This window comes from Onychomys torridus, chromosome 21, assembly GCF_903995425.1.
Source record: "Onychomys torridus chromosome 21, mOncTor1.1, whole genome shotgun sequence".
NCBI lineage: Eukaryota > Metazoa > Chordata > Mammalia > Rodentia > Cricetidae > Onychomys > Onychomys torridus.
The window spans coordinates 11,098,373-11,170,461 of NC_050463.1; the positions used below are offsets into that span (position 1 = coordinate 11,098,373).

Genomic DNA, 72,089 nt, shown 5'->3' on the forward strand with positions numbered 1-72,089 from the left:
AAATCAAAGGGTCAAGAGTTTCAAAAAACAGGAAAAAACTCCTAAAACACCAAAAGAACCTAGTTCTGTAGAAGACATTAAGGCAAAAATGCAAGCAAGTATAGAAAAAGCACATTGAACAGTCCTGGGCACTACTGGTAAATTAAGATGGGGAAAGAGGAAAAGGAGAAATAAATATAGTCCATACTGAATACCATCAACAATCCAGACTGAAGTCTTCCATTTTAATCTCAATCCCCTTTCCTGATTGGCCATCCATTCCCCCCTTGCACATTGGAAGCAATCTCTTATTTTCCTAAAGCATTTTTCTTTCACTCTTGTGATGCAGAGAATTTTACTGCTTTTTACACTTGTGCATATGCCTCATCTCTGACCATGTTTTAATACCTTTGTATCCTTAGCTGCTCAATAAATTTTTGAATGAACCAAAAAAGAAAAATTATGTGATTTACAATCAGCCACAGCTGGACCTCATTCACTCCCAGTTATGTGACTCTGGTAAACTCACTTTACATGCATCAATTTCAATTTTCCTATTTGTGATACAATTATAACACTAGTTTTGCCTCTAGAGCATTTGAAGACTGTGGTAATACTAACATTATATCTAACACTGTAATGGTTAATAAATAACAACTCTGGATATTTGAAATTCTTTTCTAAGAATTAGGCATATATCAAAAGACCTACTCAATGTTAGTTAGGACTCTCCAGTTACAAGTGAGTTTTTTTGTTTTGGTTTGGTTTTTTTGTTTTTAATCTCATTACTTCATTTGGCTACTATTTTAAATATGTGTTAGTGTGGTATACAGAATTTTAAGTTGACCTTGAGAGTTCTGGACCTTTGTGTACATGCTTCTATAATGCCCTCTCACTGAGTGTGCCCTGTGAATATCAGAACCAGTGACTAGACTCATTTGATCTGTGATACAGCAAAGGAAATGGTTAGATGATGCTTGTTAGATGGTTAGATGATGGTTAGTTAAGACTCCATAAAAGAAGTGTGGATGGATAATTAACTGCTATGTTGAGTAAGAGACAGGTAGACAAGTATAGACAAATTTCTAAATGGTCTTATTAAATAAAAATCATGGAGCCAAATATAGGGGTGAAAGCCCTAGAGAGATCAGGGAAATAGGGAAAGCCACCAGCCAACCTCACCTCACCAACTCTGCAGCTTCCAAATGAGGGTGACTTCCTGTCTACCCAGGTTTGTGTGTCTTCCCTTTCTGCCTGCTCATTGACTCTTAGCCCAGCTACCTCATTTCCTCTTCCTACACAGCTCTGTCACTGTCTGTCTGTTTGTACAGACCTCCAGGTCTCTATGGTTGATACTGGCATTAAAGCCATGTGTCATCCTTCTTGGCTTTGTTCCTTAGTGGGGTCTTAAACACAGAGATCCTGCCTGCTAAGTGATAGGATTAAGGGCAGGTACTACCACTGCCTAACTTCTTTGTTTACTTATAATGGCTTTTTCTTTCCTCTGACTCTCCAGGCAAGCTTTATTTATTAAAGCACAAATAAAATATTATCACATTTCAGCACAAATAAAATATCACCACAGACAAGACATGAGGCCATACTCTATTTTCTTAGGGCAACACTGACAAGTGCACTAGCAATGAAATAGGACACAAGATTCACAATAGCAAGAGCTAATTTTTCCAACCATTGAATGGCCTAGAGAGGATCAGACCATCTGATACTTCCCTTTCTGCCCCTTTCTCCGGGATCCCAAGCAAAGAACCCAGCAGTTTTGTGTCTGGACCATGCTATGCAATCCAATGTCCAGATGACAGATTACAACAATTAGAACTATATCCATGGTGGGTGGCATGAATAATAGCAAACAAGTTTTAGAGCCTTTTGTGTCTCAGCAGTATGGGTATTGTGTTGTTTTAGCTTCTGGCATAACAAGTGTGATAGTTTATAATGGCACATCTAAAGATGTAAAAAATCACTTTCCTACTGAGCCTTTAGAAAATATATGTTATATGGCCTGTATGTTGAGATGCTGGGAACAGAAGAATCAAACAGGTGTTCTCCTTATTAACTTATGTTATAACAACAAAAAAAGTGTGACCTTTTAAGTGTTCAAAATGGGTGTTGGTCTTTCTTTTTCTTTCTTTCTTTCTTTCTTTTTTTTTTTTTTTTCCAGAAGCACTGTCAGAGGAGTGGTCACTAACAGATCTTGCAGATGTCTATTGATCCTTCCAGGGACTAAGAAATTGATAAAATGCTATGACCTTTCTAGACTTATAGCATCCCTCTGGCATTTTGATAAAAAGCAATTAGCCACTTTTCTCTTGACAGCAATAATAGTTCCAAATTTAGAGCAAGTGCCCTAATTAGAAGATCATAAGGCAGAGAAGAAAAAAAAAATGGTCACCTGACATACCAAAGTAAGATAAATGTTGATGTGTTATGCAAGGTACTGGGCATCAGCTCAGAAAGGTCATTGAAAGCATTTAAATTAATCTTGGCTTGCAAACAATATGGGTTTCATGGATGTATTGTTTGTTAATAATTCTTCAAGTGCCAAAGTCCATTTTTTATGATTACACAGGGATGAATATGCTTATACAATTATCTGATTGATTAAAGAAATAATACTTTGTATTTCTTTATCCAGCCATTGACAGAAATGTATAGTGGGTATTGTCAATTTTGGTTCAACTTAAGGTACAATACAGCCACCTTTTCTTGTCCCCTAAGTAGGATTTAGAGTGATTCTCTGGATTCCTGAATAAGGGAATTGTTGCAGCCTTGAGCTTCTTGTACAGCTATTTTGGTAATGACAGAGGCAAAACCTCCAACAAGCGTATCTGAAATAAGAGGTGGCTTGACAGCTAGGCAAGGCTTTGATCATGTGATAAACGAGTCAATAGGAAGAAATCTCTGAGGTTAGATAGCTATAGCTCTATCAATTATGTTGTTCTATAAATCAGGAGAAATGGGGAAAGAGTGAGAGGTTGCCTTTCAGCTTCCTGCCAGCTGGGTTTCCAGGGCACTGCAGCTGCAATTTCACATTGTCTGGCAAGGAGCTTTCAGTGGCAGCACTTTAGTTACACAAGTGTGATGTGGAAGTCTGGTGTTCCCTCAGCTTTAACAGTCTGTAGCAGATGTGTGTGTGTGTGTGTGTGTGTGTGTGTGTGTGTGTTAGTATCCTTACTAACGAAACAAGTAAGGATAATTAAATTATAAGCCCTCACCTTTCAAATTCAATGTAGAACCCACAGGCAAGTTTTGAAACCTGCTTTATTATACACTCTTCAAATGGGTCTCACTCTCTGATGATGGCTGAGTGTGAGAAACCTGAAATCTCAAAAGCACATGTATACCTTTTCCAGGGGACTGTCTCTTTAACCAGGTTCCCACTGTTGTTTTAGCCCTTAAATTAAGTCTTAGTTAGGGTTGATGAAGTGGCCCTTTAACCTAGAAGAAGGGGTGGCACAGATGTCTATCTCTGACATTCTGTATGTGTATACTCATTTAAACAATCCTGAAAGGCTGGGAAATCTATCAAGGATAAAATTGTATAACAGGATTTCCAATCCCTAGATCAACATGAGTCAACCCCTTATAAGCATTTGTATAAGAAATGTTAAACTTCAACAGAACCAGTTGCTGGTTTTCTGAGATGGGTCACATTCTCTGACATACATGACTGTCACTAGCTACATCTGATTACCTTGGGAACTTGGGAAGAAATTTGTTCTATGATCAAAGAGGAAACATATAGTTCCTAGACCTGTGTGATCTTTACAAATGCAGTTACCCAGTCCTCCAATATTCAACCTCTGTCCATATATTTTTCTTGCTTAGTTATAGTAAATAAAATTAGTGAACTGACAGTAGTATTACATAAAGAGGGAATCAGTATTGCAAAATACTCAAATATCTACTTAGCAAAGAATGACCTGCTGCCTGATATCTCTCATTTTGGTGAGTACATTTTAAAATCAGACCTTAAATTGCTATTCTAATTATCCACATTTGGATGCCCTTTGATAAATATAAAAATGATCACAGGGAGGAGGTTTTGGATGAATTAGAAATTATATGATCCAAATTGAAAGAAAACCCAATCATGGTGGTTACAGAAGTGTTTTCATTTTCTTGCAAGTGAGTTGTTCAGATGCAGACCATAGCTGTTGCTGATCAAGTCTGTCATGGCCTTTATAGGAATTCTGTCTTTTTTTTTTTTTTTTTACCAAGTGATATCTGCTAGATCAGCCATAACAAAATACCAGAATGTTGGCTTAACATATTTTTCCCCTCACAATTATGAAGTGTAGAAACCTAAAGTAATAATGTTGACTAGATTCTTTTTGACATGGATGATCTTAGCTCTTTGCACGATCTTCTCTGTGTTCTGTGAGATGTCATTTTTTATGCTGTGAATATGTGTTGCTTTGATTGTTTGATAAATAAAATGCTGATGGGCCAATAGCCAGACAGGAAGTACAGGCAGGGTAAGCAGACAAGGAGAATTCTGGGAAGAAGAAGGGTTGAGTCAGGAGTCACCAGCTAGACAGAGAAGAGGCAAGATGACAAGGCAGAACTGAGAAAAGGTACCAAGCCATGTGGCTAAACATAGATAAGAATTATTGGTTAATTTAAGTGTAAAAGCTAGTCTGTAATAAACCTGAGCTAATAGCCAAGAAGTTATAAAATAATATAAGCCTCTGTGTGTTTCTTTAGGACCAAACAGTTGTGGGACATGGGTGGATGACATTCATCCTGACTGCAGGGCCTCGACAGAACTGGAGAAAATATCTGACTAACATCTGTGTTTACAGTCTACTCTCTCATTATTATTTCATAAGTTGTACTCATTGGCACTCATACTAGTGATCTTATTTAACTTTACCTCTTTAAAATCTCCAGATATAGTAAGATTTTGAGGCTGTGGGGATTAGGACTTGACTATAAATTTCCACCAGGCACAGATCATATATGACACAGATAAATATTGTATCAATATGACAACCTATGGAGGTAGAATAAGGTAGAAAAGACTAATTATTAGAAATTTATTTATTTAGTAATTTTGTTAAAGCACTGCTTATACTGTTTATTTGCTAAGTGTGATTTCTTTTTCTACCTGGAACAGAATAGATGAATAGTGGGTCATTATACTCAACAATCTGCTGACTGCCAGGTAAGCTTCTGTAGAATCTTGCTTTCTTGCCTGCTCCACCTTCTAGTTTTAGAATATAAAATGAGAATTCAAACAAAACTAACATGATGGCTTTTAGGAGCTATCCTGACTTCAGCCCACTTTCCTTCTTCTCACTGATGTCAGAGTGCTTATTAGAAAGATCCGCACAACATTTCTGAACCAGAGAGATCTCCTTCACCAAGACCCAATTTGGTCCAGACAGACTGATGCTCCAGGGCCTCTCTGCCCACTGAAGGTCTTTGGAACTGAGAAGCATTTGTCCCTAATAGGATCTTGGGGGCTTCTTTCAGTAGTCAGGAGGACTGTGAGACCCAGGACTGGAGTCTCTGAGTGGAAGGAGAGGAGCCTAGGCTGAATGTGCAGACAAGGTGAGGACCCCTAGGGTATAGGCAGGAAGAGATACAAAGGCTTGATCACACTGCTGGTGACCTCATCTGAAACCTCGATGGGCTACAGGGTGACACTAGTCTCTAAGATAAAGCCTTGAAGGGATACCAAGGTACTGGTATTGGTCTATGGATAATATATTGACCAGCAATTGAAAATGTGAATGTATAACTTCTGAATGAATGATGAATGGATGTTTGTAAGGGTCCTAAAGCTCTGTGGTTACAGGATCTGAGGCTTTCACCTGAATGGTCACACAGGTAATAGAAAGTGACAAAACAAGGGTATATATGTGTGGCTCCAAGGTAAGACTTCTTAAGTCACCACAAGGAGCCAAGTCAGCCAGGAACCTGCTTGAGGCTGGTAACCTCCTCAGGACCCTATGCATCATACAGGACTAGAAATGTATGAAGTGCCCAAACTTCTGGTTAGGAGACATGCACACTTCTTACAAACCATGCTTGACATTTTACTACTGACTAGGGAACAAGAATAAAGATCTCCAATTAAAGACTGTGAAAACGATTGGCCTTGTTTTCATGTCTACTGGCCACCTGAAGGAATTAACTAGATTTAACTCAGATTAACAGAGTGTAAGAGGTCTGCATGGGATCATCTGGCCACCCAGACCAGTTCTAAGAGCAGTCGATTTATATTTTCTGTTGGCCCAAGTCCCTTTGGGATGGCTTTGCTAAGAGAACATTCCCAGACCCAGACCATACTTGCTGCAAAAACCGTTAAGCCCAAGGATACCAATGAAGCAGCCCCATTACCTTCTCAAGAGGATGAAATTATGTCCACACTGCTGCCTCCCTACTCATTCTGAGGCAGTTACAAGGTCATTTGATGCTACCCCTCCAATGACATCTACCCTGATGAAGTGCTCACCAATGCCAACCTCTTCCAGCTGACCACCTTTGCCAGAATCTGGGCCACTGTGTTCCAGAATGAGCCCATTCCAGTGTGGTAACTAAGAGAAATGCCTGTCCTTCCTCCCATCTAAGAAGATGGTATCTATGTTATCTAGACACATATTTGCCTGAAGAAGAAAAAGAGCCCCTCCGTGATTGAAGAGATAAATATAACAGAGATTTTCTTCTCTGCTGGACTTAAAGGGCTAGCTACTCCTCACTTTAAATATGTAATCTTTTACTGATTGGAACTGAAGCCTACAAAAGGGAGAGTAGACATTCACATCAAGAGACCAAAAGTAACAATATATGGAGAAAGGGAACTGCTTACATTCTCCAGCTCCTAGAGGCTACCTGGGCCCTGGCTATGGCAGTGCTGCACTACCACACTCCAACTGAGTCAGGTCACATGAGTCAGAGAAGCTAACTGGTAGATCAGGCAGCCCATAAACTACCCTTAGGGAAGACATAACCCCTCAGCCCCATTCCTTATACCCCAGAAGGTTTGTTTACACTCCCAGTGTTTTCAAAGTTCCCTCATATAAGTCAGAAAAAAAGAAAAAGACCAACTGATGATGGGGCTACTGAAAACCAGGAGAACTGACTGATCACCACATATAGAAATAATAATTCCAGAAATGGCAGCTCCCAGTCTCATCCTATTTGGAAAAACTACCTACAAGAATTGCTGCAAATATTTGGTGGTCCTGAGGTTGCTAACACTGACCTGACAAGCTAGCAAAACTCTTATAAAAGAAAGCATTTAATTGGGCCTGGCTTACAGTTTCAGAGGTTTAGTACATTATCATTACTGCATACAGGCAGACATGGTGCTTGAGAAGGACCCTAGAGTTCTATATCTGGATCTGTATGCAACAGAAAGAGAGATCCACTGGACCTAGCTTAGGCTCTTGAAACCTTAAAGCCCACCCCCAGTGACACACTTTCTCCAACAAGTGACCAAGCATTCAAATTTGTGCCTACAGGGGCCACTCTTATTCCAACTACCACATGCTCCTTTTAAGATCATGTTTGATGTCCTCCCAAAGGACTCAGGGGGCATCTCATCATATGGACACACCTGTCTCCAGTAATTCATGAGAGACTTGGCTGACACTACAGAGAATTTCTTAAAATTGTAGGTGTCAATCTGTGGATATACCACACCCACATCAAAGCAGCTGTGGACACAAACCAGAAGTGAACCATGAGAGTGGACCCAGACCATCACAAAACAATCTTAGGATGGAGGCAGCAGTTCAGCTCCTACTCTGCTTCCTGATGTCCTTCTGATCCTGTGGATGATCATCTGTGCAGTTCCCCCTCAGCCTCTTTGATCCTGTCACATAAATTAGTCTGAAGGGCAACCATGTCCCAGGACAACTCATATTCCTAGACATTCATCAGTCTGACTATCTGCTCCCTAGAGGATATTTGCCTTACCCCCTCCAAGTGGTGCTTCTGCTGAGAAATAGGCCAACTATAGATCATCCTCAAGACCATCATGCTGAGATAGAACTGCCCATACCAGCACAACAGCCTGTAATTTCTTTTGAAGATGGCCTCAGCTAGTGACAGCCTTTGGACAATTGGCCAAAGGACAAAGAAATAATTGTGGATTGTGGAGAAACCTATTGCTCTTAACTTAAATACTGTCATAAGTGGACTTTGCCCAAAAAAGGGCATGGGAACTTCCACAGAGGAACAAGTAGTTTTGGCCATAAGGGGCCTTTGATGGGAAGGCCTATTATGTGAGGACAGAAAGGGTTTATTAACTAGTTAAAGGAACACGTGCTACCCAGGTAAAAGTTGCAGACTGTAATTCTTAGCTCCTGACTTAGAAGTGTTCCGAGGAAGTGAGGTCCAGCAACACTTATATCCTTTAGATTCAAGAAATAATAATTAATAATAATAATAATAACAATTCCTGTTTTAGTTTTACAAATCCTACTAGGCATGTCCCTCACAAAATCTATCACCACCAGTGTTGCTGTAATAGGCAGCCAACAACCTCAACATAGCCAGATCTCTACCCAGATCAAGAAAAACTTAACTATTGTTCAGAAAAGTTTAGTTACTCTTCTCAATGGAATAGATACATTGACAACAATGGTTCTCCAAAATGCTAGTGGTACAAACAAAAGCCAACAGACAATACAGATGATACAGATGATAAACTGAGAGAACCACCCTAATTCTTCAAGATAAATTCGTAAGGTGTTATGAAGGTGAAGAAGAAATGAACAAGAATGAGGTAGAAAAGACCAATTATTAGATATTGATTTATTTTGTAATTTTGTCAAAGTGCTGCTTCTACTGCCTATTGGCTAAGCATTACTTCACTTGTTACATGGAACAGAATGACCTGGAGAAATAGCTGGAACAATGAGTCCTTGTTCTTCACACCCTGCTGACTGCACTACGTAAGCCTCTATAAAGACCTACGTGCTTGCCTAACCCACCTTCTGGCTTTAGGAGATAAAATGAAAATACAAAGTGAACCTGGCATCAAAGCCTTTCAGGAGCTGTCCTGGCTTTGGTTCACTGGAGACATCCTTTCTCTTCCACTCTCATTGGTGTTGGAGTGCTTGTTCCAGAAAGATTACTGTGACCCAACAAGGAAAAGATAAAGGATCACAGCTAGTATCCATTGCTAGAAGCCCTAAGCAAGCAGAGTGACTGACTAGGAAGAAATATCCCATGTTAAATCTCTTTGACAGTGTGAATTCAGAAAGGTGGCAGAATAGATATGTGATCACTAGTCTAACTCATCCAGTATCCTTTGCCTGGGGTTGGACATTTCATTGAGCAATATACAGTTTTTTTTTTTTTTTTGAAGCTAAAATAAATAATAAAGGGTGCTTTATTATGGTAAATTAGAAACTTTGCTTTGGGATGAAAAAGAAACAGACATTGAGAAACAGGAAAGACAACTTTATGAATGCATTTAAATTTAGCAAGGAAGCAAGTAGAGCTGCTCTTCACTAGTTGTGATGTGCTATGTGCTGTTGTTCTACCATTACTTCTGTGCCTTGTCACCAGTCATCACTGACCATGCTCCTACCAGCTCTGGAGAGAGCATCAGCTTTCACTGTAGGTTCCCTTTCAAATCCAGTGTGAGTAACTTTAAGACATTAAAATTCCTTTCTGAAGGAGATTAACAGTTGAAGCTTCATGTTATAATGAAAGGCTTTGCCCACAATTCAAGGGATTTTAGGCACTGGCGCACAAAGCAGGGAGGCTTAGGATTAAAGCAATCATCTCAGTACCCTAGGAGTCATACCAATTTGGTGGCTGACTTTATTGATGACTACCTAGTCAGTCTACTTATGTAGAAGGTTGGCAGTGCATGATGGCTTGAACTAGGACAGTCACAGAAGATTAAATGTCAATTGAATCATTGCATTAGTCTCCTATTGTAATGTAAATACTTACTACAAACTTAGATGTTTTAAATAAAACAGTAGGAGCAAAGTGTATTGCGGGATGGCTTGTCTTTTCTGCTTAGGTTCTTACATGGCTGAAATCAAAATGTCTGCCAAGCTGCAATTCTTGGTGAGGGTTCTTGCTCACTGTAAACAGAACATATTTTGTAGGGATCAGGAGGATTGGAGGTTGTAGGAATGAGGTCCCTATTTTCTTGCTAACTGTTATTTAGGGATTGCTGTTAGTTCCCAGAGACCATTCTGAGTCAGCTGGCCCCTTTTGTCTTAAATCAGCTATAGTTCTGTAGTGTATCATTACCAATTTCTCTTCCAGCCAGAAAAATCTCTCTAATTTTAAAAGGCGTTTATGAGTAGATTAGCCCAGATGATTTCCTTAAGGCCAATTAAATACTTAAATTACATTTGTAAACTATCTTTTCATGTAATATAAAATAGCTGAAGGAGTAATACCTAGGGTACAGATCATGGGTAATATCTTATTACCCATGTACTTGCATGTACTTGCATGTGCTATGCACCTAACAACACTCTAGCAATGTGGTACCCATGCCTACATTGAACTGCCTACACATCATATTCTGAATAAAATAGCTTCTGTTTCCCTTAACAACCATTAAATTTAGTTCTACTTAACTATACTCCACTTATGTCCAGGTATAAAAGTGAGAAAAAGACAATCTAGTCTAACCTAGACATGTTTTGAATGCACATACAAAAAAGTACATTGTGTGCTAGAAGTGAACTCCTATGTGGCATCCCTTATGTACCATCTTATTTATGCCAGTGTATATGTATATATGATTACTATCAGAAGTATTACAGGAAAAGGACATACACAATGAATAAAGAATGCATAATTGAAGCCTGTCAATAATGGTAGAGACCACACCCAAATTCATGCCTAATAACCAGCAATTTTTTCTCTTGAATTCCATTAAGACACACACACACAAACAAACAATGGTAGCACTTGGATGTCCTCACTCACTGCTGCCCTGAAGTGCTTCCTTTTCTTTGTATTTGGTGTTCCCATGCATCTATTTTATTCTTGAATAAGAGACTAAGAACCTGGAAACATCTAGCATCTACTTGTAATATATTCATGAAGAATATTCTGCTTTGTTATTTTTTTTTTAAATTTTGTCAAATAGAAATTCTAAGGGTTAAAGACATTGTATACATATTTGACTATCACACTGAGTTTTTTCCAGGGACTCATGATAACAATCATGTTCGAGGGACAAAGCCATTTAGAAGAGATATTTAGTTGTCTAAACCTTAATGGAACCATGTTTTTTTTTGTTGTTGTTGTTGTTTTTACTATTACACATTCAATGTGGCATCTAGTAAATTATATATTAAGTATTCACTATTTGTTAGATGAGTGGCTGGTGAGATCCTATGTTAGTTTTAAAAAGTGTTGCAAATGCCCTCCCCAATTCTATTCGCTTATAAGAATAAATAGTTTATTCATAATTGCCTAGTTTTCTTTTAATGGACCTCATCAAAGGAGAGTATGTCAATGTGCATAAAAATAGCAAATGCTCTTGCATCTGAAGTTGATTGAGTAATATAAATGAGACCATCAGCTGAATTAGAAAATCCGGTCCATCTATAGAGATGTACAACAACTTCAACTGAGAATGGATAATGATGCACAATCCTAACACAGGAGAAAGGTTAACACAAGTGTGGACAATCATTCATCCTATCATACACTGCCCCTAACATATTGCTTAATATCGTTCCTGCCTCTGTGTTGGTAGACCTTCTAAAAGGAGACTATAGAAGAACGTAGGAAATAACAACTAACACATGTTTTAGGTCCTATCTTTCCAAGTTCCCTGTTCCTAGTAACCTTATGCTTTTGGATAAATAGGTAGAATAGGCATCAGGAAGAGAACAATGACATCTAGAATTTTCCCATTGATTTGCTTCCTGTGACTCCTACAAGTCCTTTGTCTCAGGTTTTTGATTTAAGAAAAGTATTTAACTTATCTTTGAGAAACCACAGGTACTATGAACTCATCCATAAATTTTACATAGAAGGTCAGGATATCTTATCATTTAAATATATTTTAGATTGTCTGAGTTAAGGTACTATTGCTGTGAAAAGACACCATGACCACAGCAACTCTTATAAAGGAAAAATCTTTAATTGAAGTGGCTTGCTTTTTCAGAGGTTTAGTCCATTATCATCATGACATGGAATGATGGTGTGCAGGCTGACATAGTACTTGAGAAGTAGCCCTGTGTCCTACATCTTGCAGGCAACAGGAAGTGAAATAGACACTGGGCAGTATCTTAAGCGTATATAAGAACTCAAAGCCTATCTCCATAGTGACACACTTCCTCAAATGAGACCATACCTACTCCAACAAGGCCTCACCTCCTAATAGTGCCACTCCCTTTGGGAGACATTTTCTTTCAAACCACCACACAGATGCACCCTGGTTGAAATAATGACATTATTTTACTGCACAGAATGTTAATTTGTTTTGTAAAGAAAATGTATACATAAGTCAATTTATCTTTTTTAAAGGTTGTATATGTATCTTCCTTCTTCTTGTATCTAGTCCACATTAGTCTTAAATCATGTAGTGAAAATAATATCGTTCTCTCGGTAATGAATGCTTCTTCCTCAGAGATAGAGGAAAAGCTACTGTAGAAATAACTTTTTTTTTAACCAATAGATTACTACCACATTGTATTATGTTTTTTGCCTTCAATTCTATGATGTATGCAAAATTACTTAGCTATTAGTCTTCATTGGGATCCAAGTGAATTATGAGAGCTATTAATTTATCTGATTTTTCAAAAGTATCTGTGTCCCTGGGGCCACTTTTACAAATGTTAAACTTTATTGTTTCTTACACTAAAGTGATAGGAGACATTTTTTTAAGCCTAAGATTTAAAAGAGGATTGAGGCTTGTTTGAATTATGCATCTATAAAGACAGGCAGGCAGAAACACAACCATTTTTTTTGTGATTCTTTTTAATTGTGACAACTAAAACAATGCTTGCCTTTCCTTCCCTGTGAAGATCCTGAAATACTTCAGACAGCTGTAGTCATTCTATTGTCAAATAAAAAGCCAAATGCCAGATTCACATCTGACCTTTCTACTCCATCCTCAGTCTTCAAAAATTGCCTGTGGCCCTAACAGGGAAGCAACATTTCCTCTCACTCTTTGGTGGGAAACAGGAGGTTCTTTGTTCAGTCTGTGGCTCAATGCTTTGCCAATTAAACAAAAACTGCAGAGTGTAGATAAACACTATGTGGGTGGGTGGGTAGGTCGGTGCAAGAAAGTCAGTTCTGATTCTCCTTCCTGGCTATCAAGCTATATCTTAAGATGCCATAGTGACTTCCAGGAGGAGCATCATTGGTGGTTGGTTCTTTCTTAAGAACCAAAGCACCTCCACTTTAAGTTAGCCCCTAACTCCAGTTTGAAACAGGCCTGAGTTTCGAATTCTCAGAACTGCTGACATAAATTCCAGGAACCAGAAAGTACAAAGTACAGGATATCTAGTTGACCATCTGGTAGTGACTGTTTAACCATGGAATGTCCCAACCCATGGGCAGCCAATGAGAAATGCTGACAAACAACCACCTACTTAGCAGTAAGATGAAGATAAGGTTTCTGAAAAGTCCCTACAAGTGAGCCCATCAGAATTGTACCCATACTAGCACCGCTAACTGATGTAATATTGTGTTTTCTGCCTTTAAAAACTGAGCTTGCAGAGGGGCAGGCACCTCCTCCACCCTCCATTGTGTTGGGTGTGCTTGAGAGGGTCCCTGCCTAGGCTTGTATTGCTCCCCAATAAAGCCTTGCTTTTGCATTCAGGTTTGCTCGCCTTCAGTGGCCTCTCTGGGGGTCTCGACTGGGCACATTTCCTAATTTCTCACCTCTTGGATTCATAACAGGTATTAAAAATTTTCTTACCTTTAAGGATATTGAAATGTAAGGTAAAAGGAAACAAATTACGTAGGGAATTTGTGTGGCAGACATGGAATATCTGTTTATTAAATCTTCTACTTCCACATGTGAGTCATGTCTTCCAGCCTTCTGTACAGGTGATGAGGCTCCTGAGTTCCAGAAAGTGGCCTATGAGCAAAAATGCCAAACTCCAGGAATGCCTTCCATTACTTCCCCTTTCAAACAAGAATGTTGATCATGGGAATGATGTGAACTGTAGTCAGAAACTACAGTGTTTAGCTTGAAGAGGAAATGAGACTCAGGGACACCAAGGGAAGATACTGTTGCAACATGATGTTCAGGCACTAGGGAACCAACTGGTTTCCTGCTTCTGTCACATCTAACTGGGTCATTCTTGGTTTCCATTAGAAAGGCAGGTTTTTAGTTATCCTGCTGGAAAAATAAATTAGTCTGGTTTACCTTTTACTTTTGTTCTCCTGAGCATTCTTGAAATGTGGTTAAACAATAAATATATTTAAGGTTTACAAATCAGTAATTTCATACATGCAGATATTGTGAATGATAACTATAAGCAAGCTCAGACATCCATCTCCTCACAGATTTGCAAATTGTGTGTGGTAGGGAGGACACTGATGTAGTCTAGTTTGTTACAAAGTTGTGAATTTATCACTATTAACTATAGGCATATAAAATCTCCAGAATCTACTCATATCTAAAAGTTTATATTCTTAAGTAACCTACAATTACTTCTTCACAGCTAGTTCCATGGTAACCACCATTAATCTCTGCTTTTGTGAGTTAGACTTTTATAGCACCCACATACAAAATAATATCACATAGTATTTATCTTTGTGCATCTGACTTATGATTTTTATCATAGTACCCTCTCCCTCATCAATTTCTCTTGAAATTTGTAGTTCCAAGCACAATTGTTGGTATGGCTACTTCAACTTTATGATGTTGTGAATGCCCCTATACTCTGTTGCCATAAACCTGTTTTGTAGAACCTGACCCTAACCTGCAGGAATAAGAGTCCCAAATGGCAGTGTCCAGGGGGAGAACTGAAGATGAGAAATAAGACAGAGAGCTGGGACCAGGAGGTCTTGTATAGATGATGACTTATGACAACCAAGTTTGTTAAGAAGTAGAGCATCTTAGATAATATTTTTTGGGGGGAGTAATGGCTGAGGTCAGCAGAAAGCTAAAACAGACAATGTCGGCAAAGATTACTGGATACTGTTAATTCCAAAGATGCAAGAAGAAAGATCACCATTCCAAACCATCATGACCAAATTAATTAAAGCAAACAATTCATTAAAACAAGCTTATTAGCGATCTACACAGGCTGCTTTCCCTGCCAAAGGTGGGGTTAAAGAGATCAACATTGGATGTGAGGAAAACAAGGTTTTTACATCTCCAGAGTTTATAAATGGGGGATTTGTTGGGCAAATATGTAGCCTTATATAACTTAGCTTATATAACATAAGCCTAACAAGGTGGTCGTAACAAGGTAGTCATAATAAGGTAGTCATAACAAGAAATGGTTATAATAGTCATTTGAAACCAAGGTAGGATTGCTCGGAACAACTTTTTGAAACAAAGACAAATTCTGCAGGCCACAGGAATATGTCATAAGAACTCAGCTGGTTATGGCAAAGTCACTACCTGGAGGAATCAGGGAATTCCTCCAGAGGAAGCCAAATCCCAAGGAGTTTTTGGTGTTACTTAGCTTGTTATATATCATCTGTATTCTGTTATGAAAACATGTGTGCCTTCATAGTTTTCCCAATTGACTTTTCCCTAAGAAGGGCTCACAGTGTGGACTGATCACTCTCTGGACATACACATTCCAGGTATTTGGAGAACAGCCTCAGGAAAGACTTTCTCTGGGATCAGATATCTCCCTTAGCCACTTTCAAGTACTACAGGAAACACCGCCCAGGTGGGCTCCCAACTTCTGAAGATGACACTGATAACAGCCCACATGCCAGTCTCCTGAATTAAGGTAAATTCTATAAGGAGACACCACCCAAATGGGTGCCCAACTTTCAAGGACTAACAGTGATAGCAGCCCACATACAAGCCACCTGACTTAAGGTAAAATCCACAAGGGGACACCACCTAGGTCAGGTGACATTAAGTAATAGCTTTACACAATTTAGCTCGGACCCTCCCTTCATATACTGGGACTTCCAGGGCACAGGGCAGAGAGGAGAAAAGAGAATGGAAGAACTAGACAGGTAAGAACTTGAGAGGAACAAAATGAGATGGGAACGAACTAGATTGAAGGGTTAGAAGAGAGTACTAGAGGAATGAGATAGGAGATGAGGAAGAGCCAGATAGGAAAGAACAAGATGAGGAAGAGCTAGATGGGAGAGAAGGAGATGGGAGAGGAGCTGATAGGGAAAAGAACTAGATGGATGAGAACCTAGAAGGGACAGAACTAGATGAAGGAATTAAGGTGGAACCTAGAGGGGACAGCAGATAGAGAGAAATCAGGCAGGAAAGGAGCTAGACATGAGAGCAGAATAGAAGCTCTGTAGAGAGAGAACTATCACAGACTAATAAAGTGTATGAACTAAGGAGTTTTATGTACATAGATTCATTTCTTTTCATAAAAAATTATCAGCTGGTTATAGATTCTTCCAAGACCCTGGGAGGGGACTATAGAGGGGCTGAACCCCCATAGTCCCTGATAGACAAACTTCCTCAAAAGGGCAGTACAGAACAATTTATAGTTAAGGTGACAGGTGCAGTATAGCCCAGTCCTTGAGAAACAGAGGTTTAATAATAAAGAAAAATGAACCTAGTTTGTCTTTACTATAAAATGGTGTTCACGCCCAAAGTGGAGGTAGGCTGCTTCATTAATACATCAGACACAGGTGCCTTAAGACTGATAAATACAACCCAGTGGAAGAGTAAGGTAAACAGAAACCACAACCTTGATTCCCATGAAGCACTGTCTCCAGCCACAGTCCAGCTTTACCAAGTCTGGACAAGAACACACAACTAGCTTTTCCATTGTTTTTTCTTTAGAGCCTCTGAGAAAGCCTTGTATCCATTTGGCTCTCAAAAACAACCATCTATCATTTTGATGTTATCGAGGATAAATGAAGTGAAAGGACATGGTTGTAGATGTAACCAGCTTATTAAATAAGAAACACAGAACCAATTGCAGAGTTAAAAACCACAAGGTCAGAGCAAGAGCAGAAAACCTTACCCTCCACTGCTTCTGCTGTTCTTCCTCTCCACAAGAGAGCTACCTCTCTGTGTCCTATCTTTTTTATAGATTTTCTGTTCTGTTTTCTCATTGGCTGTAAACCCAGCCACATGACCTCCTTGTCACTGCCTGTTTGTACAGACCTCCAGGTCTTCTATGGTTGGTATCGAGATTAAAGGCTTGTGTCTGCCATGCTGCCTGTGTCCTTGAACACACAGAGATCTACCCAGCTCTGCCTCCCAAGTGCTGGGATTAAAGGCATGCACCACTACCACCCAGCTTCTGATCTGGCTTGCTCTGACCTCAAGGCAACTTTATTAACATACAAATAAAATCACATTTCAATACAAATAAAATATCACTATATTTCCCTTTTTCTATTTTAATAAAAAGAAAAAAGGAAAAAGTTATAACTAATATAAGAAAAACTATATACAAAAGTACAATAACTATATATACCATATATACAAACAATAAATACCTAAACAATGTTTAGTCCATTTGCATTTGACAAATTCAGAGAAAATAATTCCATTATCTATCCTATTTTGGTAAGTCCAAAATGTACCTGATTCACTTTCTATCCTAACTTATATTGCTAACAGAACTGTCTTATAACATCTTTCAAATTTATACACTTACAGCTCTTAGTGAGTTTTTCTGAAACCCTTAACAAAGATAATTATAACTATAACTAACTGATCTTCAACTACCTCAGAGACCCAAGAAGGAAATAATACTACCTAATAAAAAATAAAAACAGGAAATGCATGCAAGCAGCTTCAAAAAAAAATGTGAGTTGACAGAAACAGCCAGCTGCCTGGACAGTCACCTGAGGTTTCTCCGCAGTGTTGGGGCATCATCTTCAGCCTATACGCTTAGTGTACTCTTTTGTGAACTAGGATGTATATAAAGTCAACAGTTTGACCTCACATTTGGTGAAAGCAGTCCATGTACCAGAAACACCTGAATTCCATTAGTGTCGTGTCATGATTCAGGATTTTAAATTCTGGAAATTATTGATTTTTTTTTTAATTCAGCTGTCCATTTTTCTTGGCTGTGTATATGTGGCTTCCACATCCCTCTATTAAATGCCAGTCTACTATTGAGAGGGGTGAGCTTAGTTATTCTTCAAGAATAACTGTTTCATCTGCTGTTCCATTGCACATCAGAAGCCAGCCATCAGCCCACTCCCTGCTCAGCTGCCTTCGAAGAAAAGGGCACAGTACCTTTTACAGATTGCAAAGGCCACACACTTCAGTGATGGTGCCATAATGTCCTGGCTTCAGGACATTTTGTTAAAGCCACAACCACACTTGTTTTGGCAAGAATCGGTAGTCCTTTGTTTCATGTCCTGTCTGTCCTGTTTGTCAGCAGTTGATTAGAGGATACTTTGTTGTCCAGTGGCTAACTTTTGCCACAATGAAAGTTAACTCTATATGCAGTTTCTTCAATGCCCATATTTTCTCTGAAATAAATTGGTACTGCCAGGAGCCGACATGTCTCATAGTCATAGCAAAAAAGAAAAATTCCTAAGTTATTAAAACATTTTAAATGCCATATTCTGTAGATCTCTGAAGGGTTTGAAGATAACCTGTCTATCTAAAATATATGTGTTTGATCTTGAAAACACACCTAATATGACTACAAGTTCAATTGTAATGTCTAATCACTAACTTTCACTTCTATACATCCTAATAGTTGGTAATACTAATATTCAAGGATTAGCAAATTGCATTACATTGTTAAATGAATGGTATAAATACAATATCTTGAGCAAGATTAGAAATATGTATATGGCATATTCTAACAATCTCAATCTCAATAATAATAATAATTTGTATACAATATAAAACAATCGAATCCAATGTAAAGTATTTAAAACTAGTAATTGTCTTTTTCTTTTGTTTTTTTTAAACAAGTACCTTTTGCCTAGCCCTTTTCCTAACCCTTAACAACAACTTGTAACCAAGCCTCCTAAACAATGAAAACTATCCCAGACCAAAAACCCATAAAAAGACCAAAAAAACACCCACCCCACACCACCCCTTTGGGAATGTGGGCGTTGTAGTCTTAGAATTGCTTCCTGCTGGGTATGGGCGAAGTTATCTTTATTCTGAAAAGAAAAAATTTGGGTTAATTGACAAATTCTAGGAAAGGTAACTATATTCTTTGTTATCCATAATGCCAAAGTTCAGTTTATCTCAAGTCCTTATTCAAGTAGTCTTTGAAACTGGATCATCTCAGCTAGCCATCTCAGAATTGCTCTAAGCACTTTGTAGTCCAAAGCTGATCTGTAGATGATGTTTGTCAGCTTAGTGATATTATTTTCCGTGGGGAATTGTCGTTGTGGAGCCCCATCTTCTTCCTGGAGATTTCAGTTGATGTTAAGCCTGGCCATGATTTCCTGCAGAAAAATGAAAAGAGACTTGAACACAAAGACATGTATAGGCAGCTAATTGAAGCCATTTTTCTACAGTTAATTAGTACTCTGTATGACCATTATTATCTTAACAAAGTTTAAAATATATATATATATATTGTAAATTTTAATATAAAATTCATGCTTTAAGAAAAGTTTAAAGAATCAGAATAGAATCAAAGAATTGAGATTAGTAATAGAATAGTTCCTTAAGTAATTTGGTTTTTCTCCTGTCCCATGTCAGAAGATGGCTCTTTCTTCTGGTATGATACAAGGAGTTTTCATTTTCCTTTTAACAACATGCTTGAGTTTAAAGAAGGAGAGAGCCATTTTCCAACTCCAAAATCAGCTTGAAACTTTAATCGAACTGGGACTACAAGAACACCAAGAGTATTGATTTTTTAGAGAAGAGCAGAAACAAACATTTAGGAAGATTTATGAAATTTTGTAGATGATATACCAATAGGCCATTGTACTCTTTTTCCTGGGGTAGATGATTTGTCCTTTTTCTTCAGTTGTCTCATTTGTCCAGTGTTCTTCAGATTTCTTAGCCTTCATTCTCCTAAAAGACAAAAACAAAAACCCTTCCCCATGACAAATTTTGGGGAGGTCCCCTTTCGGCAAGTTACATCTGATTAAATGAAAAGGCATGTATTAATGTATAAGTGAGTTTAAACTGGATGGTCATGTTGATTGATGAACTATCACCTCCTCTAAATAAGAGGTTTCTCTTGTTCAAATCGAACCTTTATCAATATTGATGGTACCCACAGCTTATCTTCTCCTGCAGAAACAAAAGCAAAACCTCGTCCCCAACGTAACACATACCCTGGTTTCCATTCTGAGGTCAGCATATCCTTGAAGTATATAGGCTGATTTAATTCAGTAGTTTTTTCTATTAACCAATGTCTCTCTGCAGCTGTTGTTCCTTTCTCATTAGCATTGAGAAAATTCAAAGTTAATAGAGCATTGTGCAGTCTATTTCTGGGGGTTTTTGTTACCCCTTTCTGTTTATTTGTCACGTCCTTTAGAGTTCTGTTGGATCTTTCTATAATTGCTTGGCCTGTAGGATTATGTGATATACCTGTAATATGCTTTATATCGTAATAAGCAAAAAAACTGTTTCACTTTAATAGAGACATATGCTGGAGCATTGTCAGTTTTAATTTGTGCAGGTATACCCATGATGGCCATAACTTCTAGCAAATGAGTGATTACAGAATCAGCTTTTTCAGAACTCAGAGCAGTTGCCCATTGAAATCCTGAATAAGTATCGATAGTATGGTGTACATATTTCAATTTTCCAAATTCTACAAAGTGAAACACATCCATCTGCCAGATTTCATTCCTCTGAGTACCCTTTGGTTTACATCCTGCTGGTAATGGTGTCTGATTGTAGAAGGAACAAGTAGGACATTTCTTTACAATTTCCTTGGCTTGTTGCCGGGTTATGGAAAAATCCTTTTTTAAACCTTTACTATTGACATGATGTTTCTTATGAAATTCTGAGGCCTCCAGCACATTCCCTATCAATAGTTTATCAAGCTCATCATTACCTTGTGCTAGAGGGCCTGGCAGACCAGTATGGGATCAGATGTGAGTTATATATAAAGGATGACTCCTTTCCCTGATTGTATCTTGTAATTGAATAGTGAAGTTAATTCTGAAGCATCAGTGATAAATTCTGAAGTCTCAATATGTAATACCACTCTTTCAGCATACTGAGAGTCAGTAACTATGTTGAGAGGTTCTGGAAAATCCATTAATACCAACAGAATAGCATACAATTCTGATTTTTGAACTGAATTATAAGGACTTTGAACCACTTTACTTAAATTTTCTGATTTGTAACCTGCCTTTCCTTGTTTGTTGGCATCTGTATAAAATGTCTGAACTCCAGATATGGGTTTTTTCACATACAATTCGAGGCAAGATCCAATCAGCTCTCTTTATAAGATCAATTCTATTGCTTTTAGGATATTTGCTATTAATTTCTCCAAAAAAATTACTGCAAGCTCTTTGCCAAGGTTCACTTTCTGTCCATAATTTTTCCATGTGCTCTCTAGTTAAAGGTACAACAATTTCTGCTGGGTCTATTCCTGCTAATTGACGAAGTCTCAATTTTCCTTTCAAAATTAAGTCAGAGATTTTTTTCCACATAAGTTTTTAATTTTTTATTTGGTTTATTTTGTAAAAATATCCATTCCAATATAATATGTTCTCTCTGCATTAATATTCCTGTAGGAGAATGCCTAGAAAGTAAAATAACCAAAATGCAATCCAGCTTTGGATCAATACAATCCACATGTTCTTCATGTACTTTTTTTTTCTACCAAGGCCAATTCTTTCTCAGCTTCAGGTGATAATTCTCTTGGACTATTTAAGTCCTTGTCACATTCTAAGGTTTTGAACAAATTATTCAGTTCATCATTTTTTACCCCAACAGTAGTTCATAGATGAGAAATGTCCCCAAATAATCTTTGAAAGTCATTAAGAGTCTGTAGGTGATCTCTCCTAATTTGTACCTTTTGATGTCTAATTTTTTGTAGCTCTATTTTATATCCTAAATAATTAATAGAATCTCCTCTTTGTATCTTTTCAGGAGCAATTTGTAATCCCCAGCAAGTCAATATTTTCTTTACTTCTTCAAACATTCTTTCTAAAGTATCTGCATTTGAGTCAGCTAGTAAAATATCATCCATATAATGATAAATTATAGATTTAGGAAATTTTTACGTATCACTTCCAAGGGCTGTTGTACAAAATATTGGCACAGGGTTGGACTATTCAACATTCCCTGTGGGAGGACTCTCCATTGAAATCTTCTAACCGGTTGAGAATTATTTTAAGTAGGCACCGTGAAAGCAAATCTTTCTCTGTCTTTTTCTTGTAAGGGTATTGAAAAGAAACAGTCTTTTAAATCGATAACTATGAGAGGCCATCCTTTAGGTAACAGAGTAGGCAAAGGAATTCCAGATTGTAGAGAGCCCATTGGCTGAATTACTTTGTTAATTGCTCTAAGGTCTGTTACCATTCTCCATTTACCAGATTTCTTTTTAATAACAAATACAGGAGAATTCCATGGGCTAGTAGATTCTTCAATATGCTGAGCATTTAACTGTTCTTCTACCAGCTCTTCTAAAGCCTGGAGTTTCTCTGTTGTTACAGGCCATTGATGAACCCATACATGCTTGTCTGTTAACCATTTTAAAGGTAGAGCTGTTGGTGCCTTTGGAAGATCATCAGTTTTTGTGCCCTGTTCTTGATAATATGGATGGCTGGTGACCACTCATTAGAATAGTACCTTCTAATATTTCTCTCAGAAATATGTGCTAGTTTATGATTTATTTCTGAGGTTGGAGGGATGTTAATCTGAGTGTTCCATTGTTGTAACAGGTCTCAACTCCACAGGTTCATAGCTATGTTAGCCACATATGGTTTTTATCTGCCTCTCTGTCTTTCTGGGCCTATACATTCGAGCCATCATGCACTCTGTTTCACTTGAAATAATGTTCCAATTCCTAACAGTTGAACATTTACCACCTGAAGAGGCCAAGTTGGATGCCAAAATTCTGGTGCAATTATGGTAACATCAGCACCTGTGTCTACCAAGCCAGACAACAAAACACCATTTATTTTTATTGTTAATTTTGGTCTTTGTTCATTTATAGAAGTTTGCCAAAAATTTTTCTTTATGGTTTCTCCTGAATTTTCTGTTCTCTCTGTCTCAGTTGTTCCATTACTCTGAGTAGCCTGGTTTATTCCAATAGGCATTTGGTTATTTAACTGCTCTGAGTAGAGGTCTCCTCTATGATTGCAGGAAAGGTCTGAACTGGATTCACTGTAGGGGCCTGCCTGAGGCCCTCTGGTAGTTCCCCGAAGACTGAAGCAAAGTATTACCTTGTCTGTCCCTTGTTGACAGACAAGTAATTCATTGGTCCAGTGTCTTCCCTTACCACACCTTCTACATACTCCAGAAGAAGGGGCATTCTGTTGCCATTGTTCCTTGAAAAAACATTGTTTCTAGAAGTGCCCTGTTTACAGTCCCTTTTCAAATGTCCTTGCTTTCCACATCCAAAACATCTGACATTTCTCAAACCTCTTGAAATTGCTTCTACCCACAGATTATCATGATCATGAGCCTCAACATTAACCATGTCTCTAATCCAATCTTCCAAGGGTGCAGAGCTTGCCTTTAACGGCCTGATTATTCGCTTGCATGGTTCATTTGTGTTCTCAAAAGCCAAAGATTCAAATATTATCTGCCTAGCTTCTGAATTTGGGACCATTCTCTTTACTGCTGAAGTCAGTCTTTGTAAGAAATCTGTGAAAGATTCTTTTGGGCCCTGTAAAACCTTTGTAAATGACTCAGTTTTCTTTCCTGATTCCTCAACTCTGTCCCATGCATTCAAGGCTGCCATTCAACATAGAATTATAGTTTGGATATCATATAAACATGTGTTTGTACTGCAGCATATTGGCCTTCTCCAACAAACTGATCCTGGAAGATTTGTATACCTCTATCCCTACTTTGTTTTGCTATGTTTTTAGCTTCCTCTTTGAACCACATTTGCCACTGGAGCTGCTGTTCAGGTTCTAGAACCGCCTATGCCAGCTTCCGCCAGTCCTGTGGTATAATCCTATTATAAGTTGACCAGGAATTTAACATTTGCTTTACATATGGAGAATGCATGCCATAAGATACTATTGCTTCCTTAAACTTTCATAAGTCTAACCTTTCAACTGGAGTCCAAATATTTTGTGTATTCACTTGACCAGGTTGCTGTTGTATGGTTACTGGATAAATTAAGGGTGATTGTGTGAAAACAGGCTTTCTTTCTGTAACCTTATAATCCAATCCTGAAACAACTTCACAGTTAATTTCTTCTATCTGAATCTGAATTTCTCTATAATTCATTGTAACAGGTTTTTCTGAAATTTTTACCCTGGCACTTAAATTGACTACCTTTTTAAATAGTAAAATAAGGATAAGAAGATTAATAATGTACATAATTCGATCAACGTTAATCTTTTCATATAGTTGTTCCATTATCAGACTGCGTAAAATTTCAAACAAAGCCCAATTTTCTTCCAATGTACACATAAAACCCATTTTTTTTAATGTGGAAAAAATCTCTTTTAAATAGTTTCCTTTAAAATATCTGATATAAATGACTTACCAATTCTGCGTAGAACAGTAGAAATCTGAGGGAATTTCAAAACAGCTACCTAGTGTCTGAGGTGGGAATCCAGATAGAGAGAGAGAGAGAGCAAGAAAGCAAAAAAGCATAGCCAAGTTCTGGCTAAAAGCTTGAATCCAACCACTTCAATGTTCCCGTCTGAGCCGAGTCGAGCCTGGGCTCTGGCTTCCTTAAGCTCCGACTGACCATGTGCGCTGGCGTTTCAGCCAAAAGCAGCCTATCTGCAGTTGCATGTAGCTCCTGCAATTAGCGGTAGCTCCTGAAGGCCTGAGTTATTCATAGCACCGGCTTTTTAAGCAAGTAACTCCTGCCACGGCGGTAACCGCTTGTAGCTAAGGCAGGTTGGGCCTGAGTCCTAAGCTGAGCTAGGCCTGGGTTAGGCCGGAGCTCTGGAGCTAGGGAGCCAGGCCAGCCCAGGCGGGAAGCCAGACCCACTGCCAAGGCAAGAGCTTTTTTCTAGTGAATTCTTGCCACGTTGGGCACCAATTGTAGATGTAACCAGCTTGTTAAATAAGAAACACAGAACCAATTGCAGAGTTAAAAACCACAAGGTCAGAGCAAGAGCGGGAAACCTTACCCTTCACTGCTTCTGCTGTTCTTCCTCTCCGCAAGAGACCTACTTCTGTGTGTCCTATCTTTTTTATAGATTTTCTGTTCTGTTTTCTCATTGGTTGTAAACCCAGCCACATGACCTCCTTGTCACTGCCTGTTTGTACAGACCTCCAGGTCTTCTATGGTTGGTATCGAGATTAAAGGCTTGTGTCTGCCATGCTGCCTGTGTCCTTGAACACACAGAGATCTACCCAGCTCTGCCTCCCAAGTGCTGGGATTAAAGGCATGCACCACTACCACCCAGCTTCTGATCTGGCTTGCTCTGACCTCAAGGCAACTTTATTAATATACAAATAAAATCACATTTCAATACAAATAAAATATCACTATACATGTTTGTTCTCATTTGGTTTTCTATTTTTAAAGGAGAGTTAAAATATTCTTTTAGTTCACTAAATCTTAGTTTCCCAGCTGCAAAATGCTTGCATTTCTTTCTCTTTGTCTACATCAGTCATTTTATTGTTTTAATCGTCTATAAATCACATTTATTTAATTCTTTGGTAAATTTCATTTGAGCTGCAAGTTTACTATTAAATTAACACATGACTGAAAGTGATCAATAAATAGATAAGGGGTCCAATTTTGATTACATACTTACCTAAATGAAACTTTACTTGATTCTCTTTTCATGTGCTTTCCTCACTAGGTTCACTATCTTAAGTCTGCTCAACAAAAAGGAAATTATATCTGGAACGGGAGATCTCAACAACTACCTGGGGCTCCTGGATTCATGAATGTTGGAGGAGAACCTACAGCCACCACTTTACTAAACTAGCATAATCACTAACTACATTCTAAACATGTATCCTTAACACAAATGATAGAAATCAATTCAGAAAGAAAAAAAAAACTCAGCGTTGGGTGATGGTGGTAGTGGTGGTGGTGGTGGTGGTGGTGGTAGTGGTGGTGGTGGTGGAGCATGCCTTTAATCCCAGCACTTGGGAGGTAGAGCCAAGCAGATCTCTGTGAGTTCAAGGCCAGCCTGGGATACCAAGCTTTCTGTACATTATTAACATGGGTATATGTAACATAAACAGAGGAGAGAGAGAAACATAAATGTTATTTATCCATGGCACTTTTAATTGGAAATCATAGTAAATGGTTAGATAAACAATGTCTCAATGAATAAAGTGGAGTGTTTAATATCATTACTTAAGTCAAAATAATAAGTAACCAATCCATGAATGTAGCTAAAATGGATATCTGACCATTAAAATATGCATACAATTCCTCTTTAGTAAGCATAGGCATTTCTCAAACAAAAATAGATCATTATACATAAATGATTTCTCTGTATACAGACATGTTATCTTCTCCTTGTTCCATATGTTGTTACCGCAACAATTGACTTCTTATGGGTTGACTCAGCTACTTGGCAACCAAAGAGAAAGAAATGTTTTCTATAATCTGCTGCAAGGGGCAGTATCATTAGGTTTTATAGTAATAAAAGATGATGCTTAAAATTAGTGTATTTTCCTTTATTATTGAAAATAATCAATAATTATCTACTATATTCAGGGCAGTTGTCATATTTGACTTTGGGTGATGGTTTGTATATGTGAAATGTTTTAAGGATGCTCAGGGTTTCTTTGTGGAAACAAAGTTGGGATAACCTTTAACACTTACCTAATTATTTTATGACCAACTTAGAAATGATAAAAGACATAAAGAATATGAAATATAGGAACAGACAAATATTGTAAAACCACATTACATGATTCTGTTATTTTGTGTCTTTCTGTTTTGTGTTACATATTTTTCTACTATATGGAGATAATTTTAAGTGGGAACACAGCTATACAATTATGTGATGAATTTAGAAGAGACTAAAGAATACCTGTTTCTGACTGAGTGTTGAGCACCTGATATTGGCGTTCTTCAAAATCACAGTAATGATATTGTAAAACTGACTAGTAAAAGGCTTTAAAACTTTTAATTATCAATTGTATTAAGATAGAAATTTTGCTGAAGAAAATCATAAATAATTTGATTTATTTATTATATTAGACAGAAAGAAACAAGATCACCAAAATAAATAAATATTTAAGTAATAATATGAGATATTCTTCTGTATTAATTAATGTCAGTCTTTCGTTTTCCAATTTCTGAGTTGTAGATGTTTGGTTTTTCAAGTGATTTCTACTCAACAGGAACTCAGCTGTAATAAACTGCTCAGTTTTGTACAGGGAGAAAGAGTAGGACCAAGGTCAGTCCCTATATAAGAAGAACATGAAAAAGTCATCTTTTTGGTTGCAAAATTTTCTGTTTCACAATTGTATTTCCTGCTTTATCTGGAATTTATGCTGCTTATGATGTGAATATTGGTCAAAGAAAGAATACAGTTGGATAAAGAAAATAACAGACATAGATGATAAATAACTAAGATTCATACAAGAACATCATCTATATGGAATGCATATGTATGCTTAATCTGTTAATATTAATGCAATATTGTCTTAGTAACAATTATTGGGATTTAACTACCAAACCATCTTATTTTTTAATATAAATATATAGGAATAGAAATTGAACTCCTAGAAAATCTGAAATGTGATCAATCTTTCCCCTCAGATTACTAGTTATTCAACCTATTTGAATAATTTGTTTTTAGTTTCAAATTTTCTTTTGCTTATGAGAATCTCATATAATATATAATGATCTTATTCACATTGGATGCTATTATGATGTGATACATTATTTTGAAATATAAAACTTATAAATAGCAGAACCAAAACAGAGAGTAGTGAAGTGTCTGGATCTTTGTCTTTAAGATCATTTCTGGGTATCTGCAGTCACTCCACATTATTTCCTCATATCTAAAAGTTCTTAGCTAACAACAACAAGTAAGAGAAAACATGAGATGTTTGTCTTTATCTGTCTACATCATTCAATAAAGTACTGACACTTTCTTAAACCTGCATAATTTCTAGCTTGATTCTCTTTATCCATAGATAGTGTGGCTCTCACCTCTCATTACAGGTATTTCTTTTTGCAGCAGACAGAGACCATTTCAAAAAGTCACAACTAGTCAAAATTCACAGAACAACTTACTATGGGGTAGTTGTGCACAATTAGTACATTTACAAATACAACCCCTAAACCCAAGGCTCAAGGAACATCATGAAACAGGAGGTGGAAAGACAGTGAGGATATTTCTTATAGGATGGTGACTTCTAAAAAATAGAAGAGGCGTGAAGTAGAGGGGACTAGAGAGGAAGAGGTTAATATAAGAGGAGTTGTGGAGAGAAGCAAAAAGTAAATAAGATCAAAATATATTATATGAGTTTCTGATAGAATTTATAAAAAAATGACATTAAACAAACTAAATCCAAATTATCCAAATAAGGTGAATAACTAGTAATCTGAAGGGGAAGATGTGAATTTCTCTAATGGTCTCCAGTTGCTGTAAAAAAGGCTTCTTTTATGAGAGGGTGGTAGCTATACTTATCTGTGGTTATAAGGATAAGATTTAGAGTATAGAAAGGAATTATGCCTGTCTAGCTAAGTGGCAGGTGTACATTCATTTTGAAGCACCAAGACCTCACTATCTGTGAAAAGCTTGGCTAGGTTTCCACTAAAGGGGATCATTTTCCTTTTGTTGAGTAGGTCTTATGTTCAGTTGGATGTAAGTCCAGTAAGATACCGCCAACGTGTGAGTGCCACTTCTAGCACTTTCTCAGACATCTTGCTATGGTGGTCATTGTCCTGATTCATAAGTATTGTAGCAGTGTAAGACTGCCTAATTATTTCTCTTCCTTGGCAGCAGCCATAGTATTTTCTGGTACCATGGAAGCTGGACAGTAGAAAGAAGGCTCTCACGTCAGTTCCACCTTGAATTGTGTTCTGAGTGTATCCAAATGTGGTCAAAGTATGCAGTGTCTTCTGCAATAAGGTCTCACATCAACCCCTGAGAGTCAATGAAGGCTACATCAATAATCTATATCATTTTGAGAGTCATTTGGACTACCCTGGTCAAGCATTTGAAAAGAGATTTCTCATGCCTGGTGCTGTAAGTCTATGGATTTTGTGGAGAGCATTGCCAGCCTGAGTCTCATATTTTCTTTAATGTATACATTCCTTTAATATACACATGCATACATATATACATGCATGTGTCTGTATACACATAAACACATGTATTGGGTATAATTTTAGGTATAATTTAGATATAAATAGATAGATAGATATACAGCAAACTTATAAAACTTATAAAGAAACTTCTGACATTTAGTTCCAGATCAGAACAATTTCTCAAATCCAGTTGTATTAAAGAACAAAGTTTCAGTTCTTTAAAAGGTTCATAGATGTTTCTGATTCTCCATCTCCTCATTATAGCCACTTACCTAAAACGAATACACTATGTTTGTTGGTCTCCATATTTTATATACCATGGTGATAGATTCATGCCAATATGTATGTTTATGTGAACACGTGTACTTTTTACTTTAAAGAAACTAAGTGAAAAGAGCAAGAGCTTTAGAATGAACTTATTCTGATCCAATAATAAATAAATAATCCTATCACCCTTTGTAAAATAATGAAATTACTTCTATAGAATATTATGATGCTAAATGTATGAGCATGCATTGGAATGCAGAAATAGAGCATGATTTAGTAGGAAGGTAAGTTTCTTCTTTTTCTTCTAACTTCCAGATATGTTACATTTCTGTGAATGGCTTTTTCTCAGCTTACTGTACTAGTTATCTTTGCTATATTGTAAATATCCTAAATTCTTTAAGTAACAAGCATTTCAACAGTTCCTCATGAAATAGAGCTGCCCTCCGTTCTTAAAATGATCAGGTTAAGCTATTCTATGACACATTTTGTCTAAGGCTGCTGCCATATATTTTTAAATTGTTTTATGTTCATCTTAACATAGTGAACTATAACTTCACTTGATGTGAACCTATCCTTGTAAGAAGTAGCCTAGTCTCAGTCAATCACAGGTGGCCAAGTTTTCAACTCATGTTCAGATGAGTCAGGAATAGATTGTAGCAAAATGTCTCTCCCTCACTTGCCTTTTCCATAGGGAACTTCCTTTTATCTGAATTTATATATAAATTGTGTATCAATTCAATTTTATCCTGGGTTGCTGCCTGACTATAGAGTAGCAAATCAAGAAAAATGAGATCTACAGATGTAGTTAGAGTTTTCCTGCCTGGCCCAGTCAGGACAAATCTCTCTCACCCGCCAGTCCCACAGTCACTCAGACCCAACCAAGAAAGCACACAGAAACTTACATTGTTTACAAACTGTATGGCCGTGGCAGGCTTCTTGTTATCTACTTTTTCTATCTTAAATTAACCCATTTCTGTTAGTCTATACTTTGTCATATATCTTGTGGCTTACCAGTGTCTTTACATGTTGCTTCTCATGGCGGCAGCTGGCGGTGTCTCTCCCCAGTCTTCTACTTCCCACAATTCTCTTCTCTCTTGTCTTGCCTATACTTCCTGCCTGGCCACTGGCCAATCAGAACTTCATTTATACAGAGCGATATCCACAGCATACAGAAATAAATTTGTTGAGGTTTTTGTATTTTAACTGGCCTGATTCTGTGATTAGTGATATCAGTTAAGAGTGTCAATGTTTAAGATTACATCAATATGTGGATGGTGGCAAGGACCAAGCATGTGCTTTTCAAATTTGACTCAATTTGTTAGTATTCCACTGGTGAAAGTTATATAGAAGAACTGCAGATCAAAGTGGAGAAGAATTGTAAAGCTCAAGGGAGGGAGCATAATTAATCAGTGCATAAATAATCAGAAAGTACAACATTTCTATCGAGGTTGGACCAGAGAAGCAAAATTCCTCCTACAAGTCATCAATTAATACAAAAGTGTCACTTTAGTAGTTACGCAGGACACACTTGTGGGGCCTATTTTTTGTCTGTATTCTGAATCCATGTTTATTTTGCTTTCTAAATCATTTTAAAATAGAATGGAAAAATCAATATCTAAAATTTATAAGAGCAAATTGCCTCTCAATCTACCTTTGGAGTGGCAGGTTGCCTGAAAGGGAAATCTGTCCTTACCACAATTCCATCATACTCTTTTTTTGTTTGTTTGTTTGTTTTTCAAGACAGTGTTTCTCTGTGCAGCTTTGCGCCTTTCCTGGAACTCACTTGGTAGCCCAGGCTGGCCTTGAACTCAAGGAGATCCACCTGGCTCTGCCTCCTGAGTGCTGGGATTAAAGATGTATGCCACCACCACCCGGCCCCATCATACTCTTAAAAGAAGTTATAAGCCAACATTAGATAGCATCTACTGGTTAAATCATTACCTGGGTCTATTCCTGAATTGCTGCAGTGCCCAGTACTGTAGAAAAAGCTATGACTATTATTTACTTCATTTTTATCAGTCTTATAATTTTCTTTAGAGCCATAACTAATATAAAACTAATAAGGAGGTAAATATCTAGAATGTGAATTTTCTTCTGGTTCTCTCTCATTGTTTTACTCACTAATCACTTTGGGGATGAGTTATTCTTTTTAAAAATCCATATGCTATACCCATTTCCTAAAATGTTTAAGTGGCTAACTCATTCAGTATGGCAGAAATTATTTTAAAATCTAGTTCCCTAGTTACATGAATGTTTGACTTTTTATCTGAATTTTTTGTTTCATAATTCTTGCTAAGATTAGCACTTTGATTTCTACCTTTCTTCCAGATTAGAATATATTATTTGCAGAAAATATTTTAAACACTGATTGAAATTAAGAATGAAATCTCTAAAAGAATGATTTTAATTCTAAGTAGCCAACTTTACATATAAACCAACAAAGTAAATAAAGGATTTGTTATCATTCAAGAGAAGAAATTACTCCAAGTATAGGTAACTTCTTTAATCAAGGGCAAGATTTAGTGAAGCTATTTAAATTAAGTGTAAATTCCTACAATTCAACTTGTCAAATTAATTGTCAATAGAGAAATCATAGGCTTTCTGTCCTCAAAGCCATCAATGATGTAATAATAATTGCTGCTGGTCATTATAAGAAATATTTTATCATAGGAAAAGTCATCACTAGACAGAACAAAAAGGATTCTTTGTACACACGCACATGCATTTCTATCTAACTATGCGTCAGTTATTTCTTTTTTTAAATGAAAATTAAAGTTTAAACAAATTGTATTAAAGATGAGAAAAATTTAGTTTTAGTTTTCATAGGAAAAACAAAGTCAATATGACACAACTAAGTAATAACAAGAAAAGAACGGAGACAGAATTGTTAATAATGGCAGAATTTATTAAGAGATAACTTTAAAAGCAATGCATTACTTTAAAAATGCTTAGGTTTGTCCTGCACATGAATACTTTTTCTTGTCATGATTCCCTAACAGTATAGCATAATAACTATTTATACAGCATCTGTATCACATTAAATATTATAAGTAATCTAAAACTCATTGAACATGAGAATGTACTTAGTGCATAAGTAGCACTGTACCACATTTATTTTATATAAGTGATTCTGTCATCCATGACTTTTAGCATTCACAGAGTATTCTGTATCCATTCTGTGGCTAAGTATCTCTATCATATAAAATATAATACATATTTTATATACACATAAACACAGATAATAAAACCTCATTATCCAATGAAATCAAACAGAATGTCAGGGATAGTTGGATTATTCAGGGAAGAAATCAAAGATATAGGATCCAAGATTGATTCAACAATGTGTCTACTCCCTCAGCTAGATGGTCCAAAAGGTAGGGGTGGGCTAGGGGTATCAGACCTCTCTCTTCATGGAAGCCCTGCAGGATCTTTTTTGTTGTTGTTGTTGTTGTTTTGTTTTTTTTCTGGAACTTTATAGCTCACTTGCGTTTAGGACCACGTATATCTTTTGGTGATTTCTATTTGCTCATTTTCTAGTCTTTATCTCCTAGTTGAGTTTATTATGTAGCAGCTTCTCTCCCAGAAGCCAAAACATGAGCTGCAATTTCTTTCATGTCCCAAATCAGAAATACTCAAATGCCATTTCTTTCATATTCTTTTGGAGAAAGCAAGTCCTATCCAGATAGATTGAAATAGAGGAAAAATACAGTCACAATGACTGAGTCACTTGCAGAGAGAAGAGCAGAATCATGTCTTAGAAAACTAAACAAAAACAAAACCCTGCAAACCAGGAACACTGGCTCAGCCTTTATGATGGTGTCATTTAAATCAAGCTCTCTGAGTTCTGTGAGCCTACTTATTCATGTAAAAACATAGAAATAAGAGCACACCTCTTAGAGAATTTAATCATATGGGTTGCTTGAGACAAGCAATGCACATTACATGTGTCTAAACACATTGACACCCAAGCCATGCTAGGTATCTTTATGCCTTAGTGGGTAGGATTTAACTGTGAATTAGCTTCACAGAATTTAAGTTATAATAGAGAGGTGTCATGAATATACACAGTAGATAACAGAATGTCTGCAAAAAAACCATGGTCTATAACAGAAAAAAAAAATGAATGAAGGTAAAAATCATTATGAAAAGTTGATTTTAGATTGCTTTTGGATTTGTGTGAAAAGAAGTAGTGTATTCATCATCATTAGAAAGTGAATATATACAGGACTATGGACAAATTTTCCTTCAAGCTGAGATGCTCACATGCCCACCTTGAGAATTTTTAGATAAAGCTTTGACTTATTTGATTTTGAAGTAATGTCCCATTTTCCGAAAAACAGGAAACATCTGGGGAACTAACAAATACAGATTCATGGTCTTCAATCCAGATCTGTCTTCATCTCCTTGTCTATTTTATGGGTCTGAGAATCTACTATGGTTTGAAATCAGCCTAGCAAAATAGACTTACAGATTATACTATCAGGATTTAATTAAACTTACTCTCTCCAAATAAGTTTCTGTGAGAAGATTTTATTAGAAGCAGAGAAAAGTGTACATACAATAAAGTAGATAGAAAACATCAGAGACAGCTCTCTACTCTGTGCTTGGAAGATTTTGAAGATGGGTGAGACATAAATGAAGAATTTCTGGGTCAGGCATGATGTCATCACATTGTATTAGAGTGTTCCTATCAATATAGGAATCCATAATATATGAAGATAACATACATATATTATAATGTTCCATGTTTTATTCTTGCTTGCATTCTTCACAGTAGAATAGTAACAGAGTAGTAAACACATACAATGTCAAATTAGTTGAAAGAGAAAAGGTGTAGTGTTAGAACCAATTGGAAATGAACTACATAGAGTGCCTTGGAGTAAAGGAGTAATCATACTATAACCTACCATACTATAGAAATACTTGTACAAACATTTATAACATCAGTCATTCATATAAATTCTCTGAACAAGATCATATACACATACATTTAGAAATATTCTAATCTTTTGACATTAACTGAATATCACTAAAACCTTTACATCTTATTCTTTGGTACTAAATAGATTAAGAATTATGATCTTAGCTACCAATCTAAGAATCATATCAAATCTTCATTTTGAGAAAGTTTTTACTAATTCTATCAAATCAGGCAAGTGCACAACATGCTAAATAATTCTAAATGAACTGAACATTCCTGTTGTAACCCTTCATTGAACAATCACAAATAAAAATATTGTGCTTGAAAGAATTGGATTGTGGTAGTTATAACATCAAATAACAATATTTATTCAGCATACTTTTAAAGTGAAATATTAAAATGGGAAATCTGGCATGCTCCTCTTGGATTTTTCTCACTGAATTATCATTATGGACTTTTAACAAATTATGTAAGTTGGTAAAATATACAGTGGGAATAGTATTTGAATCAAAATTAAGGAAAATGTTCAATATACTTACTAATCCTTCAAGGAAGATCTGGAGGACTTCTCTTTTATGAAGCCTGAGTATTTCTTCATCTTTGTTGCTTTGTTACTATGTGCTCTGTGTTACTGATTTTCTGAGCAAAACAATATAACCTACCTATAATAGATAGACACATACTGAAAGATAATGATTAAAAATATGAAATGTTTTTAGTTCTCTAAAGTTGATAAATCTCCTTACAATCGCCACTTCCTGCTTTAAAAACATCTTATGTCACCGGGTGGTAGTGGCGCACACCTTTAATCCCAGCATTTGGGAGGCAGAGCCAGGTGGATCTCTGTGAGTTCGAGGCCAGCCTGGGCTGCCAAGTGAGTTCCAGGAAAAGGCGCAAAGCTACACAGACAAACCCTGTCTCAAAAAAACAACAACAAAAAAAACAAAAACAAAATAAATAAATAAAACAAAACAAAACAAAAAACATCTTATGTCTTCCATGCATTCATTGTGGTGGAGATGTAGCTGTGTGAGTCATTTTAGCTAAGGTTATTTGGAATTTTAGTTTCTGTTGAATAAGTTACTGAGTAAGAGTATCTGTATGAATATAGGGAAACTGTGCAATTATGTCTATGTTGTTCATCTTTCATAATTAATAGATGCTAAATTGTCAACAGAGTGTGATCGTGTGGTGAGAGATTAGGAAACTGTTACTTGAAAAACTGTTACTGGAGAGAATAGGGCTGTTTTCCTTCTACAAATAAGATACTTGGGTGAATTCACAGTAATGAGAAAATATCACATAGGAAAAGAATAGTCTTTGCTCTCCAATAGGTAAGAAGCAGTTGTCATAAATTCTGGTAAGACAGAATCTACATGGTATAAAGAAATGCTTTTTCACAATTATAATGTGAATATGCAAGCACTACTGGATAATTTTTTTTTTTTTTTTTTTTTTTTTGTAAAACTGAAGCATTTTCTCCTGGAGGGAGGAAATATATTCATATGACTCAGGAAGTAAATGAAACTTAGTAGTCTTAGGAGGCCAAGAAAGTTATAAGATACATGAAGACTCCACTTAAGAGTAGAAAAGCAAGAAACAATTGCTGGGGAGAAAACTCATGTGGAAGTGCCCACAGTTTGGTTCTGGGGATGCAGATTTTATAAGTCATCGACCACACTTGGATGGGCTTTTTGGTAATATAGCTGCCTTTGAGTTGTCCATAATCTTGTAAATACTTGCCCCAATAAATTTAGTAATAGCCTGCTTACTGGTCCACAGGGATTGTTGATGTATTCTCACCTTTTCTTCTTCTTCTTCTCCTTCTTCTCCTTCTCCTCCTCCTCCTCCTCCTCCTCTTTTTCCTCCTCTTTCTTTGGTTTTTCGAGACAGGGTTTCTCCATGGAGTTTTGGTTCCTGTCCTGGAACTCGCTCTGTAGACCAGGCTGGCCTCGAACTCACAGAGTTTCACCTAGCTCTGCCTTCCGAGTGCTGGGATTAAAGGCGTGTGCCACCACTGCATGGTGATGTATTCTCACCTTGATGAAAGGGGATAACTCTCTGAGGTTACTTCTATTAGCATATTAATCCCATTCATGAGAGCAGATTTCTATTGTTCTAATAATTACAGAAAGAATACATCTCCTAATACAATAATGATTCCTTAGGATTTAAAACATTTGAGGATTGTATAGAACTAATAGATTAAGGAGACATTAGATAGGGTAACCACTAAATTTATATTTTCATAAATGTGTGCGTGTGTGTGTGTGTGTGTGTGTGTGTGTGTGTGTGTGTGTGTGTTCATATACCTGAAGAAATTTCTTGGTTTTGAAGAAACAAGTCTTTTCCCAACAGCAAAGAACTTATCCCTCAATTGCAATTGGTAAGTGTTATTTAATGTATGCTACTTTGTTAAATTATCATCATGTGGCATGTTCTCTTCTGAAGATGTAAATATGCTATCTGTATTTTGGTCAACTTCAAAAAACTGAGATTGGGAGAAAGAAATCTTTTTATGTGTCATGTCATTATGCCAATCACGAAGTTACTTCACAATCAAGGAAAGTTCATATTCTGAGTACTTTGGAGACAACTGTTTTCATAGTCCATCTGGCTGACTCCTGTATCTTTTCACATCTTTAGTTTATGCTCTCTCTGGTAGCCCTTAGTAGCCTCCATTAGACAGTTACTGTCCCTGCATCAGCTTCTCTCTGCACATTGGTTTGCTTTGTTTTGGGAGATGGCCTCCATTATTTTACATTATCTGCCTCAAATTCACATTCATCCAGGAAAAAGATTTGATTGACCAAGCCCCATTCCATTTACTCATCACACCAAAGCTTTCCACAGCAGAGCACCTCATAGAGAACCATCCAATATGTGGTACTAAGAGAAAGCTTTTGAGCAAAATGCCAACCCAGACCATTCATCCATGACTATGGCAGATGTGTCCCATAGCAACTGAAACTCAGGAAATTGCAAGCACATTGAGACAGGGTTGCAAGAGCAATCTATATCCCATAACTGTCTTAGTCACAGTTTCTATTGCTTTGAAGAGATACTATGACCACAGAAACTCTTATAAAGGAAAACATTTTATTTGGTGACTTACAGTTTCAGAGGTTTAGTCCATTATCATCATAGTTGGACATGGCAGCATGCAGGCAGATATGGTACTGGAGAAGTTGCTAAGAGTCCTTACATATTGATCTGTAGGCAATAGGAAGTGATCTGACCCACTGGGCATAGCTTAAGCATATATGAGACCTCAAAGCCTGCTTTCATAGTTACACACTTTCTCCAACAAGACCATACCTACTCCAACAAAGTCACACCTCCTTAATAGTGTGATTCTCTAAGAGCTTGGGAGCCAATTACATTCAAACTATCACAATAATCTAGTATATGACTATATGTTTCACCTTTTTATTAAACAATCTGCTCAAATAAGTGGGTTTTAATACTTGGCATCTGACAGGTTATCTCATAGGTATGTTGTATATACATTAAATAGACTTAGAATGAGTGTAAAGCCATTTAAAACACAAGTCCTATAGGATTTGGTCAAATCTACATAACTTCAAAGCATGCTTTCTTGTAAGACACAGGTAGATAAGATTTTCTTATTTTTTACTATATTTCCAGATTCAAATTCAGGTTCAACTTATGTTAACTGAATATTAACTAGAATATAGAATTTCATTTTTGCTTCATATTTCTTTTCTATTCCAGGAAGGGTTTGTTATGGATTTCAAAGTTTCCAAAAACTATGACAATATTACATAAATTTAAAGTGAAGCTTGTAAAGAAAATAGCAATTGATACAGAGTGGAAATGGAGCTGAAATGAAAATGAAAGTAAGATGAAAATGTAGCATTATAAAGATATTTATAGAACATTCTAGTCAAACATTGTCATACTCTCAATCACATGTGATGTGAATTAAATAATTACCAAGATAGGGTGAAACTATTCCCCAAACATAGGACATATTGTCAAAACAAGATCACATAGCAGTAGGTTTAATATGTCCTTAGAGTAGATAGAACACTGGGTTTCATTAGTTTGGTTTTTGATTGTAGTGATAGAACATCACAATGAAAAGCAACTAAGAAAGAGTTTATTTAATCTTACGTGTAGGAAAGTCAGGGCAGGAACTCAGGTAGGACAGGAAACTGGACACAGTAAGTGATGCAGAGGTCATGGAGGAGTGCTGTTTACCGGCTTGCTCTTCATTCCTTGCAGTTTTTTTTTTCCTTATATTACACAGGATTACCAGCCCAGGGTTGGCATTGAGCTGGGTCATCTCACATCAATCTTCAATCAAGAAAATGCAGCTCACACTTACCCACAGGACAATTTAGTAGTCGGATTTTCTCAATTGATATTCCCTCATTCAAAATGACTCTATCTTGTGTCAAGTTAACATAAAAAATAGTCAGCACATCTTTCTTTGGTTTACTTCAGACAATTTTGCATACATTATCTTTACACTGGTACTTTGGATATTTATTTAACAAGTACTTGTTAAACATGTATTTATGGCACGTTTCTAAATTCTGAGAATATAGATTATTCTATAGAGGGCTAATAAGATAGATAAGATACTTGCTCAGAATTAGATTGTGGTTGAATAAAATAAATAATAACAAAGCACACAAAAATGTCCATAAAACCACTTGTAGATTATACTGAGGTCCATGAAGCAAACCATTTTGAAAGGCAAATAATGTGATAGATAATTCCTGGTATGTAGAGGGATCACAATTGACTATAACTGGAAGGAGATGATACATGAGTTAAGAAAAATCAGACATACAAGCAAGTTAAGACTCCTGCAGAAATAAACCAAGTAAGGAATTTAGAAAAGAGTTGTTTAGAAGGAGGCTTGATAAGATGTAACCAAAAATAGTAGAAATAAGTTGTAACATTGTACAACCTGTGTCTCCAGTTTACAGTAACTTATTACCTATTCCATGAAATACTAGAAAGATAAAGCTCAAGGGTTCCATACTCAAAGAAATCACAAAAACAGGGAATGCTGATGCCCTGTTTTGATTAATACACATTGTATAGTTTGTTAAAGAAGCTATGAAAAGCAAAAAGATACAAAGTAAAAACAGATACAAGCATCCACAAGCAAAGAAGACCACCACTCCTGAATAGAACAATTCTTATGTTTTTATATATCATTTAAACACTTTAAACAAGAACATTTAATTAGATGGTAAGTTCCTATTGCTGAAGATACTACACAGTTCTTTTGTAGAGAGATAATACATAATCATTATCAGAAAGATAATTAGTCTGGAATGGACCAAGAAACTCTGTTCCTACTAGCTCTTTTCCAGAGTGCCAGAAGGTACTATGCAGGCTGCTGAGGAATAAAACATCAACAGTCTTACCTTATCAAGCACTGGACTCTTGCATGCTACAATACTGACTTGCTGGCAAAATATGTCCACTAGTACAATCATATCATAACTGTTATACAAGTAACCAATTACTTCCTGAATTGTCTTGAAGCCTGCTTCCAGAAGGGAATTCAAGCTTAGTATTTAAAAATCTGACTTTAAATAAATAATAAACAAACCAACCAAAAAAAGAAAAAAAAAACATAGCTGAAGAACATAGGAAGAACACTGCTGTTGTTGTTATGTTAACTGGCCATGTCTAATTATTTTCTAAATATTTATATCTGTGTCTATAGATCTGTCCTGCTCTGAATCTAGATTAAAGATGCTTCTAATTGCAATGGGCAGTAAATGATACAAAGACTCATAAATAAGTCAAATCCTGAGATTTATATCGTGTTCAGGCTAATGCCAAGGCTATTGATTACCCTCCACATTTTGATGATAAGTTTCTGTTGCTAAAGAAAACACATACGTCATTGAGCAGGGATAAGTAAAGCCCGTGCTTAAGTAAAAACTTTACTCTATTGATGAGTGTTTATGGTCTTGAACAGTACTTTTCATGCTCCCAAAAAATAAATGTAATCATCAATATCTTGAGCTATAAATACTGCAACCTACAACAGTGACTTGTCTGCAAGATATACTGTTACAATAATGGCATAAATGTTCTGGCAGTAACCAACCATTTTCTGATTGGACTTAAGGAGATGGGATCCATACCCAAGACTGCGAAAGTGGACAAGGACGTGAGACTAGATAGGTCATGGACCTAGGGAAGCCTAATACTGAAGGAACATAGCATTAAAATGGCTCCTAATGAGAGATTGATATACCCATAGATCCATGCATCACCTAGCCCTCATCAATGAAGATTCTTTTAGTAGATGAGAACTAATACATAAGCCTACAATGGACAATGTGCAGAGAGTGAGAGAATTTGAATCACCCAGTTCTAAATGAGATGTCTTTATCAACCCTGTCCACTGTTCAGGGATCTATGAGGAAGTAGAGCTGGAAATATTGTAAGAGACAGAGGTGAGGGATGACTTCAAGGAAACAGTTTTTTTCAGACACAGCAGGACTGATGCACAAACACCATCACAGAGACCATGGCAGTACATGTAAGCCCTGCAAAGTTTCAAACTGGATAGGTTCCCATCACTGAGAAGGGTAAGTGGACATGGGTTACCACTCCTAAGCAAGAAGCTATATGCAGTTGGTACCTGCTGGTAAAGAAAAAAAATCTATTTTCTCTAATGGAATTGCATTGGGGAATTTAGCTGCATTTCAGGACAAGCCCAAAAGTAGTTGACAAATATAAAATAAACTCAATGGTATTTTTACAGATATTTATTAATTTATTTATTTATTCATTCATTCATTCATTCATTCATTTATTGTCATGTTGATCTTTTATTTTCTTATTTTGAATTCCACTTTTATGTGTGTGCTTTTGTTTTTCTTTTTTTTTAATTCTTTTTTTTAAAGATTTCTTTTTTACTTATTTATTTATTATGTATATATAGTGTTCTGCCTGCGTATACACCAGTATGCCAGAAGAGGACACCAGGTCTCATTACAGATGGTTGTGAGCCACCATGGGGTTGCTGTGAATTGAACTCAGGACCTCTGGAAGAGCAACCAGTACTCTTAACCTCTGAGCCACCTCTCCAGCTCCGTTTTTCTTTCTTTCTTTCTTTCTTTCTTTCTTTCTTTCTTTCTTTCTCTCTTTCTTTCTTTCTTTCTTTCTTTTTTTAAGAGAAAAAGAATATAAAGTTTGGTGGCTAGGGCGGTAAAGAGTGTGTGGGAGGAATTGGGGAGGAAAAATCTTGATTGATATATATGTATGAATTTTTTAAATAAATCCTTTTTAAAAGCTGAAAGACAGATGCTATTCAACTTGATTTGTACACTATGCAATTTATATGTGATTCCAAAAAATCACATGGTAATCTATGAATATGATTTTTCATGAATTTTGGTATTTGTTAAATTTATGTAAAACAATTAAAATATTTTACAATGTCTTGACATTATTAATTGTAGATGTGCTGTAACTAGATGTGTTTATTTTCTTCATTTAATACATATCAGTAATTCATTCTTCTCAGTCCAATATCAGAGTTTTTCTCCTAATTGTCTCTTAAATTTCCCGTAAAATCTTCCCACTAAACACTGAAGTTACAGGTTTGATGGAGGATGTAGCTAAGAGTACATTCCGAGTTAATGCTGCTCATGGTGGGCCTAGGTACAATGATGTGTCCCCAGGCTGTGGCTGGTTCCTGGGATGTGGGCTGGAGCTACAGCATGATGGATTCCTGCTGAGTTACACAGAGGTTTCTGCAAGCTGCACAACAGGGTACATGGTGGATATAGCTTTTGCTACTAAAAGAGAGAGGGGAGAAGGTTCTGGGCTACATGCTACTGCTGGATGGAAGCATAGATCCACTCCTTCCCAGAGTTGGTAGTGAGGATGGTATGGTTCCCAGAGCTGGCTGGAAACATAGTTCTGCCATGTTGGGAAGCTGAGGTGGGCAGAGCCAGCAGCCAAAGCTGCCATCTAGTCATTCTACAGTTTAAGCAATAGATTCACAATAAGTCATATTCAGATTAACTAAATGGTTTCAGTGTGTGTAAAAATATATGTAGGCTTGGAAGAGAGAGGAAAAGAAATATAGATAGTTATGTAAAAAAATAGTTTTAAAAAATAAAGTCTTTGAAGAGACAGTAAAGGTAATATAAAAAAAGCCACATAAAGATGGATATTACACAGAAAATCTAGATTGTATTGTCTTTGTGATTTTTAACTGCAGAGAGATATTTGATTGTAAAAGCTACGGTGTTAAATCAATGTATATATTTTAAAGATATCTTGATTTCAAAATCTATGTCTAAGGATACATTGCTTTGGAAAAGAGGTTCTGCTTTTGTTTCCACAGAAGGTGAGAACCTGTGCATTGTTTCCAGGCTAATATGGTTTGACCAGCCAAGACCCCCTGAAAGGTCTCGGATGGCACCATGGCCCAGATGATCCAACATCAAGAATGGCTTCAAAGCAATTGGCTCAGACAAGGTATCCTCACAGACTATTGCAGTCAGGACTTAACTATAATTCATAATTTTCTCAGGATCCCCATTAGATTGCCAGCACCCTCATTCAGGAGGAAGTAGTACAAGAAGCTATGCCAAAATTCTCAAAATATTGTTTATGAATGTTTTTTTTTATTTAAAGGGAATTGATTATAAATACAATCTCTTTCTAAAGAAAAGAGGGGGATAGTATATATTTAATAGGATGAAAGGGTAGATTATTAAATCCACTTTTAAAAAGCAGCAACTTGTTTAAAATGTTTTATATTGTATAGATTTTAGTTTATTGATACAAATTTAAAGTTAGTTTTGTTATACTGTATGTGTATTTCTACTCTTGTTTAAGGTACTATGTTTATGTAACTCATTTGAATTATAATGGATAATTAAGAAATACAGATTAATAATTAATCTTTTATGATAAACCTTATAGTCATGTTAAGTTTTCTAAGTATACATAGTGTTCTAGGTATACATATTTCAATTAGATAAGTAATCTTTAAACATTTTAAAGACCTACAGAGACTTCCTTGCCGGGCGGTGATGGTGCATGCCTTTAATCCCAGCACTTGGGAGGCAGAAAAGTGCAAAGCTACACAGGGAAACCCTGTCTCAAAAAAAAATGTTTTTTAAAACTTAGACTTTCTGGAGAGTGAGACACATCTGTTCCTGGCAACACTGATTTACTTCAAAGAGAAAGATAGGCATCAAAAACACTCCATATGGAGTTTATCTTCTTCTTGGCAAAAATAGTCATTTGGTCAATAAACTGTTCTTATGTGGACTGTTTGACAAAATGTTGTATTGACTGGACATGCAGGACCCATGCAAAGGTGACCACTGTACTTTGCAAGGCAAAATGATCCTTCAGGTTCCTGCTTTGCAGAAGAAACTGCCAGACATTCTACAGTACACTGACAGAAATGACTGAGAGACTCTAGGCCTATAAGCTGAAAATGGATGCCCCAACATTTCAGAGGAACTTTGGATGACTGTCCAGGCAGCCAGCTGTCTTTGTCATTCTAGATTTTTGGAAGTTGCTTACAGTGCATTTCCTGTTTACTTAGGTAGTATTATATCCTTCTGAGGTCTTTGATATAGTTGAAGACTAGATAGTTATACTCATGATTATCCTTGGTTATGATCAAAGATAAGGTAGATATAAAACCTTAGACTCACAAATATAGGATAAATAGAATAGCTTCTTTAATTTTGCCAAATACAAACTAGATATTATAACTGTAATTCTTGCTTGATACATGTACTTTTGCTAGGTTAAAGTTAAAACCTTTTGTTGTTGTTTAAAAATAAAAGGGGAAGTAATATGGGAATGTCTTTCCATATGATGTGAAAATATGTTGCTATGACTAGTTAACAAATAAAGCAATTTATTATGGCACGGCAGCTTGGAGGCAGGCAGAAAATCCAAACAGATAGGAAGGAGCAGAGGAGATGCTGCCAGCTGACACCATGAGAAGCAAGATGTAAAAGTATCAGTAAGCCAGAAGCCACATGGCAAAGTATAGATTTATAGAAATGGGTTAATTTAAGATATAAGGACTAGATAAAAAGAAGCCTGCCGTGGCCATAGTTTAAAAATAATATTAGCCTGTGTGTGTTTATTTGGGCCTGGGAAGCTGTGGGACCAGTGAGTGAGAGATTTGTCCTGACCACAGGCCAGGTGGTACACAGGAAAACATTCAGCTACACAAGTTCATCCTCTGTTTTTATAGTATTATTCCTGTAGATTTTCCATCCATGTATTTATCACTTTTGTATCATGTGTCCAAAGCTCATGAATTTGTTCTTTGGTTTTGCCCAGTATACTATCTAGCTTCCTATTCTTAGCATTCACCATTTCAGGCATTTCCACAACTGCATACATTTTAGGACACCATTACCAACTTTATATTCATTCATCTATACACTCTGAGTCTTTTAGAAGTTTTTCAAAGTTTCTGACCTATTTCTCCAGTATTATCTATTGTTATATGTGGGAGTAAGCAAATCCCTTATGTCAGAAAGTTTGGTATGAACATAGAAGGAGACAATATAACTTGTCAGTCTGCCATCATAAATTGGAGAACCATTTTATTATGCTTTGATCTCCAATTCTTATTTTATTTTTACTTTAAAAAAGGATTCTATAACAATCTCTTTATTCATAAGCATCTCTATCACTAGGAAGGTTGGGATAATATGGGGATCTGCAGCACTCCAGTTTGTGTTATTGTGAATGATTGTAGACAAATGTTGGCTCAATCTTTGAGGAAAAAAAAGGTTTCTTTAACTCACAGTTACGGAGGCTCAAAACTTTTGGCTTATATCACAGTTTATTCTCTTGAGATCAAATTAATAGCTCCCATGTTAACTCTGTATTCCTTCTTAGGACACACCCCCAATACCTAATGATTTCTCCTGCATGTCATCTCTTATAGGTTCTAGTGCCTCTCACATCATTACACTGAGGACCTAGTTTTGACACATGAATACTTATACTCAAGTAATATCCACATTACAGCAGAACTTATGACGCTCCAAGCTCAGGCTTTGTAGTCCATTTTCCATCAATCTTATCAAAAGAAAATTTTATATATATATCATGTCTATATATTACTAATATATATAACTATTTCATTATCTATAAAACTTTCATGCGAACATTAAAAAAGAGAAATTCATGTTGTTTTAGATGTAGTAAAATCACTGTTTTCCTGTGAATCTATAGATTCAATAGTCAATTTAATTTAGCATGGGATTTTTCAGTAAACTAATCACCAGGCAACAAAGAGGAAAAAGTTCTTACTGAGCAGCGTGCCTGACTCTGGACTGTCCTAAGACATTACATTAGCCTCAGTGGAAAACTGTTTTCATAGCAGCTCACTGTCCATTTACAGCTCACTAATTGTGACTATTCTTATCTATATTTTAGAACAAAACAGATACATGTGTAAGGAAATCTAATTATGAGGTAAGATTAAATGTGTATTGCATTAAGATTTTGAACCAATCACAAAATATCCAAATATTTATATGTCTCTATATGATAGATATTAGCTTCCTTATTCTGTTCCCACTTGACAGATTTTTAAATTAGAACTAGTAAAATAATTTAATATCAATGAGGAATAAATTGTATAACACAATAGTTTTTTGTTTGTTTGTTTGTTTTGGTTTAATTTGGTTTTGGTTTTTCAAGACAGCGTTTCTCTGTGTAGCTTTTGCGCTGGATCTCACTCTGTAGACTAGACTGGCCTCTGCCTCCTGAGTGCTGGGATTAAAGGCATGCACCACCACTGCCTGGCCACAATAGTTTTGAAATGCTACAAGTTTCGGAATATTTTAGGGGAGACACAGTCAAACAGATTCTTGTCTCTGGTTTTGACACTATGGCTATAGAGAATCAACATAGATATGACTAGTTTAATGGCATCTCAGGCAGTGTTTTTAAAGAAGGCAATTTAAAGTCCTATGGGAAAAGTTTATAAAGGAACAGAAAACTCGGCAACACCTAAGAATTTACTTTTAGTGTTGAACATTGTGTACAGGTTAGTGGAAATTTTCTGGAAGATGCTTAAACACACCTTCATTTGATACCTTTCAGCACATGGCAGAGAAGTGCACTGTGGGTTGAGGTTCTCTTTAAGAATGCTTGGTGGTGAGAACACCTGCTCAAGTTGATGAAGAAGGATGGACTGTACAGGGAAACAACAGCAAACAGGCAGAAATTAGAGATTGGAGTCTAATAACAAAGATACTTCTGTGATGGGCAGGCATGGCTTAAAATTATATGTTAATCTCATAAATAACTGTATATTTTGGAATGCAAGTGCATGATGAGATCAGTTCATATCTAGAAATTGAGGAGCAGTGGCATAATTAGTGAAATGTACATTTGAGGTTTGTGGAATACAGAATTTATTTATATATTAACCTTGGATATGTGCTTTTTTTCCCCCTCAGATATAATCTTAATAAGACAGTGAATGATTTAACAGTTTGAAAACTCAGGACTTAAAATGACCAGTAGACTAAAGGAAGAAAACAGAGAATATTACCAGGGATTAATGGGGCCTTGGAAATAAATGCATTGTTAGATGCAGTGATCGAGGAAAGAGAAGTACAGATAAAAGTCTTTAAAATGAGACTTGAAGACAAAGAAAGAACTAGGCATGGAAAGAATCACAGGAAAATGTCACAGCACCTGTGAAGACAGAGGCTGCAGAGCATGCCAACTCGGATTAAATAAAGTCCATGGACAGGTGTAGAGATAGACCTGAAGGGCCAAAGCAGAACAGATCCTATATTTATCATCTTTGGAGGGACATGAGAGTAAACATGAAGTACAATGGGGATTCAAAATTTTTCACACATAGCGGAATACTATCATGCTCTAGATAGGCCAATGTTTGCAAAGAACATTATGAGGGAAATACAGGAATTTTCAGTGGACCACGGAGATAGAGAGAAGATAGTAGCTGTGAGACAGATTAAATGCAATTGTTTTATTGATACAATGACTCTAGGGACTAATTAGAAACAGAATCAGCATTCATGTTGGAACTCATGGTTGTGAGTCAGGAAGAACCATCAGAGCTCACCTTGTGATTTGCAAAATCTTGTGATTTGGACAGATCCTGGTCCCACAGACTGGGTGCCTCCCAAACAGATCAAGCTATTTAATGGTCTCACTTATCCAGAGGGCCTGATCTAGCTGGGGGCTCCACAGCCTTTGGTTCATAATTCATGTGCTTCCATTTGTTTGGCTATTTGTCCCTGTGATTTTTGCAATCTTGGATTCAACAATTCACGCTCTTGCAGACCTTCCTCTTTCTTGAGAGTTGGACACCTGGAGTTCCACCTGGGGCCTTGCTGAGGATCTCTGTATCCACTTCCATCAGTTATTGGACGAGAGTTCCAAGACGACTGTTACGGTGTTTGGCCATCTGATCACCAGACTAGGTCAGATCAGGCTTTCTCTTGACCATTGCCAGCAGACTACAGAGGATATATCATTGTGGATTTCTGGGGACCTCTCCAGCACTCTGCCTATTCCTGTTCTCATGTGGTCTTCATTTATCATGATCTGTTATTCCTGGTACACCCTTTCTGTTCTTGATTTAGGTGGGATCTCCTGCACCCCTAAGCTTTCTTTCCCTCAAATCTTGCCCTTCATTACTCCCACTGTCGTCCAGGTTGTTCATGAAGATCTCATCAATTTCTCTGTCATTGGGTGATCCTTGGGTCTTTCCTAGGGTCCCGTTTTCTAGGTAACCTCCCTGGAGTTGTGTAGCACTCTAGTCATCTTTGTTTTACATCTAGTATCCTCCGATTAGTGAGTACATACCATGTTTGTCCTTCTGAGTCTGGGTTACCTCACTCAGGATGATTTTTTCTAAATTCATCCATTTGCCTGCAAACCTCATGATGTCATTGTTTTTCTCTGCTGAGTAGTACTCCATTGTGTATATGTACCATATTTTCTTTATCCATTCTTCAGTTGAAGGGCATCTAGGTTGTTTCCAGGTTCTGGCTATTACAAACAAAGCTGATACGAACATAGCTGAGCCCTGGTGGTATGATTGAGCATTCCTTGGGTATATGCCCAAGAGTGCTATAGCTGGTTCTTGGGGGAGATGGATTCCCAATTTTTTAAGGAAGCGCCATATTGATTTCCAAAGTGTCTGTACAAGCTTGCATTCCCACCAGCAGTGGAGGAGAGTTCCCCTTGCATGAGCTGGCTGTTTGAAACCTTGGGCTTACACAGGGACACTTTGCTCATTCTCAAAGGAGGTGACAGGACCTGCCTGTACTGAATCCACCAGGTTTAAATGACTCCCCAGGGATGCCTTGATCCTAGAGGACATGGGAATGGAGGGGAGGGGCTGGGGGAAAGGTGGGGGGGGGGGCTGGAGTGGGGAGGACAGGGGAACCCATGGCTGATGTATAAAATTTAAAACACATAATAATAAAGAAAAAATATTTTAAAAATCTTGTGATTTGTACTGTACATGCAGTTTGACTTCTGAGGACAATTTGGGGTTGTTACTTCTCTGACTTTTGGGAATTTTCTTGTTTTCTTATGGCTTAGGTCTGTTTTTCAACATCATCTTATGGCCTCCCTCACGTGTCATTTGGCAGCTTTTTTTTCTCAGGCTTACCATCTCCATCCCTCTGTTTGCTAATGACATTTACTTGTCATTGATTCAGTCCTCTCTCCTCATTTGACCTGTTGTATGACTTCTCTTATGTATACATTTCTAATCCACCTAAAACTTCATGCTGCTGATGAAGATTGAAAAATATTGTGTTCTAGTTCTTATCATGTTTACTTTCTCTTTCCAACTAAAATCATGAGCATAGCCCTAATGAAATGATGCTTTTAATCTCCTAGAAGTGTTTATAAGAATGTGATTCCCTTCAATAGTTTTGTTGTTCAGCTGGACTTGGGCTTACCCTACAGGTAGATAGTAAATGGCTCTAGTTGCAGATATCTATACTTCAGAAAACGAAAGGTATTGTGAGTTTAGCAAATGAGAAGCTGAGGAATGTCAGGTTTATAGCTACCCAGACAGGAAAAAGAAAAGGGAATAGGGATATGGCTTGAAATTGTCTTGTTAAGACAGGATACAAAATCCAATTCCACAAAGTAAAATGTGCTGGTTTACTTTTAAGTACAAGGTATTTTCTCTCTTTTACCTCACCAAAGAATCAATTTGAAGGTGATGAAGGACACAAAGAGTATCCTTCGTTGTCAGAACATGGATCCCCTAAAGCTTTGCCTAAGTTTTGAAGCCCTCTGGCATTTGAAATGTCATGAAGAAGCCTCCTATTTTTACTTTAAACAGTTCAACGATGAAACATGAAAACTATTTTTACAGTCTGTATACTGGAAGGTGTAGTGCAACTCCTACACATAAACACCGACTTTCACACCTTTAATCATCATTTATTCTTAGCACGTTTACTTTGAGAACGTAGGTTTAAGACATTTTCAAAAGCGTGTACTTGACATTACAAAATGTATTTTTTAAATACTGAAACACTATCATATTTCCCTTTGTGGGTTGTCCTGTAGATATGTGTGGGACAGAGTACTTCAGGATGAATTAGCTATGTTTCTTCTGGGATAACAATGATCTAGTTAGCTAGGTAAGGAGAAGTTACAAATGGGTATTAAGAGAAGCCTTAAAGGAAAAAATGAGTTACAAAGGAATAACCATTCCAAAGCAGACTTAAAACTAAGGTTGTCGTGGCTGGGGACAAGGCTCTGGGTTCAATCCTCAGCTCCAACAACAAAAAAAAAAAAAAAAAAAAAAAAAAGAAAACCAAAAAACTAAGGTTGTCATGCAATGTTGACTAGGGAGTGTGGCAGGACAGCTCAGTAAATCTGTGAAAGCCAGGGAGCAGCAACTATGAAAGCTGCTTCTCATCCCCTGCCATTGAGTCACACTGTGTATACCTGATGATACCCTGTATAGACTCTAAAGTAAGGCAACTCTAATAGAAAGGAAAATCACCACTGAGTACTAATAGGGAATTCATGGTAGTGAAATTTTTGAAAGTTTCAATTTTTTCAGATAAAGGCTGGGAAGCTTGAGGTTTAAAATAGCATTTGATAGTACCTGGATGTATATGTGTGTCATATAGAAGGTAATTGCCACTTTATTGGATCAAGAGAAGTGAATATGGAAAGCAGGTAGAGAAAACAAGTGCCTTAAATTCCCTTCCCTATTGTTTACTTGTAGGTACTAAAGCCACTTTGTATCTATTTGCAACATCAAAATTTATTCAAACAGTATGTACAAAACTTGTGTAAACCAAAGCCAAAGGAAATCTCAGTTTAGAGATGAGAGCTGGGCATGTAATCCCACTCCTGGCTGTGGAGTTATTTGCAATTATTATCTGCTGGGAGAAGGAGATAATTTTCCCTAAGAATGTAACGTTGTTTTAAAAATAATAAGCAGTGCTGGTTTACCATTCAGAAAGGTCATGAGCAACAACAAAACTCAGTATCAGAGCTTTATTTGGAGGAAGTGGGGAGGGGACAAAAAAGAGTAACCAGGCCTGGGAAGAGGCATGTGCAGAAAGAGAGAAAGTGGGGGCGGAGAAGAGCAGAAGAGAGAGGAGGAGTCTCTGTCCAGCTTTTTAAGGATTTCTGTGCAAATGCGCAGGTGGGCTTACTGAGCTATGCCTTACATGTGCAGATTTCATGACCATGCTGCATGTATTTGTAATCAAGCAGCACACTGATGACTTAAGACCCCTTGCTTAGCTACTGAACTGGGAAAGCGTCATGCAGCTAGAGTGGCAGAATCCTAACATGTAGTTGCTAGTAAGTCAATCATGTTTCAGTGGAAGACCACACGTTCAAGAATACTTAGGTATCACAGATTGATCTTGATACTTTTTTATTTTATGATTTTTTAGGTTTATTTATTTATTGCTTTTAGAAAGAACACAAAGATGGCTGGATAGGGAAGGGGGCCTGAATTTTGAAAAGTTTGGGGAGGGAGAATATGAACAAAATAAACCATAAACAATTTTCAAAGAACTAAAAACAAATAAAAAAAAATATTAATGGCCAAAGAAGAAAACTCCTGGCATGGACTGCATGGTTAGCATTGCTGCTCGACAAAGTTCCAGCATTTTGACATGGCAGATCATCCTTCTCCAGCACATTTTTACTTTCATTTTTAATTATTCTTACTATTAATGCCTTTCCCTTCAGAAAATTTTGTGGAGGCTTTGGTAAAGGATGAAAATGTATACAATGGTAGCCTCTTTAAACAAAATAAGTCCTTGAAAAAAATATCCAGACCACTTCAGACAAGAAAATTCATTGTGCCCTCCTAATTACCAAGAACAGGAAAGTTAGAGGCTAATTAGACACACCTGATCCCAAGAATGAAATGCCTACAATTCAGATTCAGAGCCTGAGGCCATTAAGGGCAAAAGTTCATTTAATACATATTGAGAAAGCAGAAAGTTATGGTATAATGGGAAGAGAGTAAGACATAAGGGCCTTCCCTTTTGGGAGCTTTATGAGGGGAACAGACCCATATAGTAAGACTAAGAAATTGCATCTGCTGCCTGGAAGACATCAGTTTCCCAAGGCATTTGGATAAGGGTCTCCATTCCCTTGAGGCTTTGAGGAAAGTTCCTGCTTGTTAAAGCAGTCATTCTCATTATCTGGGGCAAAAGGAACCTGTGGCCCTTCAATTAACATATGGCTAGAACATACTGTCATAGTCAGTGCTAGATTTCTTGACCCCTGATCTCAAGCCACACCCCAGTTCACATGCCCCCTTTTCTCCTGTTTAATCTGTGTGTAACTATAGAGTATAAAACTGTAGAGCAGGGGTTGGGGATTTAGCTCAGTGGTAGAATGCTTGCCTAGCAAGCACAAGGCCCTGGGTTCAATCCTCAGCTCAAAAAAAAAAAAAAAAATAGAGAGAGCAGCCTGTTATGGCATCTGGCATCTGCTTGGTCCTGAAAGCAGCATCAAGGGTGAGCAAGTATTTGACCATAAGTAGTGAAATCCAGAAAGCCATCTCATGTATTGGGGATAGATCCCAATCACACTGCTGGGGCCCCTCAACCAGACCAAGCTACACATCTTGCTCATGTGCATAGGGTCTAGTACAGGCCCGTGCAAGTTCCACAGCTGTCAATCTAATGTTCCTGAGTTCCAATGAGCTTGGTTCAGTTGTCTCTGTAGAGTTTCCCATCATGATCTTGACCCCCCCCCACCCCCCCGCCCTATTGTTCGTATAGTCCCTCTTGCCTCTCTTCAACTGGACTCCCTGGTGCTTGGCTGTGGATCTCTGCATCTGCTTCCATCAGTTATTGGATAAAGGCTCTATAATGACAGTTAGGGCATTCACCCATCTGCTTACCAGGGTAGGCCAGTTCAGGCACCCTCACCACTATTGCTAATAGTCTAATCTAGGTTCATCCTTGTGGATTCCTGGGAATTCCCCTAGCACCAGGTTTCTCCCTTACCCCATAATGTCTCCCTCTACCAAGATATCTCTTCCATCACTCTCTCACTCTCTCACTCTCTCCCTCTGCTAGCTCAACCATCCCATTCCCTCATGTTCTCATCCCTCATCCCCTCCTCTCTATTATGATCCCCCCATCAGCAGTTCATTCATGGAGATCCCCTCTATTTTCCCTTTGCAAGATGATCCCTCTTATGGTCCTCCTTGTTTCCTAGCTTCTCTGGAGCTGCAGGTTGTAGTCTGCTTATCCTCTGCTTTACATCTAGTATCCACTTATAAGTGAGTACATACCACATTTTTCTGAGTCTGGGTTACCTCACTCAGGATTATATTCTCTAGTTCCTTCCATTTGCCTACACACTTTATGATTTATTTTAGGGCTAAGTAATACTACATTGTGTACATGTAACAATTGTTTTTTATCCATTCTTCAGTTGAGCGACATCTAGGTTGCTTCCAGGTTCTGGTTATTATGAATAATGCTGCTATGAACATAGTTGAACAAGTGTTCTTGTGGTATGATTGAGTATCTCTTGGGTACATGCCCAAGAGGGGTATCACTGGGTCTTGAAGTAGAATGATTTGATTCCCAATTTTCTGAGAAACCATCATACTAATTTCCAAAGTGGCTGTACAGGTTTGCACTCCCACTAACAATGGTCTTAAAATGCTATCTAAAATGAATCTTCCCTTGCAACAAAACTGTAAAATGTCTGGATGTTGATATTCCATGCATGACATGTTCATCTTAAAAGGGGGATTGTTTCAATTAACTTTATTTCCTAAAATATATGTTTTTGATGAAATAATGTCATCATGTTCTTAGCTGCAATGATGGAATCATAGTAATTGGCTTAAAGAAAGTAAAAGCAGTTATAACCACAACAATACTTATGTTTGTAAAATGACAGGAAGCATAATTGCAAATAATTTCTTCTTTTGGAAGAATTAACAATGATTGAGCTGCAATCCAGTTGACCCCAAGAGAGGATTAATACAACAGTGCAGTTATGCTTCCCTTTAATGGTCAGTATTAAATATACTGGAGGCCTTCTTGTTCGGATTCTTATCTACATGGCCTATTCACTACTAGTTTCTGTTTTCTTCTTTAGTTTCTTTTTTAGATTATAATTTAATTATAACATTTCCCCTTCCCTTTCTTTCCTCCAAACCCTTTCATATATGCCTTTTAATGCTCCATCAAATTCATGGCCTCTTTTATCATTAATTATTATTATATGCATATATGTATAGTTTCTTAACCCTCTGTGTTTGACTCCTGAGGCTTAACAGTAGAATATTCAGAGCCAGAGTTCATATACAATCTTTTCTCTGTGAAGCTCTCTGGAAGAACAGCACCTGTAATAGCTGGCAAGAATTCCCTGGCTGCATTTACATTCTTAATAAAAGAAATAATTCCATGCTTTCTATTTTCTGATTGTACCCTGATCTGATGACTTTCAACTTTTACAGACCAACTTATACTCAGCAATGTAACAGCTGCCCAGTTTCCAGCTGTTTTTCACATGGTAATACATAGCTGATTATGTTTTGGTTCTCCTCATAGACTAAGGTCAGTATGTGTTATGGAAGATTTGTGTAACTCTGCAAAGATGTGTCTCATTTGTTTCACTATATAAAAATGAGTTGCATTTGTTTAATTATGTAAAGATGTGCTTGCCAGCCTAAGGTACCTAATTGTTCTAGTGAAAAAGCTGAACAGTGAATAGCAAGGGAGGAGTTATAGACCAGACTTCCAGGCAGGGAGAATAAATACGAGGAGAAATTTATGCTGGGAAAGAAAGAAAAAGAGATGCCAGGGCCCAGCCAGAAGACAGAGGAAGTAAGAAAATAGACATACAGAATGAAAGAAAGGTTAAAAAAAAAAGTCCTGAGGCAAAATGTAGATGAATAGAAACTGGTTAAATTAAATAAAAAGAGATAGTGGGATAAGCCCCACTAAGACAAAGCAGTCATAAGAAAGTCTTTGTACCTTTGTTGGTGGACAAAAGTGTTGTGGTATCGCCCGTGCTACCACCACCCATTCACCATTTCCAAGCTAGGGGCTGTGGATTGAAAAACAGAGACAAGAGACAGTGGGTCATTCATGTCAGCAGGATGCTGAATGCCATTTATTATAGAAGGGAGGAAACCTTAAATACAGGTTTACAGCACAATGGAGGGACCCCAGAGGACAGAAGTTAGCTACTGAATGTGCTACATTCTTGCATCTAAGCTGTTTATACCAAATGCAGGAAACACAAACAAACAACCTCCAGTGAGCTTTCAGGAGGGTGGAGACTGGCAGGGAATCAGCATAGGGAGGACATCTGGTCGTCAGCAAGCAGGGTGGCAGTTACCCAACATGGGAGTTCTAGGGCCCTACACAAAAGAAAATTCCAACTGCAAGTATGGGTATTTATGATATTCTTCCCAACTTTGATTTGGTACCTTCTTTAAGTTTGCATACATTTGCCTATTCCAGACTGTTCCAAGGACACCATCACTTTATCAGAGGATTTGAAGGTACATGAAGACTTGCATTTTTTTTTTTTTTTGCTTATTTTAGGCTCTTACCTTAAAGAACATACTCCTTAAAATCAGTATATCATATATTATACATTTATTGTAATGCTCCTCAGTATCATACACATTTGTCAATATGATTGATAAATATTGAATAGGAAACTTCTACTGCCAGGTCATTCTAGTGAATATTTCTACATGTATCCACTTATTTAATCCACAGAACTCTGGAAGAATTATAGGCCATTTGTTAGTATCTTGTATCTGGTTAGTTGACTTTTTGTCTGAAACTCATATGCTTAGACTGATTACAACCACTAACATCATTAACAACTGCTTGTTAAGTCAGATACCTTTTTATTACATTCATACCTCTTTTTTTTTTTTTTATGTTCATAGCAGTCCCACAATGTGTATTAATCATTTTGCATTTGAGGAAATGGAGACAGATGAAGGAAAGGATGTAGAGCCAACTCAACACTAAGATGGGTCTTACACCCAGACAGTGCTCATTCTTCACACAATGGTCTTCTCTTAAGCTCAGAGGACAACAGAGCTAAGTTTACCATATTCTTTTAAATTGTGAGTGAATAATATTATCTTCATGGAATATTCTTTATATGTTTATGAGATCCACATGATTTGTGGTATTATTTAACTCCAGCATTTCTCTGTTTACTTTTTGTTTGGATAACCTGTCTATTTGTGAGAGTGTGATATTAAAGTCACCCACTATCACTGTGTTTGGGGTGATATGTGATTTTGGATGCTGATTCTTTTATGAAATTGGGTACTGTTCTGTTTGGTGTGTAAATGTTTATAACTGTAATATCTTTGTGGTAGATTTTTCTCATAATGAATATGTAGTGTTCTTCCCTGTCTTTTCTGATTAGTTTTTATTTGAAGTCTACTTTGTCAGATATTAAAATAGATAAGTCTGATTGTTTCTTGGTTCCAATTGCTTGGAACAATATTTGTATCCTTTACCCTTCAGTGCTACCTGTTCTTGATGGAGAGATGTGTTTGGATATAGTGCTGCAAGCTGCAAGAATATGGAATAGTGATTTAGTTGTATATGATAGAAAGATCAAGGAATTCTTCTAAAGGAGAAGTCAAATATCAAGGAATATTTGATGTTATCTGGCTTTTAATAATCAGTTATTTCCTGCTATCAGTTTCATGTGCACCCATAACCCCTAAGTCATAATGGCAAACATTATAAGCCTCTCAGACCTACTGCTGATCTGAACTAGGTAACCCCCACAGAGATAATGCCTATCTCCTAAGCCTAGGTATGTAGATGAATAGCTTTGTTTCTTATGCAAATGAAGCTCAGAACTTCCTTCCCCAGACAGGCCAAATGGCATAACAAGAGGCATTAAAGACTGGAGCAGAATGGCTTGACCAGAGAGAAAGGAACAAGGCAGAGTTTTGTAGAGAGTAAGGACTGAATCAGGAAAGGAGAGTAAGAGGGGAAGGAAAGATGGGAGATGAAGGAACAGAGGACTAAGATGAGGTCTATAGCAGAAAAGCTTAGTAAAGGCTAAAGGAGGACAGGAAAAGAAGAAACAGAGAGGAGCTGAATGTGAGGACAGAACTGAACCTGTGTAGACAGAATTTTGTCTTAAAACAGATGATAGAGGACAGTGTGTATTCTTTTCCCTGAGATTACACCCCACGCTGTCCATAGTGTCTTCTCCAGGACCCTGGAAGAAATCTTTTCAGGGGAAGTCCCTGGGAATATTTCATTACAGCAGCAAGATGGATTCTATTTTCTTAGTGTAATATGTTACTCTACGTCTTTTTATTAAGGAATTGAGACTATTACTATTGAAAGTTATTTAACCATGTTTAATTCCTATAATTTTGTTCTTTGGTTTTTTTTTTTTAACACCTATTGTGGTTAACTGTTTTGGGATTACTTATTCTTTGTGTCCTCTTAGGTGCAGTTAACCCTCTCTTCAGACTGACAAGTTTCCATTCTGGTGTTATCTATAGATTTTGATTTGTATACAAAAATTTCTTAAATTTATTTTCATCGTGAGATGTTTTTCTTTCTCTTTTGATAATGACTGAAAGTTTTAATAGGAATAGTATTCAGAGGTGGCATCTGTTGTCTTTTAGACTTGTATAACATCAGCTTGTAAATTCTCCTTTGAAAATACCAGGATTTATTCTAATGAACCTGCCTTTATATGTGACTTGGTCTTTTTCCCTTGCAGATTTATATCCATTCTTTGTTCTTTACATTTACTGTTTATATTTTTATTTAAGCTGAATGGGTAGGAAAGTGGAAGAGGACCAAAGAAGAATTGTGGTAGGGAAAGAATAGATCAAAATATATCATATAAAATAAAAAAATAAGAATTATCCAGAATTTGAGCTATGTTGTATGTTGTATATGCTATAGCCCTACCAGCAATGTTTTCATTCTGTCCATTGCAAAGTTAAGGCATTTTCCTTTCACTGGACTAGATTCTTTAAGAGAAACCCTTTCTGACTAATGATCCCCATAGAGATTTGTTTCCTTCTTCAGTATTAATTGCCATCAGTATATTTTCTTTCTATATCTTTTTATAGTTTTAAATAAATAATCATATTTACCAGGAGAACTTAAAAATTCCAGGTAAGATTGTAATCTTTTCATAATCTGATATCTGTAATTATAACAATTAATGAGACTTTATTGGAAAACTGTACATGACACCCAGGAGTTAGACAAGAGTATGGATGGTCAAAATTGTTTCATCTGTAAGGAAAGAGGAGCTGAAAGTAAACAAGAAATTTGAGTATTTAGAAGCTTGTTACCTGAGAATGCTCTGTGTGAGAGAGCCAGGATCATTTGAATTTGTCCAATGTGTTGTGAATTTGCTTGGGGCAGTCTGGGAAAATGCAAGTCATGTTAAATGTTTAAAATAAAAGGGGATTAAATTCTGAGGCTTGGTTTCACAGAGGGAATAACTCATTAAGGAGCAGTGAGGCAACCCTGAGGAGCAAAAGAAAGGAAATTATTACCAGAGTCTAGGGGTTGATCTCAAGTTAAACTTTCTGGTGGAATCTGAGCTAGAGAATGGCAAAGAAATAGTCAATGCTGGAGATGCAGTCTGAGTGGAGATAGAGAGGGGAGTGTGGGAGAGGTAGAACTAAAATAAAGGAGACATGGAAATGGTCATAATAGCATTTTACTTTGATCCTCCAATCAGGGGCCATCCATGGGAACCTGGTGTGGCAATTATACTACATGGCACAGAGACCAAGACTTCTGTGATATGGAAGTGAGAATAGAGAGTGAAAGAAAAGGATCTCAAAACACAGATCACAAAGTAGCCTATGTGATCAAAAGGAGATTTTAGGAAACTAAACCTCCTCACATCCAAGAGGTGTTACATGGCTTGGTCAGACATCAGAAGATTTACTAATGATGAACCTCATATTCAATCAAGGCTACTTTTTGTATTTAGAGCTGGTACTTGGAGATGTTGTCCTCAGTGGCTTCATTCATGATGCTTTTAAGAACTAAGACATTATATGACTTGCTGATAGAAAACAGAGTCCTTGGCCCCATTTCTTACTAAGGTCGTAATGATTTGCTCCTTGACTTACTTCTTAGAAATCACTTTCCTGGGAGGTATTTGGAAAAATCTCCTTTGGTATAATTATGTATATGTTTCCTGTGGCAACTTGGGATTTCCTCTTTGTTATGTGAAATGGGAAAGCAGGCTAGACATAATTAAAGTTGTAGGTAAGTAAATGTCATGGCTGACATTGAATTCAGAGCCATTTTTGGCACAGAAGAGAGATGATGATCAGGGAGGTGAGATGGTTTGCCTAAAGTTTTAATAAAATCTTGAAAGTCCTGATTAAGTTGCCATGAGGATCCATTTCAAATTCTTACTTTTTTCCCTTTTATGTGATCATAAAAAGGAAGGCCTTTAATCCCAGAATTCAGGAGGCAGAGGCCAACAGATCTCTGTGAATTGAAGGCCAGCCTGGGATAAAGAGTGAGTTCAAGGAAAGGCACAAAGCTTTTCAAGAAACTGCTGTGGATATCGCTCTGTGTAAATAAAGTTCTGATTGGCCAGTGGCCAGGCAGGAAGTATAGGTGGGACAAGAGAGAAGAGAATTCTGGGAAGTAGAAGGTTGGGAGGAGACACCACCAGCCACCGCCATGAAAAGCAACATGTAAAGACACCAGTAAGCCACAAGCCATGTGGCAAAGTATAGACTAACAGAAATGGGTTAATTTAAGATAGAAGAAGTAGATAACAAGCAGCCTGCCATGGCCATACAGTTTATAAGCAATGTAAGTTTCTGTGTGCTTTCTTGGTTGGGTCTGAGCAACTGTGGGACTGGCGGGTAAGAGAGATTTGTCCTGACTGTGGGCCAGGCAGGAATACTCTAACTACAAGAAACCCTGTCTCGGAAAAAAACAAAACAACAACAACAACAAAATATTGTATCCCTTTAATTTTATTGTTATCAATTTTATAAAAGTAATAACAGTATTTATAAATAGAGTTCTCATAAGAACCATTTAAGATAATTAATGTCATGAGTTAGCTCTTTTTCTGTGAAGAACCAGAATGTATTTTAGATTTGATTGGTTATATGATATCTATCACAATTATGGTATGTAAACAGGCATATAAAAAAAAAAGTCATACATGAAAACAACTGTACCAATTTCTAATAGAATTTTATTTACAACATGGAGCACCTATACATGTAGATCATAACTTGTAGTCTTTTTGTTAGGGTCAGCGTCCAAAACAGAGAGCTTCACTCCGATATCGGGTCACAAAAGAAGCTTTATTTAGCACGAGCTCGTGGGCCACCAGCGCAAGAAGTAGTAGGTGACCCCGAGTCTAAGGCTCGCAGGCCTTTTATGAGGCGGTTCTATCAGGGTGGGGGACCGGGGTCATCCAGAGTGCAGACATCTGGAGGCCAGATGTCTCCACAGTCTTTCTCAGAGACTGGGTGGGTAAATGAATTCCAAGCTTATCTCGCAAGAGGTTATTTTGCAAGCATTTTTCTCAAGCAATTTATCTTGCAAGCGCAACCGCAGGTGGTTATCCTGCAAGCATCCTGTTAGCACAGCATGATGGGCTAACTTTCTGGTATGGGGAGTAGGGGCAGAGTGCATTATTTTCCACTGAATCTACAATTAGCAGAGCTAGTGGGGGTGGGGCTTGTTTCCCTTACAATGGCCTTTCATTTTGATCTATACAACAGATAACTCTAATGTAGTGATTAGCAGAATAAAGATTTAGTGAATTTTAATGACATTGTTGTTAACATCATTATTGATACTATGTTTGCTGTATAGATTAAAGGAGTGATTTTTCTTAAAATACTCAACATTCAGTGGAATCTCTGTGATTATGCCATGAGATTTGTTAATCTTTACATGCAATGAAATTTTGTCCATGGTCTTCTCATGGATATTGTTTTCTATTGGATGTTTTAAAATTCCAATAATTTTAAAACATGTGCACTTGCTAAGAAAAGGAGCATTGAGCTTCTCCAAAACTCAGAGGTTACATTTGTTAAGCTAAATGCCTGTTTGCTTAGACTCATGTGAAGGAGCCTATCAGGTAGTGTGAATCCCAGAGAGAACTGCCAACCAAGACCTGGCAGTGGAGAGCTTTGGCAGAAGTGTGGAAGTGTGTGGGAAGAGTGACATAAAGATATCATTCTACTGTGGCTGAATACAAGCCAAGCTAGGAAAGTGTGATGATGCCAAAAATATGTGTGCAGGATGTCTGAGCTTTGGTTTAGTGCAAGAAGAATTTTCTGTTGCTTTGTTGATGCACCATTCTGATGTATAGTGATTACAATAAAACTACATGCTACAGAAGGCAGACTTGAAAGGATGTTATAGAAGGGAGAACTTGGGTCATAGCAAAGATCTCTGAAATGCTAAATTCACAATAAGCAGCAAGCCTGACAAAGGGAATGAGAAGCCCCCTATCCAACCCTGCATGGCTTGATTGTTTTCTGAGTTCTTAGAAAAATCAAAAATTAGAAGTTCTTACTGAAGAACTTCAAGAAATTACCAGTAACACAGTAGGGGCCACAAAAATAATCTATCTGTCCAAGAACTTAGTTACCTAATGTAGTCTGCTGTTATGGTTCAACCAAGTTAGGTAGAGAAAACAAGGGAAAACATGTCTGTCTATAATTTAGTACTTCAAAAATGGATATCAAGCTCATTATATATTCTCAAAAGTTTTGGTATTTCTTGGAACTATAACAAAGATTTGGCTTGTGATGTAGGTTATTGTGCATTGCAATTTCTCTTCTTGCACAGATCCTCGGCTCTTTCTGCTCTTTCAGAAATACACTACCTAAAGGAAGAGCTTCAGTTGTGGTTTTTATATTGCATTTAAACTTTACGTACTCGGTAAAGTGTATAATACTTATAAGGCATACTTTTAATTTTGTCTATTGATATTTTATATACATATTCTTTGTGCTATTAAATGGTATTCTAAACCAAAGCTCAGCATGGCTCCTAGAGTAGCAGATTGGAAAACTTTCATAAAGACATAAATACTGTATTATAGTGATATTTTATTTGTATTGAAATGTGATTTTATTTGTATGTCAATAAAGTTGCCTTGAGGTCAGAGCAAGCCAGAGCAGAAGCCGAGCAGTAGTGGAGCACGCCCTTAATCCCAGCACTTGGGAGGCAGAGCTAGGCGGATCTCTGTGTGTTCAAGGACACAGCCAGCATAGCAGACACATGCCTTTAATTTCAATACCAACCATAGAAGACCTGGAGGTCTGTACAAACAGGCAGTGATGAGGAGGTCATGTGGCTGGGTTACAACCAATGAGGGAGGAGAACAGAAAGTCTTTAAATAGACAGGACGCACAGAAGTAGGTCGCTTGCGGAGAGGAGGAACCGCAGAAGCAGTGAAGGGTAAGGTTTTCTGCTTTGGCTCTGACCTCGTGGTTTTTAACTCTGCAACTGGCTCTGTGTTTCTTATTTAACAAGCAGGATACATCTACACTGTATGGTTTAGGCATTTCAAGTTGTAAACTGACACAATTATTCACTTTTTTCTGCTGGGAGAGGGAGGCAACCAAAGATGATATATGAACAAACGGGAATTCATTAAAGTTCAAGAAAACTTCCCTTACAAAAACAAGCATTGGGCTATGTGATAGATACTTACATGTAATCTACGCGCATGCGTGGAGTACACACAGGAGTCCCTGTACGCATGCGTGGCCCAACCTTTAAAAAGCTGGCGCCACCTTGCATTACTCTCTCAGGCTCTCAGTCCCTCTCCTCCTCCCCCTTCCCCCTTCCCCCCCTTCTCTCCTCACCCACGTGTGCTTCATCCAGGCCTGTCACCTCTATCCTCTTTAATAAAACTCTTTCGTGGTCTTGTTGTGTTTGGGACATGTTTCTAGCGCCAAATAACTAACACTATGTTTGGTTTTTAAGGCCATAATTTGTTTACTCCTGCTACAGTATAAGAGTTTGTTATCTATAGATGAACCTTATTTGTTGTGATTGATGCCTAACAGCCAGCTCATGTAAAGGTACATTAAATGTATTATCACTTAAAAAAAGAGAAGAGGTTACTAAAACATTGATGTAGTAGTGATCTTGGGGACCACAAACACAAATGACATCTTGATATAACATATTTTCTTTGTTTGAGGACTGTTCAGAGGGCAATCTTGCCATGTCATCTTCCCTGTGGAGATGTTTTATGTTCAGGTCCATGAGGAAATTAATTCATAAATAATAAAAGTATGCCAATAATTAGTCAATATGTTACTTTGGGGTATTTTATGATGTAGCTGTTGGGGTAGTGCCTGCGCTACCACCACCCGTTTACCATGTCCGAGTGAAGGGCTGTGGATCAAAAAACAGAGACAAAAGACAGCAAGTCATTCTTGCCAGAGAATGCTGAAAGCCATTTATTGAAGAAGGGAGGGAACCTTAATTAAATACAGGCTTACAGCACAATGGAGGAACCCCAGAGGGCAGAGGTTCGCTACTGAATGTTCTACATTCTTGCATCTAAGCTGTTTATATCAAATGCAGGATACATAAACAAAGGGAATCAGCATAGGGAGGACATCAAGGTCAAGATCAGGCAAGCAGGGTGGCTGTTACCCAACTTGGGAGTTACAGGGCCCTACATATAGCCATGTGTATATCAATGATGATTAGTTCCATGGAACTCAGTATTTTCTATGGAAAAAGTATCTGATATTTATAGGGTTCTTAAATAAATATCTGTTGAATGATGATCACCCTAGATTTTGGGTCATTGGTGGTCTACCCACTAACAATTGGTTTTCTAGAAGATTACCCAAAGGCAACTAATGGCAGTCCTGTGTGTTCTTTTATAGACATATGGTTTTGAAAACCTCAACATTAAAATCTCCCAGAATTAAACAACTTCCACACTTAAACACCACAAACACATTTTAACACTGATTTTATGGTATGGTAATTGTTTTCTTTCCTCTTTTTGGTTTCAGAGTCCACAGCATTTTTTCCATACCAGCCCCATTTTTACAGTGATGCCTTTGACACATGTCAGATTAGACAAATGAATGTTTCCATTCCAACTTGCTCATTTACTTGAGTGTTCATCTAGTATAGGCCACATGGCTGGATATGAGCTAGATGCTAAGCGAGAAGAAGGGAAAACAAAACACTTGCTCCATAGAGAGGAATTGTTTAAATAGATCATTGCATACTGGTACAGTTAATTTATTTATTATAGTTTATTATTATGAGGGACTGGGCAATAAACTTTGGTATGGTTGAGTAAACAAACGGAATTTTTTTCAAATGCAGATAGCTTAAAGGCTTGAGCAAATATGAGGCATACAAGTGGGAGCAATGACTAACTTGCTGCACAGTTTTGTTGAATTCTGTTGAGAAAAGTAGAAATAAGGATAAAATAGGGATAATTTCATACAAATGAACTGGAAATCACTCATCATGCAAGAGAACCTCAGTGTTGACCTCAAGGATATGAATAGATAGCCATTTTTATATACTAAAACATCAAATTGGGAAATCTGAGAAGGTAACTTTAAGCTGGAAGAAACTAAGCAAGAAGGCCAGTGATCATTGCTAGAATGCAGAAGTGATTTTCTAGCTAGGAGCTCAGGTGGTATCCATGGAAACTTGGTAAGAAAAAAAAATGAAATCGATTTTGTGTAGGGCCCTGGAACTCCCAATTTGGGTAACTGCCACCTTGCTTGCCGACCTTGACCTTGATGCCTCCCTATGCTGATTCCCTACCTGTATCCACCCTCCTGAATGCTTAAGGGAAGTTCCTTGTTTGTGTATCCTGAATTTGGGCATTAACAGCTTAGATGTAAGATTGTAAACATCAGTAGAGAACTTCTGCCCTCCAGGGGTCCTCCCATTGTGCTGTAAGACTGTATTTAAGGTTTCCTCCCTCTTTCAATAAACAGCATTTGGCATCCTGCTGATACGAATGACCCGCTATCTTTTGCTTTTCCATCCACAGCCCCTCCACAGACATGGTGAATGGGTGATGGTAGCGCAGGGCATCACTGCAACAATTTTGGGGGTCACTGAGTCCTCTGAACCTCAGAAGACTCAGTTATTAACTGTATACAATGCAACAGAGGAGCAACAAACATTGGCCACAAAATATTTTTTCCAAGGATGAGTGCTTCAGAACAAAACCAGTAGGCTTTCTTTTGGGCAGTATTACAGAGAGGTAATTGACCCAAGATGTTAATTTCTATCTGTGGTGATAAATTGTGTACCTGAATAAAGCTTACCTGGGAATCAAAGGACAGAGCCAGCCACTAAATTAGACATAGAGGCCAGAGAGTGGTGGCTCAAACCCTTAATCCTATCACTTGGGAGGCAGAGATCCAAGTGGATCTCTGTGAGTTCAAGGCCACACTGGAAACAGGCTGGCAGTGGTGGCATGCCATGCCTATGACGGTGTCGCCTGTGTGACAAATGCCTTGGATGAGGTAGTTACGTGGGAAAGGGCGGCTCGCGGCCCTCGGGTCTATGCCCCCCACGACCCCCTCATCAATCTGCCCAAATCAAGGTGCCAGGCTACACGGAACCACGCAGATCTGCTTGCAGAGGCTAGCTGGCACTCTGCCTTATTCTCTTTGCAGCTGTAATTATTGCTGTTTCCTTGTGTATTAATTCCAAGAAGTTAACTCTTAATGTTCCTGATGTGCCCCATAAAGAGAGTAATGATTCCTGAAAAGTGGCTTTGATACCCCCACCTATGATTCAAGCTCTTAGACAAGCAGTTCAAGAGGGTCACTAAAGTTTGGGGGAATTCATGAATGATTTAGAAGAGAAAGAACTTATGATTCAGAAGGACAAAGATTCTAGCAAAGAGAGAATGAAAGTAAAGTTACAGGCACTCATAGGCAATTCACACGCGCAGCCGACAGCAGCTGCAAGGAAGCAGTTACAGGAATTAGTCATTCCAACAAGAATTATCCAGAGACAAATAGAGTTTCTCATCAAGGGGTGATGGTGGTAACCCCCTAACTTTAATCTTAGATATAATAATTATTTAGAGCCATTACCTTTTACGGGAGCTTACGACGTACATGGGAACCGATGGGTGAATCATAATGGTATGGAAACAGAATGGCATAAGTTACAGTTCATGGAAAGATTAGCTAGGTACCGACCCCCCTGGTGCCTTCTCACCCACAGGCAAAGGTTAAAATATTTTCACACAAATGAAACCATGGTTAGAACAATGATGGAAAGGGTTTAATTTTGATACAGAACAAAGGTGTAGAAGAAAAACTACAGCTAGGGCTGTAAAGTTCTCTGTCCGGATGAGGAACCACAAAAGAAAAAGTAAAGGCTATACTCATGAGATCTGTTAATCATTCTGAGAAAAGTGTGTAACTACATTGTTGATTCTATGTCTATCACCCTACTGGCTGATGGCCATGTTTCCTCAAGTAACTGTATAAAATTCACTGCTTGGTCTGAGTAAAATTGCAGCAGCTTCACAACATACTCTCGTGTCTGTGGCTGTCTGTCACTGGCCGAATCCCACTTATCCTGAGTACCTTCACCCCATTCTCCCTTGGTCTGGTGGTCTAGCTGAGATCCAGTCCGCGGCAGTGGCATACAACTTAAATCCCAGTACTGAGAAGCACACAGCCTTTAATTATAGGAAGTGATGTCTGGACAGAGAAAGGTACATAAGGCATGAGGAAAAGGAACTCACTCTCTTTAGACTGAGGATTTCATGAGACAAGCGAGTGGCTGGCTAGTCGGCTTTCCTGACCTTTCAGCTTTCACCCCAATAACTGGCTCTGGGTTTTTTATTATAAGACCTTTCAAGATTCATGTTACACCTATCTTCTTGGGATCATTCACTTTGTTATAGTGAATCACATTCTTTGATGGAAAGAAAATTTCTGCTTAATATGTGTGTAGCCTCAGCCAGCTGGATGTATATTTTATGTATTGTATTTTTGCAGTTTCCTCACTAACTGCGGATTTTTTTTCACACCACTGTTTATGACCTCACGTAAGCTTCGGTGAAATACAGATATGTGAAACACTAGGTATAATTTCAATGGAATCTAAAACATAGAACTAGCAAAGGCAAAGGGGAAATGTTTGCAAGATGTATACCTGGTACACAGATGGAAGCAGTTTTCTACACCAGGGTGAACAAAGGGCAGGAGCGGCCATGGTGGATGGCACCACCGTGATCTTGGTGATGGCCTTGCCACCTGGAACCTCAGCCCAGCGAGCTGAACTGGTAGCCCTCACACAGGCTCTAAAAGCAGCTCAAGGTAGGACAGTTAATATTCATACTGATAGCCAGTATGCATTTGCCACCGTGCATGTCCATGGGAAATATATCGGAGAAGGGGGTTGCTGACTTCTACCTGTAAGGACATTAAAAACAAGAGATCCTGGATCTCCTAGAGGCCCTTCACTTGCCCAAAAGACTGAGTATTATTCACTGCCCAGGCCACCAGAAAGGAGATGACCCTGTGGCTCGGGGAAATAGGATGGCAGATCTTCCAGACATGTGAAGAGCAGCTACAACCACCTGAGTATGAATACTCAGATGAAGACCTGGATATTGTCCAACAGATAGGGGCACGGTACAATGATAAAGATGGGGCCTGGGGACTCCAGGATGAAACGGTCCTACCCCAAAAGATGGCAAAAACACTAGTGACTGACCTACACCGCCTGACCCTTCTGGGACATAAAAAGCTCAAGGAGCTACTACAGAGGGAAGAACAACTCTACTTCATACTCAAACTAGATTCCCCGATTAAACAAATTACAGAGTCTTGTGTCCCCTGCACCAAGGTGAATGCCAATCGTCAGGAGCTGACGGAAGGGTACCACCATGACGATCCTGACCAGGGACAAAATGGAAGGTGGACTTCATGGAAGTCCACCCAGGGCGGTATGGAGCTAAGTATCTCTTAGTCGTTATAGACACCTTCTCCAGGTGGGTGGAAGCTTTTCCCACGAAGAAAGAGATGGCTCAAGTGGTGGTCAAGAAGATTTTGGAAGAGATTTTCCCCCGTTTTGGCCTGCTAAAGATAATGGGGTCAAACAATGGCCTTGCCTTCATCTCCCAGGTAATTCAGTTGGTGGCCAGGGTACTGGGGTTAGATTGGAAATTACAGACCCAAATCTCAGGACAGATAGAACGTATGAATAGGACCCTAAAAGAGACCCTCACCAAATTAGCAATGGAGACTGGCACTAGACACTGGCTCAAACTCCTCCCCATGGCCCTGTGCTGAGTCTGGAACACCACTGTTTCCTTTGGACTGACCCCCTATGAAATCCTCTATGGGGGCCCTGCCCCAATAGCATTTCTGTTGGGACCTGACATAGACTCTTTTGCCACATCCCCCAGCCTCCAGGCTCGACTGAAGGCCCTACAACTCATCCAGAACCAGGTCTGGAAGCCACTGGTGGCAGTATACCAGTCCAACCCACCCAGGGTGCCTCATTCCTTCCAGATTGGGGACTCTGTCTATGTTTGCAGACACCAGACCAAAACTTTAGAGCCCAGCTGGAAAGGACCTTACAGGGTGCTGCTGACCAAGAGCAGTCAAGGTCAAAGGAATTGCGGCCTGGATCCATGCCTCCCACGTCAAGCCAGCTCCTGCTAAGACCAGTGAGGACCCCAAGGCACCCAGATGGAAGGTTCAACATATGCAAAATCCTCTAAAGCTCAAAATCTTGTGGGCCTAATCTTGGTCCTCATGATGGGGTAACGGGGACCCTGTCGGCTAACAACCCTCATGTACCAGGAACTACCACTTGGACCCTATCCGTTAGGGGCACTATTGTCATTTTAAACACTACATCCTTTACCAGCCTGAACAGGACAGGATGCCCAACAGAGATGAGAGCTGACCTCCGTACAATCCTTGAGGCCTTTGGGAGAGCCAAAGAGGGGGCAACGTATAGAGAGACTGGTATGTTTGCCCAGGAAACAAGGGCGTTTGCAGATCTGGATGCAACTCCCCACAGGAGTACTGTTGTGATAGATGGGGCTGTGAGACGTTGTCTTTTGGTACGTTGGCAGAAAGATGGGGCACCACACCAGGTAACGATCCCCTACGGATGGATTTTTTGGGAAAAACAACCTTGCTCCCATGGCTCCTATCTCAGGTTAACACTTGATAGATAGTAAGACAACATCGGCCCTAGAGGGAGTTTGGGGACTATGAAAATATGATCCTACTGGATATGACTGGAGGACCCTCCTCACTATTTCCCATTGATTTGTGCCCTTAGTCGCCCCACAAGTATTGGGACCAAACAAAGTATTAGCAGAACAAAAGGTCCCCACCGAATCCAGAAAGCAGACCCCCAGCCCCCAGGTGAACAGATCCCTAACAACCCCGACCCAGGGCCCCAGCAGGCCCAGCACCTGGAGCCCACAGGGGACGGGAAACAGGTTGCTCAACCTAGTCAAGGGGGCTTTTGGGCTTGTCAATCAGACCAACCCTGGCCTAGCAGACCCCTGTTGGTTATGTCTAGGAGTGCCACCCCCTTACTATGAGGGTATTGCTGTCACCGGAAATTATAGCTCTGGCCAGGCCTCCGACTGCGACTGGAATGCTACTCTTAAATTGACCCTAACTGAAGTCAGTGGAACAGGTCTTTGCCTTGGGCAATCAACTGGGCCACAAGCTGGCCTCTGTAATTTGACTATCCCTATTGCCAACCAGACAGGACCTTATGCCATCCTGCCTCAGGAGTTTCAGTGGGCCTGCATGCACCACCGGGCTAACCCACTGTGTGTCAATTGATGTTCTCAAGCAAGCTACAGAAGGAGCCTTTTGCATGCTGGTCCAGGTTATCCCCAGAGTATATTACCACCCGGCAGGTATCCTTGAAGACTTCTGTTCTCACCACCCCACTCACTTTAGACGAGACCCTGTGTCCCTAACCCTTGCAGTCGTTTTGGTACTTGGGGTAGCTGCAGGGGTGGGGACGGGGACAGCTGCCTTGGTTCAAGGGAATCAACACTACTTATCCCTCCAGGCTGCAGTTGATGAGGACCTCGGAGCACTAGAACAATCAGTCTCAAAGTTAGAGCAGTCCCTTACCTCCCTTTCCGAAGTGGTGTTACAAAATAGAAGAGGGCTAGACTTGTTATTTTTAAAAGAGGGTGCCCTATAGGAGAAGAGTGCTGCTTCCATGCTGATAACTCTGGGGTGGTCAGGGATTCCATGGGAAAACTCAGAACCAGGCTGGACAAAAGACAAAAAGATCAGGAAGCCCAGCAGGGCCTGTTTGAGGGCTGGTTTAACAGATCACCGTGGATGATGACCCTGGTGTCCACAATCATGGGTCCCTTGCTTATTTTACTCTTGCTTTTAACCCTTGGTCCATGCATTTCAAATAAGTTGCTGCAATTTATTCGTGAAAGATTATCAGTTGTACAGGCTCTTGTCCTAACGCAACAATATCATACTCTGAGGGGTACCAAAGTACTGTAATTTTAGGATTAAAATCTCTCCAAAAGAAAATGGGGGAATGAAAGAGCCTGAGCCTTCAGTTCTACCTCCCCCACCCCTTGTTAATAAGGAACTAAAACCTGTACTAAAAGCATAATTGCTAAACCATTGTTCAACCACAGGTAAGATTTCTGTTAAGATATGTTGCTCAACCGTAGTTAAGATAATTACTGTGTTCCGGGAAAAACAACTGTAACCTTTGCCCATGCCCTGATGTGTAAATCCCCTAGAAGTTCTCGGAAAAAAACTCAACTGAACCTAAGGTAACCTTTAAACTAAACAACCCTGTAGAACCCTGCAGTCTTATGTAAAGCTTATGATTTGGGCCAATAAAAATTATATGGGGATTCTCTTACTCTGAGGACAGGAGACACCCTGTTTGTACAAACGCCTGAATAAACCCTCTTGCAACTTGCATCCACTGGACTGGAGTCTGGGTTCTTGGGGCGCCCACCCAAGAAGGTAGTACCCTGAGTCTGGGGTCCATCAAGAACTGGCAACTATCTTGAGACCGTTTTCTGTGAGCATGTCTTTGGATATGTATCCTAATAATTATTTTCTGTAACTTTACAAAAATAGGAATGTAAATTCATACTTGGAAGAAATCTTCAAAAGAAACAGAAGTTAATACATTGAGATCTGTGCTGGACTGATCAACTGGTATCTCCATAATGTATGCAAATTCCTTTATTCTCAACTGATAATTTTTTAATATATTAAAGAAGATCAGTCTTGGGACAGTACAGAAATTCACGAATACCCTGGTAATGAGTGAGTGCAGGGAGGAGAGAGATAAAACACGATGAGAATATCGCTAATAAATATGTGTATGGAATTTGGCAATGAGGAGAGGTGTGGAAAGTAGAGTGTCCAGGGTTTCTGTATGGTAAGATCCCATTATGCAACGTTTTTGGAGAGGAGCCTGGGAAATCACATATGGATTCTTTCATATGTTTCATATGAAGGTAAGTTAATCTTTTGCACTATTCTGTTTATATATTTATAAAATAAGTTGATGCCATTATATAGACTGAGTAGGTTGTATTTACAAATGTGTATGTATATACATTCAAAAAATAAAAATTCATTAAAAAGAGGCTATGAATTGGAAAGAGATTAAGGAAGGGTATATGGAAGTGTTCAGAGGGAAGGAAGGGAGGAGCAAAATGATGTAATTATATTATACCCTCAAAAATAAAACAAAACAAACAAGTTAAATAAAAAAAAAATAGTTGGTAGAGACTCAACCATCCCTGCATGAATACCACATGCATGCACTGAGAGCTGCTATTTGGTGTTCTCTTCAGACCATGGCGACCACAGTAAAAATGGGTTGTATCCCCAGGAAAAATTCAGTGTTTTCCCTCTGGAATGTAAAGGAAACCATATGTAGGCTTTAATTATTAATTTCTACCTTTTTCTTTTAAAGTTCTCCCAATATATC

The 72,089-nt window shown here is 38.0% G+C and overlaps 1 pseudogene; it reads left to right on the forward strand.

Annotated features, from left to right (window-relative positions):
• The window catches only part of LOC118571850, a 744-nt pseudogene extending 626 nt beyond the window's left edge, over nt 1-118 (forward strand).
• Nucleotides 119-72,089: the final 71,971 nt, after the last annotated feature.